This window comes from Tachypleus tridentatus, chromosome 7 (genome assembly GCF_004210375.1).
Source record: "Tachypleus tridentatus isolate NWPU-2018 chromosome 7, ASM421037v1, whole genome shotgun sequence".
Classification (NCBI taxonomy): Eukaryota; Metazoa; Arthropoda; class Merostomata; order Xiphosura; family Limulidae; genus Tachypleus; species Tachypleus tridentatus.
In genome coordinates this window covers 147,751,896-147,823,984 of record NC_134831.1, presented here as the reverse complement: position 1 = coordinate 147,823,984, position 72,089 = coordinate 147,751,896, and the positions used below count along the sequence as shown (strand labels likewise).

Genomic DNA, 72,089 nt, shown 5'->3' with positions numbered 1-72,089 from the left:
TTTGACAGTTGCAACACTCACTACCGAGTTACAAATTGCCTCTGAAAGCAACATCAGTGCAAGAACTGTTTGTCACCAAACGTAATGCCAAGCGTCAGCTGGAGTGTTGTAAAGTACACCGTCATTGAACTCTGGAACAGTGGAAACACATCCTCTGGAGCGATGAATTAGGCATCACTACCTAACAGTCTGACGGACGAATGTGGGTTCGGCGGATGCCAAGAAAGTGCTATCTGCCTGAATGCATAATGCCAACTGTAACGTTTTGTAGAGGAGGAATAATGGTCTGTGGCTGTTTTTCACGGTTTGTGCTAGGCTCTTCAGTTTCAGTGAAAGGAAATTTTAATGTTACAGCACACAATGACATTCTAGAGAGGAAGGCCTTTTTTTGTTTCAGCATGACAATGCTTCAGTGAAGAAAAGCGAGGTCCATAAAGAAATGGTTTGCCGAGGTTAGTGTGGAAAAACTTGACTGGCCTGCACAGAGCCATGTCATCAACCCTATCGCACACTTTGCGGATGAATTGAAACGCCGACTACGAGCCAGGCCTTCTCGTCCGACATCAGTGCCCGACCTCACAATGCTCTTGTGGCTGAATAGGAACAAATCCTCACAGCCATGTTCCAAAATATAGTGAAAAGTCTTCCCAGAAGAGTGGAGACTGTTATAGCAGCAAACGGGGGACCAACTCCATATAAATGTACATGGTTTTGGAATGAGATGTTCAACAAGCACATGTGGGTGTGATGGTCGGATGTCCGCATACTTTTGGCCATGTGGTGTAGCTCGCCATCAAAGGATATCTAGAGGTGTATCAACAAAGAACTGATTTGCACGTGGACCTGGATCGTTCATAAAATATTCAGTTCTAGACCAGATATAAGACTCAGTATTGTCTGTAAGTTTGTAAATCTGTTGTATGTAAATCATTATATGTAATAATTAATAATAATAACTGTCATTATGAATTGTATTGTTTTTGTTTGTATATTAAAGTATATTTGCATTAGAAAAGAAAATTGTGTGTATCAATATTGTTGGCAAATAACATAAATTTGATGCAGATTAACATGTACTTAACTTTTAAATTCAAATTCAAACTTTCTGTTAGTTGAAATAGTAACTGGTTAATATATGTAATATAATAAATCAGTGACTCGTCCGAAATAAATGATAATACGTAACAATAGAAAGGTCATTGTGTAGCTTTGTGCTTAATTCCAAACAAATAATGTCAAGTGTTTTTGAATTTTCAACTTGAATTGCACGTTATGTGTATGTAAGCTAAAAAGGCCAGATCAAAGACCTCTATTCGGCTATAAATTTAGAACTACTGTCCAGTGGAAAGGTAGTCAGACAGCAGTACCTGCCATCACAATTGCTTTATCTGATTATATTAATTGAATAACGGGGTTGATTATAACACTTATGACATCTTCAGCTTCAAGTGCTGAGCGTATCCGATTTACTCGACGCGAGCTGTTAATTTTCTGAGAAGCGAGCTACTGGGCCATGCTTGGCTTAAAATCAGGTGCTGTTACATAAGTTGTTGACATTTCTGTATAAGATTCAACACTTAAAACTTGCAACAAAAACTCGATGACAACAATGAAAATAGTTTATTTATATGACGTAGTACACCAAAGCTGTGTTCCAATTTTGTTTGTTTGTTTTTGAATAAAGGTACACGAGGGCTATCTTTGTTAGCCGTCCCTAATTTTGCAGTCTAAGACTAGAGGGAAGACAGTTAGTCATCATCACCCACCGCCAACTCTTGGGCTACTCCTTTACCAACGAATAGGGGGATTGATTGTCACATAATAACGCCTCCACGGTTTAAAGGACGAACGTGTTTGGTGCGACGAGGATTCGAACTCGCAATTCTTGGAATACGAGTCGAGTGCCTTAACCACCTAGCCATGCCAGACCGTTCTAGGTTTAACAATAAATAATAAAATCTTCTGATTTCATTATGATGGTAAGCACAAAACTGTACAATAGTTTATTTGTGCTTTACCTGCTCTGAGTATCAAGTCCCAAATTTTAGCATTATTAGCCTATGGACTAACATTTTAGATAAAAACAGAACAGGAAGAATTTCTTTTCTATCTGTGTATCTAAGAGTTGATAGAAAATGTTTGAAATGTATTTGTGTATATGTTCAGAATAATTTACATTACAAATTGTATTATAAACTTTTAAAAATACAGGATTGTTAAACTATGTTTTAGAGAAATGTACAATTTTTAGTAAAAGAAAAACTACGTCCATTTTACGTACTAATTTAACTAAATCCTTGAACCACATATTACAGAAAAATTGCTTCTGATGATCAATGCAACTTCACTGTATTTTCGTTTCTCATTCGTGATTTTTATATTAAATTGAATAATAAATCATCCAATAATTCTCTCCAATACAATAATACGGTGGACTCAGCATATAGCTCTATGTGGCTTTGTTGTAAAAAACCACACACACACATATAATAATACGTCAATATTTCAAGTTAAATTACTTTCATCAGTAAAAGTATTGCACCATATGGCAAAATAATTCATACATTTCATTATACAAATAAATACATTGTATTCAAATATGACGAAAATATATTCCGCTGTGTCATATATCACTTTCAATGGACAGATAGAAAAACATATCAAAAGACATAATACATTCCGAGAGGAGGTTAGGTACAATAATTAATACTTGATTCGTCGGTATATACTAAATTCCATATCCGCTAAATTGAGAAAAATGTAGATAATTGTACGTTTTACAAATACTTCGCTTATTACTACGAATATTGAGCTGTTAAAGTCATCGTTAGTTATATTTAAAATAGCTGTGAAATATACAACTGCCTTTGCTTTACACACTTCTATTGTTATATACATTACTAGATTGTTGGACAAAGATGTTTAACACTTATTTTGTGAATCTCGCAGCTTGGAGTATGCTGGTTACGATATTATGAATACCTATAAAGATGTCCAGTTCATCAATTGGTATGTCATTTCTAAGAGAAAAGTTTAAAATCTCAATCTGTCAATATATTGTTTAATAACTTTTCGTTTATTTTGAACTACCGCTTTCCTATAGCTTATTACATGTAGATCATAATAACATGTTAAACATCTGGAACATTGTGAGCTTGATTGCTTACATCTGATCTCATGTAGTCTTGGGCCTAAAAGTTCTACTCCACAAATACGTTTCAAACTACGATTCATCTCATGGATGTTTTACATGTGTGGATCGTATTTTTATTGTTGTTCATAACTGGTGTTTTGCATTATTCAAGTTTTGTTTTACACCAAGTGTTTGATTCGCTGATACTTAACGATCACGAAACTGAGTTTATGTTTGAATAACTAAAAAACACACGTTTACAAAAGAACAAGTTGTTAATAAAACAGAACATATGAAATAAATATCTTCCTTATTAAGTTATTTAAGAGGGGAACATAGTGTTTTAGAGGTTGTTCGTATGTAATAGTTTTGTTCTACAAAGAAGGGTTACATAGAACTAAATTAAGCTGTATCGTATAATAAACACATATAAATTGGAAAAAAGCTCTAGAAGTATAAATACTGAACATAAAAATAATAAAGTAAATGGCTCTCGATAAAAGTGGAATTTCGAATCATAAAGTCGGAGACTTCACTATATTATAGGTAGGTAAAATGCATTACTCTCGAACATACCCATAAATAAAAGAAGTTTATTTCTTTCTAAGACCTATTCAACGGAATCGAAATTAGAGTACACTGTAAAATAATTGTTTAGCAAAGTCTATACGTTTTTTTACAAAGCAACTTGGATGAAACGAGTGAACTACATTCTCAATAATATCCGGTGTTTTATTTGAAACGCTTGAACATTAAAATCAAAATAGACAATAAAGTTAATCTTACCTACTTTTATTCTCAAAACACATTGCTTATTCTTTGTTTTGAGTAATGTTGAAGGCAAGGTTTTTATTCATATGGTTACAAGCAAACAATGAATTCACCCACGTAAATATTTCTTAATTTTTATGATTTACAATAAAAAATATTGTTACAGCGAATCAGCTTATTAATAAGTTCATAGTGTAAAAATATTTTTCAAAACGTGCGTGTCATCTTTGCTTATAGAAAATTGTTGTCGAAGATTAAAAAAAGAAAAGTATAAATATATGTACAAGAGAAGATGTAGTCTTGACTAAAACGTTTCTATATATTGTAACAAATTTGTTTGTTTGTCTGAAGTTAAGCACAAAGCTACACAATGGGCTATCTGTTTCTAGTGTTGTAAGTCCTTAGACATGCCGCCTTGCCATTTGGGGTTTTAGAACAAATAAGGTCATAACTACTAAGATGGAATACTAATACATTTAAGCTGTGAAACTGAGAAATGCATGTTGTATTAATCATTTACGTATTTATGGTTCTATTAGCATCACGAGAAATGTATTAGAACAGGAAACAAGTTTGTGAGACACATATAGAAAGATGAGATGCGTAAATGATCATTTCACCTATTGCAAAAATCCTAACAAAAGATATATAATGACAAAATATAGCATCAAATTATTATAACTAGCGTCTGTATTTTGTTTGGTTATTTTGAATTTCGCGCAAAACTACTCGAGGGTTATCTGCGCTAGCCGTCCCTGATTTAGCAGTGTAAGACTAGAGGGAAGGCAGCTAGTCATCACCACCCACCGCCAACTCCTGGCTACTCTTTTACCAACGAATAGTGGGATTGACCGTCACATTACAACGCCTCCACGGCTGAAAAGGCGAGCATTTTTGGTGCGCCGGGGATGCGAACCCGCGACCCTCAGATTACGAGTCGCACGCCTTAACCCACCTGACCATGCCGGGCCCCCTATATCAGTTTATATTAAACATTCAGTTCTTGGTTAGTCACACTAGTACTCTAATAACCTCTTGCATGCTTTCGAGAAGGTTATTTGTATAATTCACGGTAATTTCATCATATCTAATCAGTAGAAGGCGCTAAAACATGGCTACAGTAGCTGTTTAGAGTAGTAGTTAGCAATTTTCTGGTTCAGCTTTAGCCGACAGTTCTCAATAGGATTACAGTTATCTAGCCACGGCAATCTTATAACGTCCTTCTGGTCGAGATAATCTGTACAATAAGGAGAATGGCATTATCATTCTGAAACACAAGTTATTACCAAACCTTGCTCTAGCATATGGTAGAAATATCGTCTTCATGTGATGTATGAAAGAGGCGCCATTGACGTTTTCCTGATGGATATGAAAAACAATTTTCCACTATGATGAATAGCTGTCCAAACATGTACTGCACCACCTCCTGCATGTTTTTTATGGTAACAGCAGTCTTCCTTTATCTATTCTCAAGGTAAACGACAAATAAAAATCCTACCATCTGCTTTAATTAGTTGGAAACAGGACTCATCTGAAAACATTACTTGTCACCAGTGTCCTAACTACAAGTTGGTATACAATCTTGCCCAAGTAATATGGTGATGGAAGTAAATTTTGGTTCATGTCGACTAGCAGATATATATCCTTACAAATATACTTTTCTGGAACAAAATTTTCTGTAGTCCAATAACGCCTCAGGATTCTGGATATGGTCAGCTGCATCCAATTGGTTGGATCTAAGCGCTTACTCTTCAATATCTCTCTTAACTCTCACCCATGATTTCAAGTAGCTGCTTATGCATATAGAGGTCATTCATAGGATCACTGCAAGGAGAGCAGTCAAAACTAGGATGAGTGTAGGTAGCCCAAGGACATATATCATGGGTGATGAATGAAGGAGAGACCCTTACCCCTTTCAGCGCACGAAAATTGCTTTGATGAAGTATAGAGAACCCAGAAGATATGTAACTAATCCAGACAGGGTGCCACTACAGCAATGTGATGTGGAAGACTTTAGTTGCCATTATGATCACAGCAAGTACTGCAGGCCATTCGATAGCAGCCAAGTTCATATATAACAGTCCTGACTTTGTCTTGTTACTAAGTAACAGATGAAAAAGAGCGAGGCTGAACTCGGTGTAAATCTTCTTCCCCATAATCAAAATTACCTTCAGGTATCATTACATTTTAAAAATTACTCTTTTAACACCATCAATAAAGATCTGTGGTGATGAACACACAGGTGGCTCAGGAATTTAGTCTTTCTTCATTGACCTATAGCAGCAATACAGTTTGGTAATACCCTGAGTAGTTGAGCAGTCTTGTTTATGAGTGTACTGTTAATGCTCATGAAATACGGAGAGGACTTACAAAAGTGTCATAAACATTGCCTGATGCACATATCACTTGATCAGCATACCATGACTGGGGGTATCTCAATAATGCAGTTGAAATAAAAAACAAAGTAATTAACATAACTTATCTTAGAAACATGGACATGAGACCTTCTTCTTTATTATGTTGCCGCTGGGATGCCTCATAACAGAATGGCTTTAACTGGTAGAGAAATAGATCGTTACAAAATTGACATAGAAGCTCTCAGTGATACACTACTAGCAGGGGAAGGTTTGGTTTTGGTATAAAGTATACCAGTTTTTTTCAAGTTTCAAAGTTCCCTAAAGGAGTTAATGATCATTTTATGACACTGCACTTTACCACTAATTTAGAGGTGGCATGCTACATAAATACTTGCATATGTGCTTACAATAACTGGCCTTGATATGTTGAAAGACAAATTCTATGAAGATATATGTTATCTCTGTCATCCATAAGATCGACATACTAATTATCCTGGGAGTTTTCATTGGTCATTCAGGTACAAGCCATCAGTCTTAGAATCTCCTCCCTCAGTGGTACAGTAGTATGTCTACGGATTTATACCACTGGAAACCGTGTTTCGATACCCAAGGTGGCCAGAACACAGATATCTTTTTGTGTAGCTTTGTGTTTAATAAGAAACAAAAACAATCTTAGAAGGGTGTTACTGGGAAATAGAACTGACTAAAGCAACAGCACTTGGTTACTACTATTGAGTTAAATGTACGAAACATCAATTCATTCTTACAAAAGGTTTATCCAGTAACATAATACGTTCCAAATCACATGAATACATCCTTCTGCATCATACATGAAATACAACTAAAATTGTAATTAATGTAATGAAAAAAGGGTAGTTACAAAATTTAATGAAAATATTGTGTATAGATTGACCAAATTAAAAAAAAAACTCTTAAAATTTATAATAAACGAACATAAGAAAAACGTTAAAATAGTAAAAGTGAAAAACTAGCTCTATCTGAACAAGCAAATTAAACCGGCCATATCATTCAATGGAAAAAGAAGTTATATTGGCTCAACCAAATGATAAGTTCCCTAGAAACATCAGCGAATCTATAAAAGATAACGAAATAAACTAAAAATAATCATCATTTCTTCCATAAGAAATGACTGGTGAGCCAAAACGTATGAAGATAGTGCAATCTGTTTTAAGTTGGGTGGTAGTATTTGGTCATGTGAGAAATTACTTTGATATATATGGTTTGTACTATTTTTTAAGTTACACTTCAGAGGGTGACGTGACTGTACGTCGACTATGTAGATTGTTTGTTTTGAGATCGCTGACGGTTTGAGAATAAAGTTTTAAATTGTGTACTTAAAAACACTGATTATTTGAGTGTTTTAATTATTTGTTTGCACAAGTAACTTGAACGTTTATCTTTAAGCCCAATCACGTTCACCTAAGTTGATATAAAAGTACTTACTATCAGGAGCTTTGTTTGTTTTTGTTTTTTAGAATTTCGCACAAAGCTACTCGAGGATTCTCTGTGCTAGCCGTCTCTAATTTAGCAGTATAAGACTAGAGGGAAGGCAGCTAGTCATCACCACCCACCGCCAACTCTTGGGCTACTCTTTTAGCAACGAATAGTGGGATTGATCGTCACATTATAACGCCCCCACGGCTGGGAGGGCGAGCATGTTTGGCGCGACTGGGATGCAAACCCGCGACCCTCAGATTACGAGTCGCACGTCTTAGCACACTTGGCCATGCCGGGCCCTATCAGGAACTAAACTCCCAAGTATGGAATCATACTACCAAAAAAAAAATCAGTTTTACTCTGAGTTAGCCTGGTCCGGCATGGCCAGGTGGTTAAGGCACTCGTTTCGTAATATAAGGGTCGCGGGTTCGAATTCCCGTCACACCAAACGTGCTCGCCCTTTCAGCTGTGGGGGCGTTATAACGTGACTGTCTATCCCACTATTTGTTGTTAAAAGAGTAGCCCAAGAGTTGGCGGTGGATAGTGATAACTAGTTGCCTTCTTTCTAGTCTTACACTGCTAAATTAGGGACGGATAGCGCAGATAGCCCTCGAGTAGCTTTGCGCGAACTTCTAAACAAACCAAACCAAACTGAGCAAGCTTAGGGAAAATGAAAAAAAAAAAAACTGAATTAAAACAAATGCCAAAATGAGGTGAAATAATTGGCAATGAAAATATTTAGCTGTCATACTCCATTATTACGATGGCATTTCTGTGTTATGGCGATGTTAGCAATTTTAATTATTAGATTTTACAATATTGCAGACACATTTGATTGATATATTTGAATTACTTCTCAGTTGCACATTAGTATATATTTGAAGGTTAAGTGTTTAAAACAATTCTCACTTATACAATGATTCATGTAGAATTAAACTCCATGTATCTTATAAACAAGTGAGTTGAATGGCTGAGTCACAAATTTTATCGGCTCAGGTATAGTCGCCACTGATTTTAAGTACTAACAAGAGGAAAGTAAACCAGCCAGTGTTAATTGCCGCCTAAAGGAATTTATAAGATTCTTTGAACATAACCAGTACAAAACATTCGCTTTTTTTCAGTGTACCAACAGTTTCTATAGTCACCCGAAGAGGAGAGGGGTCTGTACCTGAAAAAAAACAAAAACTTTAGAACACCCACTCATAGTGCCTAAGCACGTATGCCACGTTTGGTCCCACTAACATATGAATGAGGATACGAATACAGCTTCAAACATGGCGTCCTCGAGATCCATCCTGAAGTGTGGCCAATAACATAAAATCCTATGTCAAATTTAGGTTCACTGACTCTGATTACTAATTTCCAAACTTTTAGTATGGCTGGTTGAGTTTTAGCCAATTGAAATGTTTATAAAGATACCAAAAGGGGTTTATACTCAACACTAATTCTTTCGAACAGCTAACAGCGATGCTTGGGAATATGTGTCATATTTGATGTTACTAGCTTGTTACTGGCGGTATGAACACAATTTCAAAAATGGATACCCGCCCAAGATAAGAGACTGGATGTTCGTATTAATTTTTCTCAGCAGGTAGATTGATCTTGGCTTTACAGACGACAGTGTTTTCAATTGGTCGGTAATTCTTTATCATAACGATATCGGTGCATTTAGCTTAAGCTTTCTAATGATAAAGAAGCAAAACATGTCAATCTACAGAGAAGCTACTTCATTTATCCCATATGACATTTAATTTCAGTATTCTAAACATTCACAAATCTTTATTTGGGAGCAAGTTATAAAGTCTAAAATATTTGCATCATTTTATTACTTGCTTCATTGATAATAAAAACGGACTGATGTAAATTATTTTTAATGGTTTCTCAATGGCAAATTAAACTTTTAATGAGTAGCAACCATATTTCTTTAATTCTCCTTTTACTCAAGATATTAAACAAATACGTGAGCAAAATAGTTTTGCATCAATTTTTATATTAATAACTATAGAAGTGTTACAGAAAATAAGTGAAATATGATTCTTACCAGATATTGGGTAACGACACCAATAATCAACTGGGATATTTTTGCCATGAAAACAAAATTAATTGTGAATGTACAGTGTACTCATATAGGTAATTAAAGACTTGATTTACAGTTGTCTTAAAGTTTAGTTCGAAATATATATAACCAGAGCGAAGCCTAGTGGTTAGCAGGTTGGATATCTCGTGCTACCAGACACGTTTCGCACATTGAATTGTGGGCGTGTTATCACAACAACAGTCAATCTAGTTATTAGGTTGAGACCAGACGCTTCACGAGAAGGATGCTGCTGACGTTTCTCTGTCTGCGGCTTCTCTGATCTAATCTCTTAGTTCATTGTGTGTACAAGTAGAAATATGTCTCAGTTAATATTTCGTATGTTAGATTACATGATGGAAAATGTACAACTGCCTTGAGTAAAACAAACTGTAACCGGAAACGATCCCCCTCCAAAATAAAAGCTACATATCAGTTTTTAAAGTAACAAAGCAGATAATCCTTTATGATGTTATATTTTTGTGAGTTTTTTATGCATTAATTTGATGTTTATTTTTAACTGTGTTTATTATTCTAAAATGAATGGAGTTAATATCATGGTTACAAACCGCTGTTATGGGTTTATAATGACAGTTGGGTTCACCTTTTAAGAATTACTTAAAATTTATATTATTAGGATTACTTGCATTATCTTAAGATATGTTTAGGACGTCAAAAGTAAGTCTAAAAATAAAAATCAAGTATTACTCACGACATGGTATTAGGATGTATAATGTAATTTAAGATAAAAAAGTCATTCTATGAATGTTTCTAAATAACATATTTTCGTATATGTTGGAAAAATGAATTTTGTAATTAGATCATTTTACTGAATTATCAAATTTTATTTACTTGATATTCACTACGACTACGGTGGAACACTAGTATAAGCTATTCTATGTGTGTATTTATCACAGATATACTTAATATTGTACAATAAACGAACACACACTCTACGTTTGATTTGAAGTGACACTTCAAAATTCGACATTAGAAAACTAGAAAGAATAGGTGCAAAGTAAATCACGTGTTGGTTTAAATAACTTTTCAGTTTTGCTTCGAAAGATGAATAAAATGTTACTGATTAGAATTTCTTTTACGCAACTTCAGCTTTTAATGGGCTGTAAGAAGCTTATATAGAATTAGGTTTATCTGTAAGCACGAGAACACTGACAGACTAAACCTTTCACGGTGCTAGTGAATCTCCACGGTTAAATAAACAAGTTTCAATAAAACTCCATGTGGCCCTAATAATCCAAATCCTAGCCCAAGGAATATATGCTTCTTTAAGTTTTAAAACTGACAGTAAGATAAACCCATAAACCTCTTGGATATTGCAAGTCTGGACAAAATTTCCTTTACTGTTCTACAGATAATCTACAGCAATGAATGTTAACACCGAACTTGATATTCTGGATACATTTAGTTTTCAGGAATGCGTCGCCCTCATGAACTTTCAAAATAGGTGGCTACAGTTGAGCATGCAACACTTTGGGTCCATAAAGCATAAATAGTTTATATGTTAATGTAATTTTGATGAAACGATTTCATAGCATAAAGTAGTTGTTACTCTATGAAACCGTGTTATCAAAATATTATTAAAAATTACTTTAATTTTCTTGATAATATTATCTTCACATGCGCAGTAATGCTCTTGCTTATGACGTAAGCGAGACAATCATCCAAGTTCTCACCTTCAAGTTATATATAGTATATTTACTCGGAAATTACGGACGCTAAGTAAGACACTTTGATTTATATTAACAACGCTACACCAGTTTAGTATTGTCTATTTCATTTAGGCGAGATAACCATGTTTTTGTACTTGTTTTATTTCATATATACTACTTATATAATTTAGTTTCTAAAGGTAAACGATACCATGCGAATTATTAATGCTAGTAATTTATTGCTAACCGAACATTAGACATAAAGAATGTGTAAGATTAACGTAAGAAGAGATATTTGATGGACGTCAGCTAATATCCTGAACAGGGACGCCACTTTAATATACATACGTCCGTTTTTTTAACTCCATATAATGGAAAGAAATCAGAAACAACTGATGAGTTCCGCCGCTATAAAAAAGTGACGAAATATTTCTGTCAAGGAATATGTAATGGTTTACAAGAAGACTTTAAATCCATTTCCCTGAGTTAACTAATGTTGGAGAAAAACGGACCAATAATTACATTCTAACGGATTTACTATTATATATTTAATGTCTATGTTTGTTTCAGGTTAACACATATTTAGAAATGCATGTAACTTATATTGTTAAATATGTACTGCGAAGTTCTCGCTTAGTCACTAAATTTGCAAAAGATTCTCGAGCGTAAGAATCAACAACTTACGGTACGATGTATGTATGTAGCAGTATTGTTTCCATGTAAACTTTCGAGAACCTCGCTTATAGTTTATATATCGACGCGCCAAGATACAGTTTAATATTGTTGGTTTTGCTACAGTTAGCATACTATAAACCACGGAAGCTATAAGTGTGATAAATGCTTATCATAAATCGGGAAACTACATATATCTGGCCAAGAAAGGTTATAGATTTCAAACACTACAAAACCGTTTAACTTCAGTGAATAACTCTGGACGTTAGCATTGCCAGGAAGTCATTAGATATTTTCGTCGAGTAATAGTCAGCTTGTTCAAAAATGGCATGAGAGCAGCCAAGAATAGTACTAGGTAGCTGGCCATTTAGCAAAGTGTAACAACATCAACTTACAATAAATTCTTTCATCGTGAATCGTTCAATCCAATAGAGTTGAGGATTCTTTCAAAAAATCCAGGTCCTCTAGTTCAAAATCTTCATACAGCTAGGATAAAACTTCATCAAACTCATCAAGGCCTGTCTGCCATTTTTGTAAAAAAACCTCATCATGTTAAGTCTGATTGTTGGTGTTTAAAAACGAAAAAAGAAAAGTGAACTTGTGTTCACATATGGATGTGGTTTCACCAAATCACCCAATATTATTTACTTGGCCACCAATAAAAGGGTTGATGTAGTTGGGGAGAAATATAGACCTTTCGTGTCTGTTGGTTTTGTGTCTTTGACAAATAATACTTCTAATTTACACCCATACGTATTCTAGGTGATACTTGGGCAACTCATTCATTGTTGTTAGAAGATATATTGTCTTGAGGTTCGAGTTATGCTACTTGTGAGTCTATTATTACTTAGGGTATTGAGAGTGACTTTGTAAATGTTCCTCTTCATAACATATATTTAGCATCAGAACTAATTTCAAGACCAGTTATGGTCGGAGTAAAACCTACTCTGCCAAATAAGGATGTATAATAATTGTTTGGAAACGATTTGGTTGAGGAAAATTGTTGCCAAACCGAAAATAGTTAGCGACCCGATCACTGTTCATCTAAATATGATATTGTGGGCTGTGACTCGAGCTGAAACTAAAAAATTAAGCCAAAACTAATTGATTCAGAAGACGATATTATAGATTTGACTTAGATAATTTTGGATCCCATGGGGATATTATGAATAAATGTTCTCCTGACAATTCTTCAGTAAGTTATAATGACTTGATTCACCTGGTGAAGTTTCTTTACCAGAGACAAACTGATCAATAAGCAAGAAAAAATATCCATAGATCTCATCTCTATTTAAATATGTCATCCCAGAGAATGAACTGGAAAAGTTCCAAATGGTTACTTTATAATAAATGAAGTGTTCATGAAAAAATGGAGACCATTAAATGCGCTAGTTTCAGAGGACTGGGCTGTAATTTATCAAATCGTTGTTCCCATAATATATAGTTTTGAAACATTGAAAATTGCCCACGGGATTTCATATAGGTTTAACAAGACACGTGACATAATTATGAAAAATTTCATTTGACCAGAAATTATGCAAGATGCTTCTCAGTTTTGTAAAACTTGTCATACATGTCAGTCTGTTGGAGAACGTAATCAGAAAATTCATTTTGCTCCTTTAAACTTTATCCTAGCTTTCGAAGAACACTTCAGTCATGTAGTTACAGAGTATGCTACCCCAGAAAGATAACATTTGTGTTTAGGTACTTTCACGTAGTATGTAATGTTATGATCACAAGATGTACAAGTCTTTGACAACGTATTATATTTAATGTATCGTTATCAATGTATATGTATACATATCTTATTTAAATATAGTCCGAAAACGAAAGAGTAACAGATTTACTTTAATTTTAATATATATGTTTTACCAGTTTAATATATATATCTAGAAATGCATGCAACTTAAATATTGTTAAATGTATACTGCGAAATTTTCGCCTATTCACTAAATTTGAAGAAAATTCTCTAGCATAAGAATCACCAACTTACAATGTGTGTATGTAAATACCAGTATTGTTGCCAACTGAACTTTCGAGTACCTCGCGTAAAGATTATATATCAAAGCAGTTAGTATATTATAAGCCTCGGAAGCTGTAACTGTGATAAACGCTTAGCAATCGGGAAACTATTGATATTGCCCAATAACTTTTATAGATTTCGAACTTTACAATACTGTTTAACTTCAGTGAATTAACTTTGGACGTTAATGCTTCTCGGAAGACATTAGATATTTTCGTCGAATAAAAGTCACCTTGTACAAAAACGGGGTGAGGCCAGCCAAGAATAGAACTACCTATCTCACCATTAAGTGAAGTGTAACAATATCAACTCAGAATTAATTCGCTCATCGTGAACGGTCGATAAAATATCCAATTCTAGACCAGATAGAAGACTTAGGATTGTTTGTAAGTTTGTAAAAACTTTTTTATACAAATCATTATTTGTAATAACCGTTATTATAAATTGCACTGATGTTTATATGTTAAAATATACTTGTGTTAAGAAAGAAATTTGTGTGTATCAATCTTGTTGGCAAATATTATAAACTTAATACATATCGACATTTTATTAACTTATAAATTAAAATATCTAACTATTTGAAAAAGTAATAGGTAACAAAATAAATCAAAAACTAGTCTGGGGTAGATTATAATACGTAACAATACGTATTGATTAATTATTTGGTATTAAGCACAAATGTACAAAAAAGCTATCTGTGCTTTGCCCACAACGGACATCGAAAACTGGTCTTCAGCTGTGCCACTGGAAGGCCGTAATAATTCGTAACTGTGCAGTGTTGTAATAGTCATCAGTGTACGTAAATGTAAATAAACAAGAACAATGTCAAAATTCAATCTGTTGCTTTGATAGATGTCAACCTGCATTACCAGTTTTGGCTACATGACACTATATTTATTATTTGAACTGGATTAAACACTTAATTAAATTAATTAACTAATGTAACAACTCTTGATACATGCACACAACACACGTCCACTCTCAGAATGTGTACATTGTAAGAGAAGAGAATGCACACTACACACACACCATTATTTGCACATCCGTACTGATGATATATACGGGATATCAGATATTCTGTACACATAAAGCTGCTTTTACACCATTCCCATTCCTTCTTTAGTATCTTATTCGTGTATCCACTCCCACACTTTTGATTTTTTTTAAAACTATTTTTCCACTTGTAATGAACTAAAAACTTGTAATTTAACGTGGAGTTTCTTAAGCATAATTTTACAGTTTAAGATATTCTTGATTGCATTTTTTGTCTTCTTTACTGTGTAACGTCAGTGAGGAAAGAAAATATTCCACGAATTAATTTGAAACCTAAACTGATAAGATACCATGAATCTAGTATCAATATAATGCTATTAACAATAATTCTTATTAACAAACTTAAACTAAAGACCGTTTCACTCAAGTTACAGCAGTTGTATGATTAAAGAGAGTTCAAATTATATCCTTCTAGTAATTAAAGTAACAAAATTAACAACACTGCACAAAATAGAGGATTTTATATATATATACTTAAACTAACATATATTTAAGATAATTGTTATTGTTACGAATAAACGTTTATTTTGGAATATGGCAAGTAAACTACTGTGTTTATGAAGTATATATATATATATATATATATATATATATAACATATTTTAATTACGTGTCAAACCAGGATATTTTATTTGTGGTATGTTGAAATAAATAGAAAAGTGATTTTCCATAATGACTCTCTTTGTACTCGTTTTTAGTACTGTCATAGTTATTCCATTCCACCACTGGTCATTTAAAATTGGACCAGATAACAGAAGTAAATCAAAGTAAAAGTGTTAATGATGTTTGAGCTATTAAAGGAATTAAATGAATTACATTGGAAAACGGTGAGAGAAACACCTATCAACAGAGTTTATATGATAGTGCAATGAACAAAGATAATGATGACGTGGTTCAGATGTTGGTTTTTAATATATACTTTTCACCCTGTTGTAGAAAAATAAAATATCATATGTCACATGAATTACATATGTGTTTTTACATTTTAATTTAAAAAAGCACGTGAACATTAGAGCAATTTAACAGTGGTTACAGTTTCCAGTAGTTTAAAGTCGATAATTGAAGATTTTGTCTTTGATGTACAAGGTCCTTAGTGCTCTTAGCTACAGTGCTCTAATTACGTAGCACACGACTTGGTGTATCGACTCACAATCTGAGGTTCACTGTTTCGAATCGCTCGTACAGCGAGGGCCTTATAATGTAACAGCCACACCCATTATCCATTGATGGGAAGAGTAGTCTAAAAATTAGCTGTGGCTGGTATTCACTAGCTTTCTTCCTCTAGTCAATCACTGAAAAATTAGGGATAGCTAGCGCAGATTGCTCTCATGAGGTTCAAACCAAACTAAACACGTGACACACAACAGTCACGCTACAAGATGATCAAAAGTACATAAATCTATCTTCTCCATATATATATATTTTATATTCCCTAAATTAATTTGAGTTAAGAAAATAGTTGTTCAGCCAGATTTGTACTCTAGATCACAAAAGTTCAAAGAGGAAGTGATGCATTTTACACGAATCATTGTCTTAAGCTTATTGTGAGCTTTGGTCAACTGTCAAAGCTACGCAAGGGTTATCTGCGCTAGCCGTCCTTAATTTAGCAGTGTAAGACTAGAGAGAAGGCAACTAGTCATCACCACCTACCGCCAACTCTTGGGCTACTCTTTTACCAACGAATAGTGGGATTGACCGTTATAACGCTTCCATGACTGAAAGGACGATCACAACCACATTGACTGCTTGTAACATGTGAAGGAGATGAGTCGAAAAAGATATTCCAAGATTATAGAGAGACGTTATTAGGCTGGACATGTTGAAAGTGTGAGAAAACTGGTAAACATTATTTGATATAACTAGCAGTGTCGTATTCGAATAGCAAATTATTTCAACTACCCTTGCATATGTTTAACAATGTGGTCATGATATATTAAAAAGTGTCATTGTTCACACCAAACAATGCTTTTCACACAAAAGTTTTTAATCAATAATATTCATTTATGCTATCTCTAACATGTTTAGAGGTATTGGCAAGGTAAATTTACCGACCTGGTTCTCATGATCCTAACACATTAAAGGCTAGACTAAAAAATCGTTATAATGTACATTAAACTCTGTGAGTGTGCTAGGGTTTAAATACTGGTGTGATTTTTTTAATATAAAAACCGATTTCCTGAGAAGTTTCAGACAAAAATTCTGTCTTAAGAGCAGAATCCGAACGATCAGAATTCATTACAAAACTTCCTGTGTGAAAATGAGTAGGTTGGACAAACTTTTGATAAATCATTATTATACGTCAGCATCAGATGTTCATCTTTCACGCCCTCATCTTCATGTGTAGGATTTATCCAATCCCTTTAGCGGCTGTAAGACTTTTCACGCAGAGTTGCCTGTTTTATGTCTCTTTCTTGCCAACCATTGATAGTCTCCCTATATCAGCACACGTAGATCGTTTACTACCACTCCCTTCCGTCAGATCATCCTATTCTGTGTCATCACACTTATTTTTTCTATCAATAAGGTTTATATGAGTCGCCAATCGCTGGTTATTAAGCTGCTTTATTCACGACCTTGAGTTTCTCACTCGACCTTTCTCCACCTCTGACTGAACTCAGCAAAACTTTCACAGTTACTCGTCCTCCTCGCCAGGTTCCTCTTCTGCATTGGAATCATGCAAATTCTTACTAGCTCTTGATCCAGCATGGCCAGGAGTTAGGGCGTTCCACTCACAACTAGCGGGTCGGAAGTTCGAATCCCTGTCTCATCAAACATGTTCTTTTTTTCAGCCATGTGGGTGTTATAATTATACGATCAATCTCACTATTCGTTGATAAAAGTGCAGGCCAAGAACTGGCGGTGGGTGGTGATAACTAGTTGCCATCACTCTACTCTTTTGCTGCTAGATTAGGGATGGTTATCGCATATAGCCCTTCTATATTTTTGCGCGAAATTCAAAACAGTTCCCTTTTGGTCAGTATCTCAAAATTAGAGAAGGCTATGTCTGAACCTTCTGGGTCTGTGACGTATTCATTTAGATTATTCGTTGAGTAAAGTCACTTTTCTCTCACTATACATGTGGGTGTATAAGGCTAGGTGGAGTCATGAAAACAAGGTTGAAAAGTGATTAAGCAATTTATTTCATTTGTAAATTTCTTCAATATAATCCTTAATAGCAAGCCTACATTTGAGAACACGTGAAACTAGAAACTTAAAAGTTTCAAATTTGATATTAAAAAATTAATCTACTTTTCTTCAAAACATAGTTTGGTATTAGGTTAGATACCTTTGGTAATATACAACTGCTGAAGAAAACAGTATGTAAACAACACTGTAGTGATAAACATTTATGCTAATATTTGGACATTTTTATAAACTTATAATACACATTTGATGAAGTAAGGTACTCAACAAAAATTGTTTTCAACCGCTTAGATACAATCATGGTGTTTTGAATATGAGACCGTTACAGTTGGTGACTACAACAACGTAAAGCAACTCATGGTTGGTTGTCTTATTAACTCTTTATATATATATATATATATATATCGGGGCTGCAGCTTCGAATTGTATAGCAGGAAGAATCTGATGTTTTCAGTAATGTGAGTATATATATTATATACTTTAAACAAGTGTTCAAAGCTTGTTTAAAGTAAAGCTTTTTATCATTATGAAAAGCTTCGATTATATGTTAATTCGTAAATAAAGAAAGCATATTTTATAAGCTTATGTTTAAGTGTGTATGAATGTGAACAAATTTATGTGATGTATTCATAGAATATAAATATATTTGTGTGTTTAGCTGATATATAAAGCTAAGTTTTTGTCTGTTTGTTCGGACTTTTCAGCCATCTGTTCTTTACACTTTCCGCAGTTCTTGATTAATCAACGCTAAACTTGACACAGTGATATAGGACGACATGAGGAAAGTCAATGGAGGTTAACCCCCAGTTTGTATATAAATAAACGTCAATACACGTGTGTGTTTGTTCCTTATAAGTTTATACATTTCTTGGTCAATCAGCACCTAACACAGTGATGTAAGGTGACATGTAGAAGGGCTTGAGGGGTAATTGAACACCCCATTTAATTTCGTAGGAAAAAACTACCAATTCAGCACAACATGACACAGTGATGTGATACAGGGTAACAATGAGAAAATTCATGAGAGGGGGCTGAACCTCCATACCATTTCGTATATATAAGAAGAAGCAAATACCTTGTGTTTGGGCTTGTGTTATTTATATTTGTTATTATTGTTGTTCCTTATTAAATGTACAGAATCGGAAAGCAATTTTGGTTTTTAATTTGGCACACTGCAAACAACTATTACATTACCTGCACTGGATGAAGTACGTTTGAATAGTTTAACTTTCGTCATTTGCAGTTTGGAAAAAGGAACAATTCGCATAAACATGTTTTTTCTTTCAAATTTATTTTGATTTTTTTCAGTTAAAACCTAATCAGATTTACAATAGAAAAGCTAATGCTTACGTAGTTAATACACTAGTACTTAATGCACGTTCTGATTTTACCAAAAATTAAAAAGTAAATAATTAACTATTGATACACCAAACTTAAGTAGCAGTGTTCCACAAGGCTGTAAAGGCTGACCCCTATAAAACTGTTTGCAAAATGAGTTATAATAACATGCAAAATGAGTTATAATAACATGCTGTACATTTCTCTATAAGAAAAAACGTAACAATCGATAAATTTCATTTTGTGACAGTTCAACACAGGTTACTCACATACAAGTTGACAGTGCTTGTAACCATAAAATACAAAATACAATCTGTCAGATAAACGTTGTAAAAGCGTTTTGAACACTGTCACGTTATTAAAGGCATAATGATCAATACACTTCTTTTTATGGCAATTTATTACAAATTAAAATATAACCCGACAGTGCTTGTAACCATAAAATAAAGAATACAATTTGTCAGATCTACGTTGTAAAAGCGTTTTGAACACTGTCACGCTATTTAAAGAAAGTGTAGAATGGACTTACGTTTCATTCATGGTGGAAAATACACGTTTTTTTAAAAAATATATCTAGTCAGGAAAAAAAATATTAAGAGTTCATAATTTCCTTCGTTTCAATTAGACGCTATATTATAAGTTTGTGTAATAAAAATTACGTGTAATTTACAAATATGACAGAATTATTAGAATTTACATACTGAAAAATAAACTTGTTTTATGCTGCGAATGAATATTACATTTATTTTGCATAATAATCACATTTAGTAAAATATTTTCGTACTTATTTCTAGCTTTCTTTTTATTTGAAAATATATCATTTAGATATTGTAAACCCACCTAGTAAGATCTACAGGTATATATGCATAAACAAAAGTTTTATTTATTTTTTAACAAACATTATTTAATTATTAAAAGTAGCAAAGCAAACAATGAGTTTCATACCCAAAGCCACATGATAGCAATCTTTTATCGTTACAGTACATTTAGGAGATTCGGTCATTGTGATGAACACAATATTCAAAACCGTTATATAATGCTATGTTGCCTTCAATTTACTGTATGTTGCACTGCAAGAAAAGATAAACTTGTCTAATACCTCAATAAGTCTGCGATAATGTTATGTACTTATAACGATAAAATCCGTAGTTCGATTATCCACGTTGAACAGAGCGCAGATAACTAGTTATGTAGTTTTGGGTTAAAGCAACAAGAGCAGTGTTTATGTAGCCCAAGAGCTGGCGGTGGATGGTGATTACAAGCTGCCTTCCCTCTAGTTTTGCATTGCTAAATTAGGGACGGCTAGCGTAGATAGCCCTTGAGTAGCTTTGCGCGAAATTAAAATAAAAACCAAAACAAAACAGTAAACTATCCCCATCATATATACTTTGCTTTGCGCGAAATTCAAAAAACAAAGTTGAAGTGAGAGGAAAAGTATACACTCACACGTGTTTTTTTTAGTTTTATATAACTGATGCCTTAAACAACATAATTTATAATGAATTAGAGACAAAAAATGCTGATTAATTTATCATGATTTCAGTATTGGATAAAAATGCGCCAGAAATTTGCTTCAACCTAAATGTCTAAAGCAAATTACTGTTATAAAAGACATCAAGTCTCTCGGGTGTCGTCCTCAGTTTTGAAGAAATAATTTAAAAGCAAAACGATCAGTAATAAACTCTGTAATTTTATATTTGAGATTTTAAGTCCAAAGTCTGGAATTTGTAATTTCAAGACTGTTGCTAGATGAATGGAGCGACAGTAATAAAGTCCTTTTACCAGAGTAATTTTTAATTTATTAGCCCTTCAGTGGCATAACGGGTTTCGTTACCCGTGATGGACAAAGGGCAAATAGCTCCTCGTGTAACTTTGTGCTTAATTTCAAACAAACAAGCTCAATTTATATATCAGCTAAATAAATAACACTATTTATTATTAATGTATAAGACATTTTTCTTAAACCAGAACATACGAGCATGAAAAATAAACCTAGCTCTGAAATCTGAATGCTGTTTTGATGGAACGTAACACAAAAATATTGTCTGTTGTTTTGTATCAGTATCATTTTAAAATTGTATATTTCTTTAAAATATAATTGTTTTAATACGTTTTTCCCATATTGTTATTATCTATGCTATATTATTTCGAAACTTGTGACGGACTAATTATGTCTACTTTGGTCAAAAATATCAACTGCAGAAACAAACATAAAAAGTGTAAAAAAACACTGTTACCGGGTATTAAATCTAGATGTTTATAGTTAATACACGAGATAAGTTTTATATGGACGGTTCAAAGGGAAATTATTATGCGATTTATATGAAAATTTAATGAAAATGTTTTGTACGAGTTTTATATAAAACATCTGGTTATTTGGAAAAATCAATTATCAACCATGTACGATATGGTTGAAATAGTTGTAGATATGCTATTATTTGAGTATTTGGATTTATTTAGTGACATTTTCACAATTGTGTGTACAGAGTACATTTAGAAATGAATAAAAAGGAAGAAACGAAAGACTGTTCAAAAATACATCTCTAATATCAGGCCCGGCATAGCCACGTGGTTAAGGTACTTGACTCGTAATCCAAGGGTTGCTGGTTCGAATCCTCGTCACACCACACATGCTCACTCGTGGGGGCGTTATAATGTGATGGTAAATCCCACTATTTGTTTGTAAAAGAGTAGCACAGGAGGTGGCAGTAGGTGGTCTTCACACTAGCCTTGCACTCCTAAATTAGGGACGGCTCTAGTGCAGATTGTCCTCGTGTAGCTTTGCACGAAATAAAAAAAACTAATATCACTAACTTATGTCACTAAGAGTCACCTATATAATTCCATTTTCATTCTATTTCGCTGGAAAATATCATTTAAATCTTCAGTGAAGCCAGATTCTAGTAAAAAATTCAATCAGCATTAACTATGACAAACCCTCATTGTATTTTCATTATACATATTCATTAACTAAACTGTTTATACTGTTTATTTCGGTAGATATATATTAAAAACTTTACAATGTGAGTACATTGTAACAAAGCAATCCTGAATATTCAAATTAGAAAGCCACACGGCAATCACATAAACTCGCAGTGTAAAAGCATGTATTAGAGATGTGTATCTTAGAACGGCTGGTATGAGTATTAACACTTTTATTAATGAAGCAGAGAACAACGTATCGACCTTCCAAAGTCATCTTCAGGTCAACAAAGAGAGAGTTGACCGGTTGAAACGTTGTTCCCTGCTTTAGCAGTAAAAGTGTTAATACCCATAACAGCCGTTGTGAGATACATTTCCACTTCAAATGGGTTTCTCTTTATCAAGTATTAGAGCTACGTTTGGTGTTTTGTATGTAGGGCAATGCTAACAAAAACTAATCGCTTCTGGAAAAAGAAGGTCACACTTCATTAAGATATGTTCATATCAGAGATTTAGAATTTCTGAGGTGGAAATATCACTTGTGCGGTATTGGAATATGGATGAAATTTGTGATGAATTTACTATCATATATCTATTTTAATATCGATTTTTGTTTAAGTTAAATTCATATTTCTAAATGTTCATAACTTATAGTATTAAATTTGTATTGCGAAATTCCCATCTATTCTTTAAAGTTGTAGAGGATTCTGTAGTGTTAGAATCAACAATGTATGTTTGTATGTAAACACTAGTGTATCTTTTTTTTTTGAATTTCGAGCAAAACTACACGAGGGCTATCTGCGCTAACCGTCCCTAATTTAGCAGTGTAAGATTAGAGGGAAGGCAGCTGGTCATCACCACCCAACCCCAACTCTTGGGCTACTCTTTTACCAACGAATAGTGGAATTGATCTTTACATTATAACGCCCCCACGGCTGAAAGGGCGAGCAAGTTTAGTGTGACGGAGATTCGAACCCGCGACCCTCAGATGGCGAGTCAAACACTTTATTTAACCCACATGGCCATGCCGGACCTTCACTAGTGTATCGTCAGTATTGTTGTACAAGCTGAAATTTCTAGAAACTGTCTTCACGCCTATAGATGTAACAACTACGACGCGCCTAGACAGTATATTTCTGGTTTGCTATAGTCGGTACACTATAAGCCTCGGAAACTATAACTGTGATTAACACTTATTAATCGAGCGCTCCAGATATTTGACCAGGAACGTTTAGAAGTTTCGAACTTTAAAAAAAACATTTAACTTCAGCAGGTACAGATAGGACATCAATATTTTTATGAAAACATTACATAACTTCATCAGTGGAGAAACTGTGACAGTGAGAAACGAATAATATAGAGGTAACTATCTTCCCTTTAATGAACTGTATCTAAATTAACTCGAAAATAATTCGCTCATCGTGAACCCTCGATAAGATATCAAGGAAGTTCCGGATCAAATAGAAAACTCAATATTATTTATACGTTTGTAAATCTTTTGTAAATAGATCATAACTTGTAATAACCGTTATTGTAAATTGTGTTATTGCTTGAAAATAAAAAAAAAAGTTGTATTAAAAATCAAAGAAACTGTGTGTATCAATCTTGTAGGCAAGCATAATACATTGGATAAATATCGACATTTATTTAATTTATAAGACTAAATTACAATTTAACTCAGTTTTAAGCTATTTGAAATTGTAATAAGTAACGACTTGAAATTGTAGGACCTATCCGAAAGATTACTGCAACAAGTCGTACCCCACACGTGGTAGGCAAAATACAGCATCTGGTAACAGATAAGAATATGCAAACACAAAGGTTACCATCAGAAAGATTACTGCAACAAGTCGTACCCCACACGTGGTAGGCAAAATACAGCATCTGATAACAGATAAGAATATGCAAACACAAAGGTTACCATCAAAGTCCCTATGCGTGCTTATATAATTTATATGAAAATTACATTAAATAAACAAGAAGGATCTTCTTCTGGAAACAAGGCGAAAAGGATATCTGTCATATCTCCCGTTCTCATGCCATGTAGCTCAGTAGACTAAGAATGAATCTTATAATAATGCTATTCATTATAAAAATATCCCAATCAAATTTCTAGACATAGCGTCTACGGCTCTCCGTGTGATTGGCCTATTGATACGTACGCTAGCAAACTGTCATTCTGGTGCAGGAGGGAGTGATGTGCTATAAACATAACAACATTTGAACAGAGCCATTTGCAATAGATATTACGCAACTGAGCTATTGCATGGTCGTCACCTAGAGCATACCATGTATTATAACGACCTGGCGAGGCACCAAAAATCGTTTTAATACAACGTACAACTCTGTACTATCTTAAGCAGCACTATTTTATGTTAAATTAATGCAAAGTATATAACGCTTTACGCTGACAAAATGTAATCGACTAATTGTTAATAAGTGCTCTATTATAGCACAATAAAAGCGTAATAAGTTTTGACAAATCTTTCTTTACTGGCCTGTAGCCAGTAGCTATATTACTATATTATATTTTCATGTTTTCTTTCTGAAGAATCTATAATACGGTGCAGAGAGATTTATAACAAAAATAACAAAAAGGGAATCCTCAATAGCCATAGCTGTAATTAGATCCTAAATCAGTCAAGAGATAGGTAAAAGATTATACTTAAAAACAAACAAATTCAGAGTTATTCTATGAATCTCTATGCTACGACTAACAGGTATTATTTGTTTTATTCTTAGGTAACGTCATACTAACTACTCATTTAAGTTTCTTAAAGGTTAGATTTATTGTTATATATTTAAATAAAACTTCATAGTAAAAAAATCTGAATTATAGAAATGCTAACCGTAAGACATCAACTTGTACTTGGCAAACTTTCCGAAAGATGCAGTCATGTTTTAATATTAACAAGTATCAAACATTTTTGTATAATTACCATTGACAGAGACGAAATATTTGTCTTCTGAATAACACATAGATTTGTTACGGGCTGTATTTATCGATAATCAAAAGTTTTATCGACATTTGGGCGTCGATGCTGAAAGAACACGTCAAATTTCTGTAGAGATAAAGGCCTAGAAAGCTGAACGCCAGTAAAAGTTAGACTGATATTTTTCGCAAAGATTTCATAAGAGCAAAGTAAAACTTAGTTACTTTTACATTTACAAGATTGAACTGACATTTTAGTTTTATTCTAGTTGTAATCTCAACAGAATTCAAGCAAAAACTAATTTGGTCGACAGTATTTCTAACGTATCAATAATAACATAGATTTTTCTCTCCACGTTTTGGTTTCCTTCATTTCTCAACAAGAAAAATTAAACTTCTTTAGATAGTATCATTACAAGATGTAATAAAATATTTGTCATTTGATACGTTTCAAATGTAAAATTGTTGTGAATCTCACAAAAGCAAGAAACTGACTCTGGTTTTTTAAAAAACATTCCCGTTAAGTTGTTTTGACGTTTTTGTACAAACACCATTTTAATACCATTTATTCTTTGACAGTAATGCTGTCACTCCTTTAAGTGCCACTTAATTTTAGTTTTAAAGTGACTTTTAAATTTTCAAAAATGTCTTATCTTAGAAGTGCATTTTGTCAGAAGTGAATTCTAAAAGCCATCGTGCACTGGAATAATTTTGTAATTATTTTAGTTAACACACACACCTTTCATCTTGTCTGTTAGTAATACAAGAAAACATTCAATTTATAAATAAATGTGTTCACGGAACTCTTTTTTTTTTTAAGTGCAGCGTTTTTCAAATGTCAAATGTTAGATTACAGCACAATTCTAATTATCCGCAATACCATATTTATCTGTGACGGCTTAAATGAAGACAAGCTTGAACCCGAAACGCAAATATCAAACCTATTGCTGCCCAATAACGTTATGTTAGGAACCACAACACTGAAAGTTATCGTTGAAAACTGCTTTATTACAAAATACAATTACGCATAATCAGCTACCGTTATAAAGTTTTACATAAATATTTATCGGGCTTTATCTGGGAGTTTTAAATTTTATTTGTTAATCATATTGATATTCAAACTTTTGCAGATTTCGAACTTAGCTATACTGGTATTTGCAATGGACCCCAGCATAGTCTATAATTATCATATATGTAGTGATTACGACAGCTTTAAGTTATATTACGTTTCAAAGATCCATTCGACTGATTGAGTTATAATTAAACAGCTTTTATTGATCCTATGTAAATTATTTTCAGCTCAGTTATACGCACTCTGATTTGCTCCAAGGTTAAGAGACCCCCAATTTATTTATATAACACAATATAATTGCTTATGCAAAGAAGTTTGAAAACGGAGTAGTTCAGGTGATGAGTTAAGCCTTGTAATTATACTGTGGCTAGTCTGTAAAGCATTGAATACGTATGAAAGACTTTCTGACTATTAAATAGAAATAGTAAATGATGTAAGTACGGTAGAAGCAACGTCAGCAGAGTCTATAGAGAGATTTTGTTTAAACTTTAACGACAAAGCCCTAGCAATTTATGGGATGATTTAACATTCTTATAAATAGCCACAAATGTTAAACTGTGTCATAATTGTCAGCTTTATCAAAAATGACCAGAATTTAATTATCTACACGCATTTTATGGAAGAACAACGGCAAAAACTGCATCTAAATACCCAGATGAATGGAAGCAGTTGATATGTAACGAGTTGGGTTTCATCCTTTTGTGTACTAAGGGTTGAGAAAATTGTCAAAAACAATGTTAAGCAGTTGACACTATTTGCGCAGCTGTGATATTGTAAGCTCTAACAGCAGTGTAATAACATAGGGAATGTTCTCGTAGCAAGGGTTTAGTTCATTTCTTACCTTTAGAAGGGGAAGCGAAATCCATTTTGTTAACAGTCATGTGCACCTTATGTCGTATATTCGCTTTGACGGACAAACAATTTTTCAACACGATAATGCACCAAGGTTTTATTGTTCGTTTGCATAACCGTTTATTATTTTGTACTTAAAGATTAAAAAGGTGACAGCTGGTCAACAGTACCCACCGCTAACTCTTTGGGCTGTTATCTGAAATGTGATATTTCACTGTCACTCTTATATCGCATCCACGGCTCTAAACTGTGAAACTCGTTATTTTAACAGCAAAAACAATGAACGCTATAATTCACAAACTCAGTTCACATTAAAAGAATCACCAAAGAGCTGTGATTTACATGTTAATTTCTAAAACGCTCCAGAGACTCAGCTATATGTTTGTGGCATTAGATCTCTAGGAACCGGGTTTTGATACTTGTGGCTGGTACAGAACAGACAGTCCATTGTGTAGCTTTATGTTTAGCTAAAAACAAACATTACTTTTTAAATACTTTTAGTACGGATGTATATAATTAACATATTTTTTACCAATGTCATGCGTAATCTATAGTTACCGTGCCTCAATTATGAATTTTAGGGTTCACGATTTTCACCCCGTTGCTGGAAAAGCACGCTGCATACTTTGGAGTAGTGACTGCGTTATAAAAGTGACGGTCAAATTTTTACCATTCGGTTATACAAAAGGTTTCTAAAGTTCGTGCAAAAACTATACAAAGGCTATCTCTGCTAGTCTTTTCTGATCTAGCAGTGAAAGACTAAAGGGAAGGCAGCTAGTCACCACCACTTATCGCCAGCTTTTGGGTTACTACATTAGCAACAAATTTTGAGGTTGACCGTCACATAATAACGCTCCACGACCAAATGGGCGTGCATGTATGGTGTCGAATATTTGGATTTCGCAACACGAATATTGCTAGTCGAGCGTTCTAACCACCAGGCCATGCCAGGTCCCTAGATGACAAGTAGCTCAAGCGCTGACGATGAGTGTTGTTGAATAAGTGATTTTTCTCTAGTGTATCAGTTCAGTATTAGAAGCTAATACACTGCAGAGTTAACCATTGAGCAACTTTGTATGATAATTCTCAAATAAATGAACAAATATATGATCAGATGCCCTTTATAATGAACATTTTTCGGTTTAATTAAGCTAAGCCTTCTAATTGGCTTTGAAAGAAATTTAGAATTCAGAGTCTTATTAAAGTTATATGTCACTAATAATGACAGAAATATACTTAAATTAGCTACTTTAATTAACCTGGGAAATAACATTTATTGAAAGATACACGATCGATTTAATTGTCCATGACTAAAAAAATGAGATAGTCTCACTGTAATTCATTAATATGTTTAATATATAAGCTTCAAGTTTTAGGATCTTCCAAAGATAAGGACACAAGCACTTTCCGGTAATGGAGTGAGATTAACATGGTGGTTTATGTAAATAAAGTTTGAAACTGATAAGAATAATTTCATACAAACCATAAGGTGGCGAAGAAAATTCAATAGCAACTAACTTGGTCTGTAGAGCTTTCAGAAATCTATGTAAACTTCACTCACTAATCAGTATAGACCTGAAGGGGAAGACGTTTACAACAACCTAGGGCACAACTAGATTTATTCATTTAGAATAATTGTACTTGAGTTAAATTGTGTGAGTAATCTCAAATTATACTGCGTTTGTAAATTATTAATTACAGGTTATTATTCTATGATTTAGAGGTTTTAATCCCCAACACAACTGTATAGCAATTGTTCCTGTTATCAAAATAATCTTTTGTTTTTTTCCTTTAACAGATTATAATATTTTTGAAGTTGTAAAAGTTCGCACCTTTTGTTTACATAAAGTTTTTCTTTTTTTTATAAATCCTATTTCAAGAAGAAAAAGGTATAATTGGCTTTAAATATCTTTGTTTAATAACATTGAAATTCAATACTATCTTAACAAACAGTGTGATGACGCTTTTGCTTTATTTATTTTAATAACTTTCGAGACTAAACAATATAAGGACGAGTTTGTCTAACCGTCCCTGAGTTTCAAGTTACAAAGCAGAGTTAAGGCAGATGGTAAAAATATACTCACTCTAGCTCTGCGGCTATTCTTCTGATATCAAATAGTGAGATTCTGCCGTCATTCTTATAATGTGCTCACAGCATCAAAGCGCATAACACGATTTTGTTGATTTTTTTTTTTCGACAAGGGAACAAAGCCGCGGAAGCTTTGATTCCCAGTTGGTGACGTCAGCTACTGAGCCGAACTTGGCTATTGTTGTGATGGATGAGCTTTATTTATCTTTAGGATTGATTTTCTTAAGCACAAGTCTACTCAAATGGTAATCCGTGCTTTGTTCATTACGGGTATCGAAATTCGGTTTCTAGCGTTGTTAGTCCGAAGACACCTAAAGAGAAAATTGTATGTTTTATTTTCTAAGGTTTAATCAAAGTTACTGTGACTTCATGTGACAAGTAAAACCCTTACTACTATTTTCCACAATATATTTAAGAAGAAAATTCATTTATGTATTTCTTTGTTTGTTTATTCAAACAACACCTAATGCTCCAAATCGGCTAAACGGCTAAGTCAAAAACTACCACAGTTCAGGTATAGCCGTTCCTAATCCTAAATGCGAAATAGATAGGAAACACGCAGGCAGCAGCGCTCCCATCTTAAGCGACTATTTTTAGCCTCACAGCGGGATTGACTGTTATCCTTACAACGTACCTAGAGCTCCACATTCCTTTTTCATCCTATATAAAAAGTTTTACTGTGAGAGAAAAAAATACTCTAATGAGAAAATACTTCTGTACGTTACCTCAGTAAATTGCTTATTATATGAAATACGATTATAATTTACACTAGACATTTTCTAAACACAAAAAGTATCTTTTAACTAAAAGTCATTGATAATATCTTTCACAACGCTCCCAAAATAACTTACTTTTACGAAAACATGTTCAAAGTTATCGTTCAAGACCAAGTCTAAAAACATGAAAAGCAAACATCGTCCTGATAAAGACGCAAACCTGGTTGCTTTACCGCCTGGTAGATATGAGAGCAGTTTTTCATTTTTTATTGTATAACGTTATCGTCATGCAAAACAGCATGTGTAGAGTGCAGTTTCAGAGTAAAAGTATATATATATAACTGTGAGCAGAGTCACATGTAGCAACAGTAAAGCTCAAACAAGTTCGTCATAGTTGTGTCAGAATTAAACTAATTAGCCTAACAAACAAGCACGTGCAAACTTCCATTAAAGGAAATTTCAGACTTTTAAACGAAAATACCGAGGCTCATTAACAATACAATGTGTTTAAATAGCAAAACAATAAATTAACTATACGATAAAATAAAGTTGACTGCATGATAAAACGTATGGATTAATATGATAGAAAACAGCTTACCTCCTCTAACGTATTAGATTTGACTGAGAAATAATTAGTTTTACTTGATAGCCTACGCCAAAGGTGCATGCTACTTGGACTTGGAAATTAGCAGTTTATTCTGTAATTTTATTTTACTGTAGTTATATTTTATCATATGTAAAGTATACTCATAAGTAAAGCTTGCAACTTTCAAAGCAAAAACATGTATAAAATGCAAATGAAGTACTCAGTTAACTGTAATGGAATTTGAATAAAAGAAATACATGTATAAGAACATGGAAATGGTGTCAAACTTTTTCTGAATTCATGTGTGAACTAAGGACATACACATATTAATATTGTAGGTAACTTTGTGTGCTGTTTTGATGTACTTTTTATGTTGGTTTATTTTCTATAAATACAAGTATCTATACATGATTGTCGTAACCTTAACACAGCTTGCTTACGACAACAATTGGTAAAGTAATTGTATTTACTATATAATCAATGATTTCTTTTAAAAAGATTACAACAGAGAAAAGAAAAGAAATTCAACAAATTCACTTTTGAAGCAAATGTAAATAAGTCCTACTGAAGTGAAACCTTAAATTAATTAGCATGTTCTGTTTAAAAACCATTTCTATAAGTATGAAAGGCGCTAAAAAGGACTATGTTTAGTAACATTTACTTAAAAAAAAGTTACTACCACTCGTTATTTCTGGCCTCTACTGGGCATAACAGAAATTTCCAATCGAAAATGTTGTACAAAATAAATGAAGAATTTTCAATAATATTAGAGTCGGTTTCCTTATAACAAAGCCACATCAAGCTGTCTGCTGTGTCCACCGGGGAAAATCGAACTCCTTATTTTAGCATTGTAAATCCGTAGACTTACCGCTGTACCAGTGGGGGACAACAATATAATATTCTGAATCAGTATTGTTTTATTATTATATTTACTCAATATAAGATTCTGAAGCAATATTTACCGGTGATCGTATTTGCTCACGTAAATTGTAATCATATGATACGCCTTATTTAAACTGTTGTGTAAGACTTATTCTTTGAAATGAGATATTCCTTTGCGTTATACCATACTTGTTTGTTTGTTTGTTTTGGAATTTCGCACAAAGTTACTCGAGGGCTATCTGTGCTAGCCGTCCATAATTTAGCAGTGTAAAACTAGAGGGAAGGCAGATAGTCATCACCACCCACCGCCAATTCTTGGGCTACTCTTTTACCAACGAATAGTGGGATTGACCGTCACATTATAACGCCCCCATGGCTGGGAGGGCGAGCATGTTTGGCACGACTCGGGCGCGAACCCGCGACCCTCAGATTACGAGTCGCACGCCTTACGCGCTAGGCCATGCCGGGCCATTATACCATACCAAGTTATATTTTCAGCAACTGCTAAGATAGTTTATTTGTCAAACAAACAAGTCGTAACTGATGATAAATAGAATCTCTAACAACAAGAAAACCATGATTTACGAGAGCAAAATGGCGTTTGAGTTTTCTGTAGTTAGAATATTGTACAAAATCTTATAGACGTATAAAAAGTCTTAAGCCATCTTTATTCTTATGAAAGTTTTAAAGTTAATTGTATCTTATAAGAACAATGTTTCAGGTTTCTTGCTGCCTTTTAGTTTATACCTTCATCATCTCTAACGCTCAGTCTGACGGTCATAATAACGCATTACTACTTGACAATATTTTCTATTGTAACAAATTTCTGCGAAGAATGGAAAAACTAACGTTGGACGACACGTCTTGAAAACCTTCCATGATTCACAATAAATAAATTTTGGTTTAAAGCTTCACACTTAATAAAGCAAAGACAGACAAATCCATTGTTGTTGAACTGTATTGGTAGGCATGTAACTGTCGAATATGATTGCTGTGAGTTAGTTTCTTCAGTGCTTTTTTTGTTTTGTGAAAACAGTGTTAATTTCGAGGTATAGTTCGGAGCTTTGGAGTGTGAACTTATAAGCTTTCGTAAAACTTCAAATTTTTGTTTATAAGCTTTTTAACAGTAATAGGAAACGTGTCTACTTGCTGTTTCATGACATTTTGGATCAGAAGGTTCTCTTTCTGTTTTATGGTCTTCATTTTATGGAGAAGCGTGTTACTTTGGATTGGAATAGGGAGCGATTTCGAAATATGTTTCTATCGTACATATTCGTTTGAGATAATTATTTTACTTTCAGTGGATGACATTGAAGTCTTCCTTTTCTTAAAATACTGTGTATTTTAATCTGAATTGTTTAAAAGTCTCGCTATACGGATACCAAATTCGATAAGTACTGTAACATATTCCTTCACGCTTCAGCCAACCATACGTCTATTAGAGCACTATCAGATTAAGAAATTCGTTGTGCACTGAGTGTATGGTTGCTTTAAAAATATCAAGTATGTGTTATGGCTTGTGTCTAGGGAGAAACATTATTGCATTAATCATTATTTCCTAGCTAATACGTCTGCAGCTTTAACATATTATTACAAGCTAGCATTCATGCGATAATAAGAAAAGATCTAAATATAGTTATTAATTCGAGTACTTAATTCTAATGAGAATGAATGATATTAAGTGCCAATGTGTTAAAACATTTTTTGTAATAATGTTAATTAATCCAGTTATATTAAAGAGTAACTTTGATCAAGTGCTTCAAAATGAAATAATACTCATTAAAAGTTGACAAAGGATAAGTAACTTTTTATAGCTGAAGACATTTTACGAAATGTAAAATATTAACTAAAACTAAACTAGTATAAACTATTCAGATGAAAGTGACATTTTCAATAGCGTCTCACTATGATGATATCTGCACAGTCTGTTTAACTAGCTTGGATTAACTTTATTAAGTTTTAAGTCTCATATCAGTGGTGTTGACATTGATATAGAAATAATCATTTTCGTCTTTCTTGTGTGGGCGATTAAATTTTTGAACTTAAAATCATGGTATAGAAATAGAAATCATTTACAAAGCTCATATTTTACGCAATTTTTTATCGATCTAGCGATAGTTGTGGTATTACCTGTTTCTTGTAAATGTATCTGCTTAAAAACCAATGTATTTATTTAGTCTTCCGCTGGGACAACCATAAATTTACAAAATTACAACACCAAACTTCAGCGTCCGATTTCCGGCGGTGGACATAATAGATAGCTCAACGTGGTTTTGCTGTAAAACAAATAAACAAAACTAAATACAAGTTTTTCTGTTGTTTGATATTTAAAATAAACGGTTAACAAAGTATTATGAGAAAATGTTACTTACTAGACCAACATCATACGTTGTTACCATGACAGGGAACTATATGACGCGCAATAAGTTCTAGCTAAGAAACTGTAACTATTTAATATCAATTTTATTATCGTATATGACACTGCAAGGGTTGTAATCAGAGCTGGTGTTTATGACTGAGTCTACGTGTTGTCGTCCCCAACTTCGAACTAGAAATCAGAGGGAAGGGAAACTAGCAGGTCAGTAGCACCCTACTATCCATACGCTAAGGGATAAAATGCCACTTTTATAACGCACCTACCATGTAAAGTGTGTGTAATATTTTGTAGTATCGTACGGATTCGAACCCTCCTAGCCAGCTTCGAAATCCAAAGCTTTATACTACGTTGTCAGTTTGTGATCCGACTGTTGTTATGAGCAATGAATAAGACAAGAACTGCTATAGTTTAATTCTCAGTAATAGTGACCTGAAACTAGAACAGTTTAATAAGGCATCACAAATAAATATAGAATGAAATATTATGTCTGATCGTTACCTTAAAATATTGGACGTCATACACCTTAATTGGATTTATCTAAAAATAATCAATTGCAATGGATAATCTCGTAAAAGCTCTCATGCAATTTTAACGAATTACAGAGAGAAATAATAAGTATTTAGAAAGCTAAAAGATGCAGTCAGATGTAAAATATCATCTACAAGATAAACAAAAACGTTTTAAAATGATATACTCCAGCAAAATCTGTAATTAATGAGATACTCGGTACTATCAAATAAATTAGCTAATTTGCAAATGGTATAACTGACTTAAATAATATCTTAAAAGAGCAATGATTGTTTATTTTTGAATTTCGCATAAACCGACACGTGGACTATTTGCTCTATTCGTCCCTAATTTAGCGGTCTAAGACTAGAGGGAAGGTAGCTAGTCGACACCACTCACCGTCAACTCTTAGGCTACTCTTTTACCACTGAATTCGCGAACCTTAAATTAGGAGGTGAACGCCTTAACTGCCTGGCCATATCGGGCCAAAGAATAATGAAGTTTATAATACTTGTCACAGTGAAACCAGTCATAACGTTATCAAAACTGAAACAAACCAGCAAAATTATCTACGAGAACAAACTCAGGAGTTCCTGTTTCTGAACAGTGCCACAATATTAAGACTGAAAACTGGGATTAAAGGATCAATAACAATTAAACCCAAATGTATAATAACTGATAGTGAGCAACAAGAATAGTGAAATAATAAGATATTATTGTTTAGAATATTAGTTGGTTTGGTTGTGTTTAGATACAAAGCTACAAAATGAATTATCTGTGCTCTACCCATAACGAGTATTAAAACCTAATTTTTAGTGTTGTGCGTTCTTCTTTTGTTTTAAAAGCGTGTGTGTGTGTTTTCTTACAGCAAAATCACATCAGGCTATCTGCTGAGTCCACCGAGGGGAATCGAAATTTTAAAAGCAATGTCACGTTTCGTTATCTACTGTGTCCACCGCGAGGAATCTATCCCGAGTTATATCGTTATAAGTTTCTAAATTTACCGCTGTTCCATCAGCAGACAGTGTAGTAAGCTCAGAGATTTACCGCTATCTATCTATCTATAGGTGTTTGGGTATGTATATTTGTATATCCAGGAGGGTCAGGTACACTAGACCTCTTCCTCCTTCCATTACTTTGTTCTAATGGACTGATTAATACTGAAGTAATAACGATTTACCGCCGAGTCTGTTTTTGTTTTGTTTTTGAATTTCGCGCAAAGCTACTCGAGGGCTATATGCGTTAGCCGTCCTTAATTTTACAGTGTAACACTAGAGGAAAGGCAGCTAGTCATCACCACCCACCGCCAATTCTTGGGGTACTCTTTTACCAACAAATAGTGGGCTTGATCGTAAAATTATAACACCCCCACGGCTGAAAAGGCGAGCATGTTTGGTGCGACGAGGATTCGTACCAGCGACCTTGGTGATGTTCCGAATTATCTGTGGTCTGCCTTTGAACTCGAAACAAAGTGGATGGAAAACTATACAAATGAATCCTTTTGCACACTTGGACAACGAAGCATGTACCAGCCGATCCATAAATCCAAAGACATTTTTCTGAACTGCTAAAAGGAAAAAAAAATCTGTCTAAATTATAGGGCAAGAAACATTGGGCAAAATCAATCCAGGGATAGTTTTTTATCGTTGATCGATTTTTATACAATTCTATGTTAATATGAATATCAAGCATGTGTTGAGTTATCCCATCACATGTCTACCAGTAGCTCTATTTCATGAAGAATGAGCATTACTAAAAAACAACAAAAACAAACCAGACATGACACATATACTCGAGATTTAGCAGAACGAAATAATGGTAACACTGTCCAAAATAACGCATATTGCTGTGTCTGTGTCAGATATGCCATAGCTTAGCTGCATGTTATTGGTGAAAATGGTGGCACGTTTGACAACTTTGTACAATTACTTTATCGTTTCTGTGTAAACAAAACTGTCATTGATGTCTTTGATCAGTATATAATGATATAAAATACGTGAAGACAGAGGAAAGAACAGGATGTGTTGCAACTGCTGATGGGGCCCAAAAACTACAAGTAATTGCTGGACGTCCAGTTCATCAGTGCTTGAAATTCACTCTATCATCAAATAAAACATGTTTCACAGATCTCATCTGCAATCAAGTCATGCAAAGTGCACCACGAACTCAGAAGCTATAAAAAAATCCAGAAAAATGACTCTATTTGGCTGAGGACTTCTCAGATAGTAAGCTCGCTGCCTGAATTTCGTCTCCAGATATGGAATATATGACAGTCAGCTGTCATGAACACAGGAGGAGGTTGATACTAGGATAATTTTGCGTGTGAAGCAAGCTGATAAGAAATTCAGAAGAAAACTTACGCATGACTTCATTACAATCAAAGCAGCAGACACTGATGTGCTTATCTTAGCTATTCATTACCTTTCAAAACTCCAGAATACTGAACACTATGGGCATGCATCAACTGAATGTAAAGTTATTCCAGTGCATAGTGTATGCCAAAACCTACTGTGCACAAGTCTTTTATCATTTCATGCACTGAATGGCTGTGACTGTGTATCAGGTTTCTATGGCTATGGAAAAAAGGAAGCTTTAAAAGGTCTAAAATCTCTGCAAGTTAACAACAATCCTTGGATCTATGAGTGATGGCATCCAGACTAGCTACTGATGACATCCATACCGTTTATATAGTTTCAAGACAGTTAGTCAGCGCCATATATGATCCTCAAAGGAGCTAAGATGTACATCAAATTGAACGATCCACGAGAGAAACTCCCAGCAAATAATGTTCCAGTGCATAAGCTGCCACAATCAGAACGACCTATATTGGAGCACGTATAAAGATCTATTCTTCAGTGTCAACTTTGGATGACTGCCCATCTAGGAAACTCAGATATATAGATAATACATACACGAAGGGGTGCGTCACTTAAAATTCTTTGAGTATTCAAAAGCAGCTGAGGTGTTAGATGATCTTGTATGCTCATGACATGGTGGTGAGCTATGCGTTAATAACTGTAGCTGCTATTAGCACGAAGTGTTCTGTACTAACAAGCAAGATGATTACAATGATAGCAACAATGATGGTGAACATCGAACAGCAAATTAAGTTACTAATTGTAGAATGCATGTTCATCGAGTGCCAGTTAAGGCAAACTTGCATAAGTAATTATTCATCCATATACTTTCCTAGTTTTTATTTTCATGTAAATGGTGTAAGAGATTTTATGACGAACATTTGTTATTTATATTGCAAGTATATCGATTCAAACTGTCAAGTGATAAAGGCATATTTCTGAAAAATAAATTAGTACAAGGTTATGTCAGGTTTAGTGTATTTTATGGGTAGGGAGTGATAAGAAATGAACATGCTATTGCGATATTGTTAATATATGTGACGTATCAATTCTAGAGTTGAGGAAACTTTAGCAATTGCTAGTATATTATAGTCTATGGCAGCCTTGAAAATGTGTAAGCGTCAAACAAATTCTGGTTTATTCTTATTAACCTCCCTATGCTGTACATTTTGGTATTAATCATGCATAGCTAACACTATTATTGAGATAGCTAGTTTATGTCATGCGATTTTCCAAAATGGTCGCAATTTGTTTGTTTGTTTTAAATTTCGCGCAAAGCTACACGATGGCTATCTGCGCTAGCCGTCCCTAATTTAGCAGTGTAAGACTAATGGGAAGACAGATAGTCATTCCCACCCACCGCCAACTCTTGGGCTACTCTTTTACCAACAAATAGTGGGATTGACCGTCACATAATAGCATCCCCACGGCTGAAAGGGCGAGCATGTTTGGTGCTACCGGCATTCGAACCCGCGACCCTCAGAGTACTAGTCGAACGCCTTAACCCACCTGGCCAATTTCTTTTTTAACAGAGTATCACTCAAACCGATTGCACAAAAAGGGCTAAATATACCCCAGGATATACCTTAGGAATGTTAGTATTTCACTTAAGACACCTTTTTGCTTTGTATAAGCTGGATGATTAAGTCTGAAATGTTTCATCCTATGCAGCTCGCCTACAAGCTTTTCGTAGCTGCTTTGAAGAGGTATTCAGAGAAGGTTTACTCACTATGTTCCTACGCAAGTGGCTTCATAAGACAAACAGAAATGTTATTAAGAATACATATACTACGACACTAAACGGCTAAAATGCAAGGGGCTCTGCTGTGAAGTAATGCTGAAAAAAATGATAGAAAGTTTTCTGAACTGTGCAATATGAAACTTTAGACTCTGGTTTTGGTATTTTAAGATAAGTTTAATTTTTTTCTTCCTTTTATCTACTTGTTGAAGAGTGTCTATGATATTTGATATTGTTTTGACTGGCAGTGCTGTTTTCATGAATTATTTTCTCAAATAAATATGGGTAATTACGGACATATTGGATTCAGTTATCTCTTCAATGTGTTGTCTTCCACAATCAAGTTGTTTTTAGTACTCATTCATTGTTTGCAATTTTATAATCTCGTGTTTCATAGAATCATACAGTAGGCTATGAAAACAGCCACACATAAACACGAAGGTTATTTTGGTAAAAATATTCATAAATTGAATAAGAGAACTCAATGGGTGCTAAACATGTGATGCATAGTGAATAGCTTAAAACAATAGAAATATTCGTCTGTCTTTTCAAGTTCTAACAGCCAAACCCAAAAATATTGATTTTTGATATTTTTCCTTAGTGCCTGAGGATGTGCCTTTTCCAGGTTTTTGGCGTGTGTGCTCAAACACTTTTGCCGGCTTGATTGATTTGCTATTTAGTTTTAAATCACCAGGTGTATCTCTCCTGTCTGTATATTCAAATGGAACTAATCACCTACACTTCTCACAAGAAAGATAAGGGTAAGGTACTATTTTTTCTACACATAGTTATAAGAATCTTGCAATTAATTCTATGGAGAAACTCGTCATTCTGTTATAATTATGTTTGTTTAAATTTTTGCAAAGCTACTTGAAGGCATTTTACACCAGCCTTCCCTAATTCTGAAGTGCAAACCCAAAAGGAAAAAAAAAGCTAGACAACACCACCCACTCCCAAGTCTTGAACTTCTATTTACCAACAAATATTGAGATTTACCTTTACATTATAAGGCCAACGTAGATGAAAATGTGAGTACGTTCGGTGATGGTATTCAATTTCGTGACCAGCAGATTGCTATTTGAGTGCCTTAAACCAGATGGTGCCAGGCTATCTGTTATAATAAGACATCGGAAGAGTTTAAATTTACTTTTTGAATATCTGATATGTTCCCGTTTTTATATGGGAAATTATAGCATTCGAATTCCACAAAATAAAACATTTTTTCGACTCTTTGAAAACGAATCTCGCTTCGCTTCTTCTTTAAGAGTATTTGGGTATGTTGAAAATTATATGTCCAGAAAGGTCAGGTGCAAAAGGACCTCTTCCTCCATCTCGAACTTCAATTCTCAGTTGCTACTATGATGAAGTTGTAGTGCTTGAGAGCCAGAGTAACCCACACTTACTCCGGCCCTTTTTAGGGCACTGTCCATATATTGTCTACAATCCTTTTTTTTTTCAATCTAATTATGTGAAAATATTTATAAACTACGTATGCAATTCTAACTCTAACAGTCCAGTGCTTGTTTGCTAGCTTGATTTCTATTTCTTAAATATATTCATAGGAGAGAGGTACTTAGGACTATGTTCATCATGTATGTGGTATCTATCGAGGTTACACAATAAATGTGCTCCCCGCTAGTGCAGCGGTAAGTCTACAGATTTACACAACTAAAATCAGGGGTTCGATTCCCTCGGTGGGATCAGCAGATAGCTCGAAAACACACATACAATAAATGTCAATTTTTAGTAAAATAATTTAGTGCATTATGCAAGAGTCTATCGAAAACTGTTTCTAAGTTTGCATACTTATGTATGAATGTAAATGAAGTACTGCGCGGTACTTTATACGATGTGGTGATGATTAAATTTTGTATTTTCTGCAGTTTGTGTTATTGTTTTTGTGTTATGATTGATCAGGCTGGACATGCGTATTCTATAATGGGTCTAATGTATGTTTTGTATATTTTTATTATATTACCAGGAGAAGTGCCTTGATTTTTACCCGATAAGCTTCTTGCATAATTTGCTCTTTTCAGATTCTAGTCAGTATATTGTTAGTATGCTGTATCCACGTTAACTTGGTATCATAGGTTAATCCTAAAAAATTTGCCGTTGTAGCAGTCTGTAAAAGTGATCCGTTCATATATAACTTCAATGGATCTTGTTTTTTAGTTTACTTAATCTGGTGAATAGTTTTACTTGGATTTTTGGTATGTTTATTTTCATTCTATATTTCCGACAGTATTATTCTAAGTTGTTCAGAACTGGTTGGAGGTTTGTTGCTGCTATTGAAGGTGTGGGGGCACTTTTCCAGACCGCTACATCGTCAGCAAATTGTGACGCAAAACTTAAGTTTAGGTTCGATAGCGGCATATTACACACATACATGATAAATTAGATAGAGCTAACTACCCCTCCTTGTGGAACACCTGCCTCGGGTGAAAAAGATTCTGAGTAGGCCCCATTAACATCAACTTTACATGTTCCATTGTCCATGTATCTCAGAATGGCCGATATGGGTATTAACACTTTTATTGATAAGGATGGATAGAGCGACGATTTGACCTTCCTAGGTCAACTTCAGGTTAAGAAAGAGAGAGTTTGAATGTGACCTTTGCCGGACACATGTCTTAGGAAAGATAATATAAATGGGTACGGGATTGTAGGTGGCGTTGCAGGAGGATGCTAGGTTATTAATTAGTACTGGTATAAAAGTGTTCCTTTATATTGATTTAATTTTGGTTTTAGTTGCTGTATATTAGGGCTTCTTTGATTTTGCGTTTCTTTATATTTGTTTCCCTACATAACATCTCGGTATTTTCTATGGTCATGCTGTGTTTATTTGATTTGCAGTGTTCAAAAACGTGTGAAGGTGTTTTCTTGTGTTTTTTGACTCCAGCTTCCAGTTTGCTGCTTGTTTCTCCAATATAGAAGTCGTGGCAGTAAACACCAAATTTATTCAAAAACCAGGTACAAAACTAAAGTCCATATTATGTAAAAAAACTACACTGACAAAAACAACACCAACATAATTTATAAAATACAATGCAACAATTGCCAAGACTTCTATTTTGGAGAAACAAGAAGAAAAATGGAAACTAGATTCAAAGAACACAAAAAAACAATTTCAAATGTTTTTGAACACTGCAAATCAAATAAACACAAAATGACCATAGAAAACACTCAGACACAAAGTAGGGAAGCAAACATAAACAAATGTAAAATCAAAGAAGCCCTACTTATACAACAACTAAAACCAAAATTAAACCGATATAAAGGAACACCTTTATATCTATGCTAATTAATAACCTAACATCCAACTGCATCGCTCCCTACATCCCATACCCTTTTATACTCTCGTCTCTAAGACATGTGTCATGCAACGGTCAGTTGCAAATTTTCTCTTTGTTAACCTAAAAATGACCTAGAAATTTCGAAACGTTGTTTTCTCCTTATCAATAAAAGTGTTAATACCCATACCAGCCGTTTTGAGATACATTTTTATATTTCAAGTGGGTTTCTCGTCATTAAGAAAGTTAGATACCCAGCGAATAGTTTTTTGGACATATCCATTTTCGTTAAGCGGTATCGTAATCCGTGGTGCCAGACAGTGTCGAATGCTTCCTCAATGTCGAGAAAGCAAGCGACAGTGCATTCATTTTCGTTAAAACTATTGGTAATTGCTTCCGTTAATCTGATTAGATGGTCTGTAATTTGTCTAAATTTCCTAAAGCCGTTTTGAATTTCGGATAATTTTGAGTTTGCTTCTAAATAAGTTGTTAGTCGGTTACTAATTATTCTTTCTAATATTTTTCATATGCAGCTGGTTAGACTAACCGGGCGGTAGTTGTTTGGTTTATTTGCTAGCTTTCCTTTTTTCTGGAACATTATAATTACAGCTTTAAGAAACAGGAATATATCCAGCTGTGAATGATAAGTTAAATAAAGCTGTTAGGTGTTCATATGATTTCTGAGCACAATTTTTTAGAAGGATGGCTTGTATTGCATCTTCTCCAAGTGCTTTGTTTTTGTGTTTTTGATGGTTATTAATTATTCTACTGTCATTTCTTTTATCAGTTGACAAGTGCTTCAGTCTATTGTTTTACATGTTTTTATTAATGTGTTTACTGTGTTTGCTGGGAATTTTGGTATGTACATGGTTTTGTTCTGTTCAATGACGTTATTGACTTTATTATAGTGATATATGTTCATGTGGGGTTCATGGTGTGTTTTGAACGTGTTTTCCGGGTGCTTTTTAAATACCTGTACTTTTTCTAGGTTAGTGTAAGCTTTTTGCCATGTAATTCTAGAGGTTGGTACTCTTTGTTTGTTTTTCCTGTGTTAGTATATTTTTTTCAAGTGAGTCTAGAATTGTTTTGGATCCGTTTTATGATTTAATAGTGAGCAGAAGACGTCCCAACTGTCTTGTTTTTGTTGTCGGATTTTATTTCTTATTTTATTTCTTATAGTGTTTATTTGTATTTTTAGTGTCTGATTTCGATTTAGTAAGTACTGTCTGCGTAGTCTTCTTCTTTCTTTTATTAGGTGAATTATTTCCTGATATGGTTGCCATATGAGTGTTGATGTGAAGTGTTTTCGGTATTGTACTGTAAGCTGCATGTAGTAGGCACTCAAAGAGTATATGCATCTATATCTGATGCATCTGCAGTATATTTAAGTATTTCCGTTGGTAAAATTTGGTCACTGATTAATTTAAATTCTAGGCGACTCTTTTTACCAACGAAAAGTGGGACTGATTAAAACATTATAACTCCTCCACAGATAAAAGGGCAAGCATCTTTGGTGTGACGGGTTTCGAACCCGCGACCGTCAGATTAGAGTCAAGCTACCTAACTACCTGGTTATGGCGGGCCGGCGGGTTGTTACGTCTTAATTAATTGTGTAATCTTTATTGATATGTTTATGGTTACAAGATACGGATGGGATATAAACTATTTTAATACAGTAATTCGTAGAATAAAGCTGTATCAATAAGGTGGATGACATTGAGACGTCCAGAAAACATTCGTTAATGATCTAAAATTGTTAACAAAAAAAGAAATAGAATATACAAGAACGAAGCACCTCCAAACACTTTAAGTGAAAAAAAGAATATAGTATAACGTCTATTAAATTTAATAATAAATTAGAAAACTACGAATAAATGGAGTAGATATATGTATATGTAAATATGTATATGTATATATGTACCTTTGAAATTTAAAATGAGCCACAACTGTTAAATCTTCAATATGAGATGAGACTATTTAGCAGAAATGTAACTTACGTGAGACTGTTGATATTATGCGATCCTAAGAACTGGGTTTGAATTATACAACTTGAAGGTGAAGTTGTATGGAAACAGGTGCAGGAGTTAATTAGAATACTTGGAAAGCATAAGAAAAGCTGATGATAAGTAAAATCTTTAGGGACACGAAAAACCATTATTTAACCAGAGCAAAAGGATGTTTGAGTTTTCAGTAGTTAGAATGTTATACAAAATCATACAAGGGTATGAAAAAGGCCTTCTTATGCCATATGCTATCTTTATGAGTGTTTTACCAATTTTTTCATTTGACTCATATGACGTTTAACATTGAAGTATGTGGGAATAAAGAACATAATGGTTACAATTTTTTTTTATATTAGGCAGTATATTGTAATATGAAAAATTCTGATAAATGATATTTTAGTTTATTTTGTTTTATTTATAATTGTATAATTCTGATATATTCATTTTCATCAAGTTGTGTTTCACACATTCGAGTTTCTGTGTTAGATTTCATTCTGGGTTAGTTTTGATGAAACGACATGGTTCTATGTAGAAACAGGTTCATTGTTAATTGTAGCCAGTGTTTGGGTTCAGCTGTGGTACTTTTAAGATAGTTTACAATATTTTGTTATTCTACTGTTTTTAACCGATGAAACGATGAGGTTTTTGTATAGAAATAGCTCAGTAGTTTACTGTAAACTCTGTGTTCTGGGCTCAGCTCAGGTTGTGATAAGAATTTTTTTGTTATTGTACTATTTTTAACTTGAATGCTTCAACATTTTCTCTTATTTCTGATATATTCCAATTTATCTTTTCTTTAACTATTTTTTAAATTTATACAATAATATATTTTTTCACGAATGCAGTTCACGCTATTCTAAATGTGTCTGACATTGATATTTACTGTTCCTGAACACCTAAATGTGTTGTGTTATTTATTCCTGAACAGAGTTGATAGATTACTCTAATAAATGTGAACGTCATATACGATTGCGTAAAACCAACGTTCGTTTTCCTTATACAAGGTGTATGAATGATGTAGAGTTTAATTTTATCGCAGTGACTACAAATATATTTTAAAATAAGTGTAGTAGAATTAAATGTGTTAATAAAACAAAACGACCTCTTAAAGCCTCTAGTTAATAATATTACTTTACCAGAGCTAAAATTATTTTTAATAGATTTTTTAAGATTGGAAAACTCATTTTACTGACAGTGAATGATTGGAATTTTTAACCTATTAACGTCTTTTAATTCCTTTAATAGTGTATTTCAGTATATGAAACTTGAAAAAAAAAAGACAAAACATGGTGTATAGAGATAAAATAGGTAAGTGCACTTAATAGCACGTTTCTTATTTGTTTAGCATAGTGAAACGTGTAGATTCAAGATTATCAGATATAATGCCGAATACAAAGAGGCACAATATAAATATAGTTTGACTAACTGCAATGTCTCTGGCATGTTGAATATGAATATAAATGCCTCTAGTCATTTCTCACGTTCAACCTTTTTTCAACTAGGTACTATGACAGAAAATTACTATAAGTCTTTATTTTAATGAAACCTATAACATTAATGGCAAACTTTTATTTATGGATTAGTGATTCTATCTTTAAAATCTCTCTCAAGTTTCGATGCATGTGGTGGGAAGTCTTTTGTGTAGCTTTGAGCTTAATAACAAATAACAACAATCTATTTTAAAAAATATTTTTTCAAACTTTGTCCCGTCTCGTATTCATTTTTAAATAAGATAAACTTTTCTTCGAACCCTTCAATTTCGTTTCTTATATTTTTTTATTAGAAACGATCTGAAAATTACTTATGTTGGTAATTTACTTTCTGTATTGTCAAAATGTACGTTAACGTGATTTGCATGTTTGATATTATATATGTATATTTAAATATATATTTGATTTATCAAAATAATCGTTTTTCTTGAGGATTATTCAAACATCAAATCTATCCTTAAAATTAAATTGCATTTTCTTGTTAGTAACGGTTTTAAATTCAGACATTCGTGACTTTCCGTTATTTGAAATCTGTCAGTCTTGGTTATTATGAGCATAAATGAACACATTTTGAATCAATACCCGCTAATGCTATATTAGTGAAAGATACAGTTATAGAGTATAACAAAAAATTCCAATTAGAAATTGCTTTAATCGAATATATCAATTAACAATATTTGAAGAAAGAGAAAATGAAACCACAAAATTTATTTCATCAACTACGAATTTCGGCCTCTAAGTATCTACGTTTTTTCACACATGTGAATACTTATGTATGAAAGGGTAATAGATAGCATTTTACAGTTGAGAATCGCGAACAGCTAAACAGTCATCACGTAAAATAAATAAAATTAGTACACTACGAAGTCCAATATTTACAAACGAATGTAATCTGTCTCTTGAAATTCGATAAGACTTTCAGACTGTAGCATATTGAAAGAGATAGTGATATTCAAAGTAGGATAATTGAGAACAAACTATGACATACTGTAGAGGGATAGGCACGTAACATAAACTTGACTTTGGAGTTTTTTATAAAACAAATGTTTGAAATATGTTAAACCATCACTTTACAAAACGTAGTCACAGTAACAAAATCTTTACACTTCAGTTTAAGGCAAATAAGACTAATTATTCGATTCAGTACATGGCATTTTATGCACTGTGTGAATTAAAACTATAACAACATTTTTTTAACGTTTACTCACCGAACTCTTGTTTTAACTTTTATTCCGTTAGAACAAAAACAAAGTAACAAACATGTTTGCGAAATATTTCGATTTTTGACTATGTATAATTGCAAGAAAGAAACAAATTCAAATTCTGCCTTTTACAGTCAGTGAAGTGTTGTTGTTAGGTGTCATTGCTCAAAATTGTATCTAGATTAGTAACAATATAGAAGAATGCGCACGAAAAGACTTAATTCTGTGAAAATGTTTTAATCTTTGACTCCTGTAAATCTGCTGAAAGGGCACAATTCTCAAATCTTCCTGATTCAGTCTGTGAATATCTTCGTAAGGATCTCTGTGCAAATGTTTACCTTGACTGATTGAAACGTAAGAAAGTAACAGCCCAAAACCATAATTTTATATTTTTGTACTTTGTTTACCTTGACTGGTTGAAACGTAAGGAAGTAACAGATCAAAAACCATAATTTTATATTTTTGTACTTTGTCCCTCACATCATCAAAGAAAAATCTGTCTTTTTCGTACCATTGAGGATGATATAAGGTATTTTTATGTAAAATCTAATTTTAATTAGAGAGACTATTTGAAAATTACAGTTTAAAGTACGTTTCTGTAATGATTAACCATTCACCTTCTAAAAATGGAATAAGGCTTAAGTAAAAGAAAGAAAAGAAAACGTAATGTAAACCTATTTCATGTGAATTTTATGACGATCGACACAAAAATAAAGGAATGGTACATAATTGTAAGTCTAAAAGAAACAACAACAAACAACAACAATATAGAGAATACAATGTCTTCCTTCATACAGGGGAGATAAGGTAACGTAATTCTGATTGTAATTAAGAACAGACCAATTATCACAGTTTATAACTGATCGTCATATAAAATACATTTACATATTTGCTCAGAATTAAAACATTGTTAGTTATCAGTCTTAGTCGTAGGTTAACGGATTTTAGTTTTATGTATATCTGAATAAACTGTTTTTTCATGACCATTCAAGTCATGCACATGCACAATAAATAAAGTACATTCTGTTTAAAACCCTATTTCCTTTCTAAAATTACAAAACAATTGAAATAACTATATGACATTTTCTGCTTATTTCTGCCTATGTGGCATATAGCTCTTGAAGCGGTCTTGTGATATTGTATTAAAGACGAGTATATATATGAATACGTTGTCCAAGCTGAACTTCAACGGGTTCCAGACAGTAGGATTAAACCATTATGAACATTGCTTTACAAAACAACGTAACGTACGTTCTGAATCAATAATGGTTTTCTTGTATTTATTTTTTGCAAAACTGACAGAAAATGTTACTAAATTCGTGATGAATATGTGAGGGATTATCTCGTTCGTACACGAATAATAAAAAATTAATTTTTAATAATACAAATAAGTTATTCAGTGATGTCGAGAGAACCCACTTGTAGAGAAATGTATATGCAAAAATGGCTCGTTTGGGTTGAGAAAATATGTGAAATGTGTAAAATATTTTCTCAACCCAAACGAGCCGTTTTTGCATATACACAAATAAGTTAGTATTTGTAACACAGTAAAAAATACACAAAAGAGTATTCGCAGCCTATGATAATTACAGAATGATAAGTCCTAAGCATTACAGTAGAGTATTCAGTCTCTGGTAATTACAGAAGGATAAGTCATAGGCGTTACAGTTTTTTTCTTTCACCAATATATGACCCTTTATTAAACTATAGGTGGTGTAGCACAATTTATTACACAGAAAACTTTTGTGCAATGCACTAAGGCCATTGTTTTGTCACTCGTAATTCATATTTTGCAAAGTCTATCAGTTGTAAGTGGAACAATTACCGAGAGGCCCGTTCGACCAATCCGAAAGCACAAAAGCTTATGAAGGATGTTTCTCAATGGGCTTGTCCAGCGCGTCCATATGGTTAAGGTACTCGACTCGTAATCCCCGTCACACCAAACATGTTCGCTCTTTCAGTCGTGGGGGCATTATAATGTTACTATCAATCTCACTATTTGTTGGTAAAAGAATAACCGAAAAGTTGGCGTTAGGTGGTGATGACCAGCTATCTTCCCTCCAGTCTTACACTGTTAAATTAAGGACGGTTAGTGCAGTTAGTCCTCGTGTAGCTTTGCGCGAAATTCAAACAAACAAACAAACATTTTTTCAATCGTATAGTATGAATTCTCACACGTACTTACATACTGTGGAGAAACTAAAATGTTGACTTGAACACGTCAGTGGATGTTTTGACTTGATAGAGACATACTGTATTGGTATCCATTACACTTCAAACACGATAACATTTTCTAATGGTGTAGTGTTGTCAGCTCATTAGCCTACTGTCTGCAATGTTTGACTTGATAGAGACATACTGTTTTGGTATCCATAACATTTAATTATACAAATACTTCGTCCAATTTTTTTTTTTTTAATTTCGCGCAAAGCTATTCGAGGACTATCTGCGTTAGCCGTTCAACGAATTGATCGTCACATTATAACGCCCCACGGCTGAAAAAGCGAGCATGTTTGGTGCGACCGGGATTCGAACGCCTTAACACATTTGGCCATGCCGGGCCTCGTCCAATGTGACGATATATTTTTAATTGTCATAGAAAGAATATTTATTGCTCATACATATTTCGAGATTTAAGGTTTTCACAATCTGCTTTGGAAGTAACTTGTGGACATGATTCTTCACTTGGTTTTATAGATTAAATCTATGTGAATTATATTGCTGACAGTTACAAGGGAAGTTCCTATTTTGGATGTAATGGGCTAATCTGATTGTGGGTTGCTCTTAGCCATTAAAGCTGTTTATTTTTTTTCACTACCTCCGATGTGTAATGATAGCCTCTTGTGGAGCAGCTAGTTTATTTCATTTCTGAAGTCACATTTTCTCTTGCTATATCAGCATAGCTTAACGTCATAAATATCCGTCTTTTCGTATGTACCTTCATGATTTTATAATAACAGAATAGAAACACTTAGATGTAAGACAAATGTTTTATAGTGTGATACTCCCAGAATGAATGAATTTTAAGTATCATCTGTAGTTACAAATCTTTGCACGTTAACCGAATAAAAGCAAGAGAAACAGGAGTTTTAACCTTTGCAATTGTAGGTTATGAAAATGACCAGAAGAAGGATTACTGGATATATTAACTGTTATAAAATTTGTTGCAGTTAATTTACAAACTAATAAGAACAACAACAAAAATCAAGGCTTGTAACGTACAGTAAATTCTGGTAACAAAAGTTCAGGTTATTAAATCGTATAGTACCATGTGTATATAGATACGAGGTCGAGACATGAAACTGATTTAATCTGAGATATTTATTGAACATGACGTTTATATGTTTTTATTTATCACGGTAAAACTATAAGTTCTAGTGAGTGCAAATGACAAAAATTACAATCGATAAAAGCTTAACCGTTGAACAAAACAATACCTCAAAACACAGTAATGTTGCTAGTATTATATTGTGTTCGTTGATTTATGATTATTGTTTACGGTTTATTTTCATTTTGATGAAGGAAAATATTTATAAGTATAGTTTGTGTCATTTGCTTAACTGCATATATTGCGAAATACATGAAATATACGATTCAGAACCTTAGCGAAAAATCATGACTTATTTAATGAGTTAATTTAAGGCGTTGGGAAAATTTTAAATGTATAACTTTTTCCTAAAGTTTTTTCTTTTCATAAATCTTCAGAATATTGATGAATGTTAATTTTATTCTGTTAGGACAACACGTTGGCGTCAAACCCTTGTGACAAAATCTTACCCATGGTGAATTAACCACACACACGTTACTTCACGTCAGAGAGCTTTTATCCAATCAAAGTATGATGGGAATGCGTTACCATGGCAACAGTTACGTTCTCACAAATCATAGACTGATAACGAACAGGCTGTTTATATCACAGTTCAGTGTTGTACTTAGAGGAGAATAAACTACATACTAGAAGTACATTCTGTGAAACGTCAGCCCACATTACAAGGGTTTCGCATGATACTTGTATCATTTTGAATAATAACATATTAATTATTTAAATTTTTATCAAAGATTTCTTTAAAAATTCAACACCATTTTAAGTAACAGTGTTTTGTATTGCTTTGATACGTCTTTCAAAACATCTTTTCTGCTATTTTCTAACTAAAATATTGTTTTCGTTTAAATGCTTTAACTTTTATCATTAATGCTTTGGTAAAAATTAAGAACAATCAATGATGTCTTCAACAATTTCATCGACAGCTTTTGAAATTTCTGCTTGCAATACAAGTAATACCGCTATCTCTGGTAGTGATTCTTCAACTTGTAACTTAACATCAAACACGTGGAATACTACGATGTTACCAGAACCTTCCTACTATCCAACTTACTACCGAGTAATTGGAACAACATTTCAAGGTTTAATCTTCCTGATTGGTGTGCTTGGTAATATTATGGTTGTAATAGTTGTAACCAAAAACCGTAGTATGCTCACCCCTACTAACTGTTATCTTGTCAGTTTGTCCATAGCTGACCTAATGGTTCTAATAGCTTCAGTACCCAACGAGGTCTTGTCTTACTTTCTTCTAGGAGATGAGTGGATCTGGGGTCGAGCTGGATGTATTATCTTCATCTTTCTTCAGTATTTAGGGATCAATGCTTCATCCCTGTCAATCACAGCTTTCACAATAGAACGGTACATCGCTATCTGCCATCCCATGAAGGCCCAGATGGTTTGCACAGTCAACAGAGCCAAGAAGATTATAATAGGTGTTTGGGTGTTTGCTTGTCTCTACTGTTCCCCTTGGCTGTTTCTAACAAAAACAGTTCCCATTTACTACAGAGGCCACGAAGACGTGGAAACCTGCACCTTTGCTCTTTCCAGAGAACATTATCTTGGCTATTTCTTTGCGGATCTAGTGCTCTTCTATATGTTCCCGTTGCTTCTATCTTGTATGCTATATGGACTAATAGCAAGGATCCTCTTCACCAGTGAGATTCCCAGAAACTTGGTTAAAGGAGGAAATCCTCCGGAAGATTCCTTAAAAAGCACCAATTCAAGCACCAGAGTGCAGGTACAGTTGGCAGTTTTTATTCATCCTTGTAATTGTATCATTTATTTTTAGAAGTCTTATGTTATCAACTCCTTTGTCTTTTTGACGTAGAAATAACATTAAAATGTTCCCATAGCACTGAAAACTAGTGACAAATTAACTTGTGACTTTTAGAAGGAAGATTAAACGTCAATATAATTTTTGTTGAAGAAAATCAAGTGTAAGATGTAACCAAAGATCGTATTGGTGAAATTAGAATCTGGCAAATTAACTCTTTAATTTGCCTAAATTTTGTTGATTTCTTGATACAAAACTTATAAAATTTACACGTTTTAATGCATGTAAGAAATACTTGAATATACATTTATTTATTGTATTATAGTCTATTAATTCAAAGAGAGTAGCTTGTGATGTCAGAAGTCTATCAGGTTTATAAATTATAATGTATTTTAGTTCAGCAATATTAGAAACCAGAAAAAGTACCTACAATATTGTTTTACTGTTGTTATTCTTTCTAACATTATTATTATTTTTGTAGAAAATAAAACAAATTTTAAACATGTTTGTTTATCTAGCCTGCTGGCCATATAGTAATAAATGTATATAACATTCGTATGATTTTTTTTTCATATTCATATCATCATATTAAATCATTCGCTTTGACACTTTTCTTTATTACTGTATAGTTATGGTGTTGCCGGTAGTTCAGCAGTAAGTTGACGGACTTACAACATTTTAATACAAGATTCGATTTTCTGTGATAGTCAGAGCGCATAGAATCCATTGCTTAGCTTTGCATTAAAATAAACAATCAAACAAAAGTATATGTAAGAATCTGTTGTAAAAACTAAATATGGAAAGTACATGCTTTACGTTAACAATATAAAATTGTAACATCTTGTTTGAAAAAAGCTTAGCGTAAAATTCTAGTTCCGTACATATCTTCTAATCTTTGTCTAATAAAAGTAAGAAATAATACCTGGTAAGTAAAACCTACACTTTAAATATTTGAAAACAACATAAAAGATATAAGAAAAGATTAATGTTGATTTGTTGAAATTACAACCGTTTATATTTTGAATTCTCTTTTAAAATACAGTATGTATGCAGATGAAATACGACATAATCTAAGCTATCTCTAATCATCTGCAGTCGGATATAATGCCTTGACTTATATTAATTTGCGTCATTATAAAGTGTTATTTAATTCTATCGCTTCTAAGTTATGGATGGCTTGTGCGGATAGCCATGTATTAGCTTTGCGCGAAGTTAAACCAACGAACAAATTCTGTTTCTAGAATAACCGAGACACAATTAACTGATACTTTAGCTACAGAAAACATAGTGCTTGAGCTAAGATTATTTAATGACTTACTAACGTTTACGTCAAATTAGAGTAAACATATACATACGAATAGTTTTGAAACAATGAAATATATTTTTAAAAGGAACGAAAATTAAAACAAAATATTTGTTCTATTATTATAATATAAGCTAGTAAAAAGAGAAGTCAGTTAGTTAAATAATTATGAATATAAATATTCAATCTGTGCATAATATGCTATGATTTCTATCAGATTAGATATCAAAATAAATTATATGATGCAAGAATGGTTTTCGAAATACCAAAACGTTTCTGTTACGAACAAGCCGAGTGTGGTTCAGTGGTGAATGGGTCTGAATTTATATATGAGATTCAGAGCTTAGTGTTACATTATCAGCAAAACAAAAATTATGCTTCTGAATCTGAGGTTGTGAGTGCGTTATAAGAGTTACAGGTAAATACCACTATTCAAGAGTTGGCTTAGGGAGATGTTGATAACGGGAGGTGGTGCCATCTACCGTTATGAGCCTGACAGTAAAGACACAGACTTTTTTGCTTTATGTCCAATTTAGTAAAATTACCAATAAGTTTTGTTTGTAATTAAGCACAAAGCTGCACAATGAGCTATCTGTGCTCTGCCCACCAAGGGTATCGAAACCCAGTTTTCAGCGGTGTGAGTCCGTAGACATACCGCTGAACCACTGGGGGTTTACCAATAAGTAAACTATTTTCTATAGGCGACAACGTCATCTGTATAGAAATCGTTTTACGTTTAATAACCCAAAACATTAGAGTACTTAGTGATTTTGAATCCCATTGTATTGAGTTATGTTATCAGCATAAGGAAACATACGCAAGAGAATACAATATTAACACCGTAAAGAGATAAAAGGTGTTATCCTTTTATAAGATATCAATCTTAGGATAACGTTATTTATTTTTAAGCTGATATATGCAAGTGAGATACATATATATATATACATATCATTTATTTTAATATATTCAGGGTAATGTTGTAACCATTGCATACCGCTATCTCTTGAGCTATTCTTTAGTAAGGGAATATGCGATTGGCCAGTCGCATTATAATGCTCCTCAACAAAAAAGGGTTGGCTTATTCGATAACGGGATTCAAACCCGCCATCCATAGGTTGTGAATTAAGCGACGTGACCACTAGGCCATGTTGGTATTGGCTCAGGTTTCTCTTGTATGAGTATGTGGCAAGTTTTATCGCCTCGCCCAGGTTTGCGTTTTGTTGCATGCGCTATTAAAAAACAGGACCATGCGAAAGAATATAAATTTGATAGCTACTGGAGGTAACATTAAACATACATATGTCATTACTTGCACATAGGTCATACGCATAGACATAAAGAGCGTTATATTTAGCAGTATAAACAAGTCCATATGCATAGTTATTTGCCCGGCTTCTCTCCCTTGTGCACACTACTGTTAAAGAGCTGAACAAAAGTACACAATTTATGACATATTTGATTTTTTTAAAGGTTACTAACAGCTTAATTCAAAAGTTGGAAGTTTATCCTATTCATTAAAAAGCAGGAAAAGTGTCAGTTTAATCAAAATTCATACAGATTGTTTGTTTTTGAATTTCGCGCAAAGCTACGCAAGGGTTATCTACGATAGCCGTTCCTAATTTAATAGGGTAAGACTAGAAGGAAGGCAGCTAGACATCAATACCCATCGCTAATCCTTGATCTATTCTTTTAGCAACGAATAGTAGGATTGATCGTCACTTATAATGACCTTTCAAATTGCGAGTCGAGCACCCTAACCATCTGGCCATGCCAGGCCCTTAAAACTTCACCACTTTTCGATAAAATATATTGAAGCAATTAAAAAAAAAGAAAAATCAGAACATAGATAAAAACGTTTGTTTTATCAATAATCTAATATAGTGAACCAAATAATTTATTAATAACTGCACCAACACCATTAGATGGGGCTTTTATTATGAGTGCACCTGTACTTTTTTCTGTCTTTTGGGTAAGACTGAACAACACTCTGAAATCTGCAACACATTTGCTTTGAGCTAACAGGAGTTCGTTATTAATTAAGGTGTTTTGATTTTTACTTCAGTCATGAAAAGATTATTAGGCACTTGTAGCAGATTGATATAAATAATATATGTATTTGATATAAAGTAGTTAGGTTATTACTTCATAAGTATTGTATATTAATAAACAATTAGGTATAATAGTAAGTCTGCTCGAACTAACCCATAAGTGATCTAAGCTTTTGGGATGAATTATGAAATAAAAAGATAATGATGAAAATTAGAAAATTGTTTAATTTCTTAAGTGAGTTAAATAAATCCTTAATCGAGCCATAATTAAGATTGCCATCAGCAATGAAAATAATTATTTTGATTTAATATTTCATTTAATTTGAATATAGAATTAAATAATTTTTCAATGTGAATTTTTTCTCATATTTTCTACCTTTGTGGAGGAGGTTTAGTAATACCAGAAGATTTTGGTACTTTTGTTATTTGAAGTGATGCTTCCTTGAGAACCAAGGGAAGCATTATTTCTTTATCAAAACAACCGCTAAGAAGAATATCTGACGTCATATGAATCTCTTATGGACTCCAACACCATCCTACTGTGTGTGTGTTGTGTGCTTTCTTATAGCAAAGCCACCTCGGACTATCTGCTAAGCCCACCGAGGGGAATCAAACCCCTAATTTTAGCGTTGTAAGTACGTAGACTTACCGCTGTACTAGCGGGTGGCACTATCCTGCTGTCGTTGTCATCTTATCTCTCTGCTTTTGTTTTATGTTTTAATTCTCGCTGTAAATGTAACTAATATTAAAATCACTTATAGAAACTCGGAATACAGTACTATACGCTATTGTTTTGTCTATAAAATTTGGATACATTATGAAGAAAATGCCCTTAGAAATGAATAAATAAATATGTAAATATACGCCTTAGGATACAGTTTGATAGATGATTGTAGTGTCACTGGTGAGTGTGTTTGTAAAGTTTAAAATGTCACAGTACATTAATTTTGTAGGCTTACGCAACAATAACAAATTTGATGTCATACATCCTTAAAATTACAATTAAAATGATTTAAGTAGTAAAAACGAAAAGAACTGAAAATAGTTTTTTACCAACTCATTTATGGCACGAGTAATTATCTGTCTAGTTACATCTTCCTGTTGGTGAAATATGCGATTAACTTGAAAAAATACATTTAAGTATCAATAAGCCAATATACAGGTGTACTTTCAATATGAATAAAAACTTATCCTTTCATACTTATAGCTCAAGTGAAACTTTGTTTTTTAACCCACAATTCAAATCTGACTATACAAATAAGAACACACACTAAAAATATTACTAATATGACCTTTATGATGGTGGGTTATGTTAACATTAATACATTCATCCAATATCATATAATTATTTATATCATTATGTATTACTAAATCTATATAGATAATATGCTTTAGTTTATATTTTCGGAATTTTTCTCGCAAATGTCTCGATGAAATCCTAAAAAAAAAATATTGTGTGGTTATAAAGTTCTTTGTCTGAAGAATTAGGATTGCTTATTGGTTGTTGTTGTTTTTTTCCATTCAGAACCACCTCACCAGTGTTTAAGTCAAACTGTTTATTGCAGCGAATGTGGTACACGTTGACACAACGTTGTTGTCATCACGTGAAGACTGACTTTGACTGGCTTCGATTTCAATTTTTGTTATTTTATTCGCAAAATATTTCACACAGACACCACTTGACTCGCGTGTAACTTCCTAAATAAAATGAATATTACACAAAATATAATTTATTTGGGCTTTCTCGACTTCTTTTGGTCTAAAATACTTTGTGAACACGCATTCAGACATTTTGGTAAATTCAGCCATTTATTTTACTTCTCAGTAATTTACCTTATTTTACAATAATTATCCTTTAGTTACCTTTGTCTTTACTACGGGTTTTGTTCTTCGTTTTTCTTACTTTTTTATTTCAACTCGTAGAATCTTGTCAAACACTGAACACTCATAAATGTTTCATACAATATACACAATTATGAATACCGACTTTGTTGATTACTTCATTGTAATTTTATTAAATATAGTTACGTTTGCGTGAATTTGTTTGTCTGATCGTATAGTTTAAAAAAATAGACCAGGATTTATTGGTGTAACACATAATATCTGCAAGAAAGTGTAACTTAAACATCGTGCGTGAAAATGATAGAATAAGGAAAATTCAACCAAAGGGCATGAAAACTACCGCATATGTTTTACAGGTCATGGTTTGTAATAAAATATTTTCTATACTACTGTTTCATTTTAAATTTTTTCACTACATTTATAGTATTTTCCTCTAATACAATTAACTGTACATTTGTTTTTCTATTAATAGAAACGTCTAATGAGGGATACGCAAACTCACACAAACTAACGTGGCAGGGGTTTAGTTTAGAGAATTCTTACAATTTCTCTCTCCAACTGGGGTGTTTAGAAACGTTGTGGTTCCTCTTCGTCCCCTTTCATGAAAGGTTATTAGGTTTAGTTTTTTTTATTACTTATTTATTAAATAATTTTTTACTCTTTTTTTGGGTGAAGGAGGTCACTCTTAATGTTATCCAAGACCGAGGCAAAGGCAGCACCGGAGAGAACGGCCAGGTCCCGTCCCGAAAGGCAGAAGTCATAGTAAATATGAACACGAATTCAAACGACCCGAATCAGAGTCTGGCAATAAAATTGCCTGGGTTGGGATTTAAAAATCCAATGCCTAATTTTTGCTGTGAGGGGAAACGGGAGTGCCCTGAGAAAACCTACTTTCACAGGACAGGCGCCGAAAGTTTTGCCTGTCCTGTGCCCGATATCTGAAAAAGAGAATACATATTATTAACATGAGCTTAGTTTTTTAGATACTTTGTTGTGTAATTTGTGGTTCTTGAAATATGTTGTAAGGTGAAATGTATTTTGTTGGTGCACTAGTTAATTTGTATAGTGATGCCGTTAGTTTGTTTCTGTTTTCTGCTTTTAGATAATATTTGTGTGATATTTCCATTAGTCTATTTCTTAGTGTTTGTAAGTTGCTGATTTGATGTATATAATTTACTGGCGTGAATGACGGTAGACTGAATGCAGATCTTAGTATTCTGTTCTGTTGAACTTGGATTTTCTGGAGTGTGTTATTTGACATATTGTATGTTACTTGACATCCATACTTTATTAGTGGACGGATGTAAGCCTTGTATATTTGGATAATGGTGTTTGGTGAGCATTTCGATTGTCTACTGGCTAGAGTCATTAGGTGTGAAATCTGTTTTCTAATTGATGAGTGTATATTGTTAACATGTTTTTTCCATGTTAGTTTTCTGTCGAAAGTAATGCCAAGGAATATGATGTTTTTGCTCATGTTAATGGTCGTATTTCCGAGTGATAATTTTATTTTTTCTAGATTTTTTCTTTGTTTTTTTTAATTTCCTGTAGAAGGTGATTGCTTGTGTTTTGGTTGGATTTAAATCTACTCTCTACTTGTTACTCCATGTTAAGATGTTGTTCAGTGATTCTTGTACGCGAGACATGGCCATCACTGGGTTTTTGGAGGTGCTCCAGATAGCGATGTTGTCTGCGTATTGTGAATTATGCGTGTATGTTAGATTTGGGAAAGGTATGTCACTGACGAAAATAATATATAGAAGTGGAGAGAGGACTGATCCTTGGGGCACTCCTGCGGTTATATTAAATGATTTAGATATACTTTTATTGACTTTTACTTGTGCTGTTCTATCTGTTAAGAAATTTGATATCCATTTAACTATAGTGGGATTTATTTTCAGGTGATTTAGTTTGTATTTGATGGCATTGTGCCATACGCTGTCGAATGCTTTTTTGACATCTAGAAATACCCCAATGGTTACTTGGTTGTTGTTAAAAGCTTTATAGACTGATTCGGTGAGTCGTGTGAGGTGATCTGTTGTTTGCCTGTTTTTCCTGGAGGCATTTTGGGATTCTGGAAGGATGTTATTTGATTCACAAAAATGGAGAAGACGGTTGGAGATAACTCTCTCCATCAGTTTGCCAAGGCAGCTTAACAGACTGATGGGACGAAAAGTATCTGGATTGGTCCTGTTGGTTTGTTTCTTTGGGATCGTGGTTATGATGGCTTTTTTCCAAGTGTCAGGGTAATATCCAGTTGTTAGTGAAATGTTCATGATGTTTGTGAGGTGTTGTAATAGGAGAGTAGAGCTTTTTTTCAGAATAATGTTTGGAATTTGGTCATGTCCGGGGGAAGTATTTTTCAAGTTTTTGATATTAATTTTTAGTTCAGTTATGGTTATTTTTCTATTAATTGAACTTGAGTATGCTTCTAGTGTCTCGCCAGGGAACCGTGGTGAGAATGAAGCTTTGTTTGTATTTATGAAGTTGTTGACATGATGTTGGTGTTGTGTGTCAAAGTCGACTGAATTTAGGTCGCTAAAGGAGGATTCGTAGTAGTCAGCGAATAGGTCAGCTTTCTCTACGTCCGTCCTTGCGATTTTTTTGTTGTGTGTGATATGTTGTTGCATGTGATTTGTGTTTTTGTCTGAAGAAATACTCATGAATTTTTTCCAAAATTCTTTTGGATTGTTCTTGATTTTTTCTAAGTTTTTTACAGAAGTTTTGCCAATTAGTTTCTTTTGCTGTTTTAATTTCTTGTTTAATTTTTGCATTTGTTCTATTGATTTGTGTTTTGATAGATGGATCACGTGTAATATAGTGTGTTCGTCTTAATTGTCTGCGTTTGATTATTAGTGCGTGAATTTCTGGTGTTAGAGTCCATTGATTATGTGATTGCTTTCTTCTTGTTTTAGGGATTGTGTTTTTTATGGCTTTCTGTATGGCTTCTGTAACTTGATTTACATAATTGTCTAGTTCTGTTTTGTTGTTAGCATGTTCAATTGGGTGGGGTAATGAGGGATAATTCACAGTTGCTATTAATATAAACATTTAATTTAGGGTAATGTACAGCACTTATGAAGTTGTAAAAATTAACTAATACTGTATGGTGAATTTTGTTAAAATTGTCCCGTGCATAAAAATTATTACAGATTAGCCCAGCATGACCAGATAACCATCTGGCATTCGACTTGTAATCCGAGGATTTCGAGTTCGAATCCCCATCACACCAAACATGCTCGCTCTTTCAGCCGTGGGAATGTTATAATGTTATGATCAATCCCACTATTCGTTGGTAAAAGAGTAGCCCAAGAGTTGGCGGTGAGTGGTGATGACTAGCTGCCTTCCCTCTAGTCTTACACTGCTAAATTATGGATGGCTAGCGCAGATAGCTCTCGTGTAGCTTTGCGCAAAATTCGAAAAAAAACAAACACACAGGCTATCATAAAATAAGAAATATTACATATCTTTTTTATTCTGATAAGAAAAATATATTTAAAATTATGAACCTTTACAAATGAGTTGAAAATCAAAATGTTTAATGCAGACAGCTTTTTGCATAGCTTTATATCAAAATTCTAAAACGAACTCAAAAAGTGCTGTAAGATTTATTCATTTGCATAAATGAAAGTTTAACAAGTTTGGAATTCTGATACCTGCTCCAAAACAGCTTAGCATTCTATATTTTTCATGTAAGTATTATAGAATGAACCTCTTTACGATAAAGTATGTGTATTTTACTTCTTACGTCATATATATGACATCTTATTTTACAAGCATAGTGTAAAATGTAGCTAAGATACGTTGAAATGCTGCGCATTCCAATGAGTTTTACACAAACTATATTTATTATCAATCAATGAAATGACGTTAAAATACTATTTCCTGAACTATGCTCAAAGATTAAAAACTAGAGTTGATAAATATCAAAGTTTTAACTTTGTAAACTTAGATCCTATAACCTTCTGCACGTGAAATTGGGAGCATGAATTAAGTTTTTGTCGCATTATAATGACTCCAACAATAACGATTAAAAGACTGGCAAGTTTTTTTATTCCATTTTTGAGTTTTCTTAGTTTCATGTTTTAAAATCGGCGGTATATCTAAGATTCAATGTTTACGTTATTCATTATATCCTAAAGAATACTGAAACTGTCAGAAAGCATTAGGAAAAGACAAGTAATACGATATTGATTATCGATATCAAGATTGCATTGACGGATCGATATATCATAAGGTTGCAAATCAGATGCAACACATTCAAACCATATGCTAATAGGCTTAAGTCTAGGTTCTAAGTAGTAATGGATATTTTCATAAACAATTTCCATATTTGAAAGAAGACATAGATTTGTATTGGAGACAATACTGTAAGCAATGAAAACATTAATCAGCTGAAAGTTCCACTAAAAATGTCTTACGATTTTAACGCTATTGCATTAGTATTAGAAAACGGTTGCTATTCTAGTTCAATAGAATAGCTTCATATAGGTATGATAGGGCGTATTGTTACGTAGTTGAATTCTCTTTATGTAGGCAGCTTTGCAATATAATATATTTTGTACAATAAATCTAACTCTCAATTTGTAATTAATCGTTTTAAGGAACGTTATTGTAGCTTTTTCTTAGTTATGTCTTCGCAGAGAGACAGCTTTTTTTTTCTTCTTTTTTCAAACACTTTTCAATCGACAGCATTTCTCGATGGATTGTTTGTTTCGTTTTTTTTTTTTTTAATTTCGTACAAAGCTACTCAACGGCAATCTGCGCTAGCCGTCTCTAATTTAGCAATGTAAGACCAGAGGGAAAGCAGCTAGTCATCACCACCCACCATCAACTCTTGTGCTACTCATTTACCAACGGCTGAAAGGGCAAGCATGTTTGGTGCAACGGTGGATTGACTTGAAACTTTGTGCGGTTATATTCTCGTTTCATACGCCCAGAATCTTTTGTTTTCATGTTTTTATTTAGGCGTTTAAAAAAAATAAACCCAAAAGTATATATTTTGTGTTCTTTTGCAGCCATATTTACAGCAATCATGACGAAATTTGGCACAAGTGTAAATTTTCGTGCGTCCTACAAATTATAATAGAAAACTTTGTATTTCCTTATTTTGAGACTTTTAGGGGATGCAAACTAATAAGATGCATAACTTTGGGGGGTTTGGTCAGTTATTCAGCCAATTTAAATGGGATTTAGTATAAAGATACTTTTCTACAGATAACACGCATTGACAATATTGGATACTAGATTTGCCCATTTTTGTAAATACAAGGGTTCAAAGTGTCACAAAAACTAAATTTTGAGATTTTGTATTGACAATGGCTTGGCTGTATCTCGGCCAATTTATATGGAATTTGGTACAAAGACACTTTTCTTACGGCCCCCAAACAAGCATATAGAAATTATGAAATTTCTGTATTTTGTTTAATTTCTCAACAATGAGAGCAAAATTTGTTGGACTTTTCTTGAGCTATTCATGTGTATATCAACCAACTTACATGGCATTTGGTACAAAGATACATCACGGCATACCCGATGCTGTGATATAGACAGTGTTCGATTTGTTAGTACGAAATATCTCATGCTGGGATTGCTTGGTGGACACATGTTGCATTCACTAACAAATGCTGGTCTCTTTAAGTTTTATTAAAATCTCTTTTATCATGACATTTTCTTTAAAATCCTAACATCTTTGAGCTAAATGATATATATTCAGACAGTGCCGTGCGCCAAATAAACACAATTATCGTGCTTTTGCATCTTGAGGCTTCAGTAGTAGGGATTTTCAACTAGAACGAGATATTATGTCAATAATTCAGGAAAAGCCGTTCCTAATACTGAAGTACTAACCAAAAGGAGAATAAACAACATACAACGATTTCTGCTATAAGAGCTTTGTTACGCACTTTGAACTGAATGTCTGTCACTTTTATAACATCACCATGAAGCATGTCAAACAGCACCATGTCATATGCTTTGGACCCTTCAATCCACAGTCCTATAAGCTAATTACTAAGCTATGTCCAATTTCTCATGATTTAGGAGTGCTGTATCCACACATAATTCGACAAATATATGCTTCCTAACTGTTTTTAATTACTACTACTACTATTTTGTATTATACTTTTTCCCGAACATGTCTCCAATTTACTGTCATTACGTGCATTGCGTATTAAGATTGCACATAGCCGGAAATTTGAATTTGAATTTATAAGTTAACCAAAATGTATGAAATTTATGATATTTGCCAACAAGATTGATACACACAATTTTTTTTTTAACATAAATATATTTCAACACACACACAAAACAATACAACTTATAATAACGGGTATTACAAATAATTGTTTATACACAACAGTTTTACAAACATACAAACAACACTGAGTTTTTTGTCTGATCTGGAACTAAATCTTTTATCGAGGTTTACGAAAAGTGAATTAATTTTATTTTGATACACAGGTACACTTATCTTGCTAGCTTGAATTACGCGTAAGTTAAATTTTTCACCGACGATAATATCTAAGGTATTCGTAAAAATACTAATGTCCGAAGCTAATTCACGAAAGTTAAACAGTTTATATATGTAAAAACGGCTCGTTTTGGTTGAGAAAATATTTACGTAGAGGAGCGAACAACGTTTCGACCTTCTTCGGTCATCGTCAGGTTAAACGGTTTATAATGTTCGAAATCTGTAAACGTTCCTGGTCAGATATCTGTAGTTTTCTCATTTGTAAGAGCTTATCACTATTGTAGCCTCTGAGGTTTGTAGTATACTGACTGTGGCAAACTGTCTCCCTGCGTATTGTGATGGTTTCCTCTTATACTCATTGGGTGAGATTCTCGAAAATTCAACTAGCTGTAATACTGGGAATCACCAGTATATCACATGCGTTTCAAATTATATATTAAACTGAAACAACCATAGATAATAAAATAAATATGTGATATTAAATCTGTTACGTTACTAACTTTACAGAAGGTAGTTATTACTCTACAGTACTGTATTTAATGGTAAAACTGGCTTTCTTTAATGGGTTTCATTTCAAAATTACGAATTGTATGTTTAAATATTTTTCCCTATCTTTTTTTCAACCAAAAATAATATTTAATAATACAAAAAGTTGCCGCAACATAAATATAATACACTTACTTTAGTAAAATGCTTGATATTATACAAAATAATGTAGATAAAAATAATTTCTAAATCCATAGTGTTTATACAGAAGTACAGGTTAAAATATAAAATGTTATTACTAAATAAAAATTCAGATTTTTTAAGGAAAGTTTCTTTTTCTAAATCCAGGTGGTGAAAATGCTTGCTGTTGTAGTGGCTCTCTTTGCAACACTTTGGTTACCCTATCGAGCTCTAGTGGTGTACAATTCCTTCGCTGTCAACCGCTACATGGAGCCCTGGTTCCTGATGTTCTGTAAGACCATGATCTTCATTAACAGTGCTATTAACCCGATTCTGTACAATGCCATGTCTGTCAAGTTTCGACGCGCCTTCAAGAGGACCTTATCTTGTTGTCAGAGGCAGCAATGTCGTCGTGGGCCATACTTTAGTGATGTAGTGTCTACCCGATTTCTTCCAAGTACCTTAAACATGGCCACAGCGTCTTGCAGAATGGAAAAGCAACAGCAAGTTTAATCCAGCATGTAATAGTATATCTATCGTTCCTTGTAACAATATGCTCTAACTTAGGCAAGAACAAAAGCGGTATCTTGAAGGATTGAAAGTTTTAAAGTTACACTATCTAAATCTATAAAATTATTCATAGAGAAGTCAACGTAGAACATTTTGTGTATCGCAGCTCGACAAAGAAAGCCAGTTATACTAAAAAATAATTATTCCTTGTACAGACATCACTACTTATCATATATACTGTAACTATGGCAACAGTAAAGACGTAACTTTATGACATTGAAAATCTAAAGCAAGTGCAAACTAACGTTAATTTTACCGAATCAGATTTTTAACACAGTCAGCAATATACATTAGAAGTATCATACTTTTAGAAAAAATAAGAATAATACCTTAAGGAATAGAAATGGTTCAAAACAACATAAAAATACGTTTTTTCTAGTACACAACTACCCACCTCATATCGTAACCGGAAATACATCCTGCGTAATATCTTTCTGTTATCATAAAGCTAAGAAATGGTTCATTTGCATTCTTACGTCGCGGATATTCGAACTTTATTTTAGTGTTATAACTCCTGAGAACATGCAGAATCAAATAAGTGTAACCGATCTGAAAGAGCTTTGGTTTTTCAACAAAATCATCTGGTGTTAGGGAAATATCATAATCAGTAAAGCAATCATCCTGTGAAAAATCAGTAACAATAATATTATAACTACAGAAACCTATTGCGTAAAAGAACAATGGCATATATTGGCAGTGGCAATAACATCCACGACGGAATAGTTATTGTTTAATTCTTATAAGGACAAAGTTACATAGCAAGTTTTCATACTGTGATCACTGTGAGTATATTAGTTCTATAAGCCCTCAAACTTACCGCTGAGCTACGTGGGGTGTGGAGATGGTAGAACATAAAACTTGTATTTTAGCTCAAAGCTACAGAATGAGCTATCTGCGCTGTGTCCACCTGAAATTGTGAAAGCAAGGACTTACCTCTGATCTACCATGGAACACGTAAAAGGGCACTGATCATGGCTTACTAGTTATTTAATAAAATATAAATAAATATTTACTGCTCTCTTAAGGATCATAAAGAAAAACTCCATAAACTATTGTTATTGTTAACCACATAATACAGAACAGCATGCCTCAGTTAATCAAAGCTTTATTCAAGCATCACGGTAAGTAGTACAAAGTTTTCATTGCTTAGAGGCACTGCTTCAATGCCTTTCACGTTGAAGAATATTTCACACTAGGTCTCATTGTCTTTAATGTCACGTATTATAATTTATTTTGGAGGAGTATCCTATTTATTATGTTATGTACGTATTACTATTTCAATTAACTGGAAATATGAATTTGAACTTAGAAGTTAATTAACTGTTAATATGTATCAATTTTATGTTTTTTGCTAACAAGATTCTCATACACAAATATATTTTATTATACAAACAAATAAAAAATACAGTTTATATAACAGTTATTATCAATAGTTATTATAAATAATGATTCATATACAACAATTTTACAAGCTTACAGACAATACTGAGTCTTATATCTGGTATAGAACTGAATATTAATCGACGATCCACATCTACGACGAGCAAATTAATTCAGGGTTGATATTGTCATACCTCGCTTTAACTAGCTAGCTTGACTGGTCTCACAACGCTGACTTTTACCGATGATGATATTTAATGTCCTCGTGGAAATTCTAACGTTGAACGGCTTGTAGTTTTCCGAATAATATGCGTTAATCACAATTATAGTTTTTCTTGACCTACAGAAACTGACCATAGCTGACTAATAATATTTTTCTTCTGTCTCTTGCTAGCTGCTTTTTATATGAATTACACAATACTCCAGAAAATTCAGTAAATTTCTCTTGGTAACAATACTGTGAGTTATTAATATTGCATACACACCTAGTACATTGTTGATTCTTCCACTCGAGAATTGTCTACAAATTTCGAGAACAGGAGGAACTTGCGCAATGCACAATAAAAAATGTACGTCATATAAAAAAGAAAACTGTATAGAAATAAGCATAGTCATTAAAATAAATGTACAATAGTAAATTTGTTACCCTAAATACAGAGTAAAGCTGCGTAAACAGAAAACCAAGCAATTTTTGTGTTACTTAAAATAACATAATTTAGTTATAACATTTGAACAATAATAATTATAACGTTATAGAAAAAATATAAACTAAAATAATTTATTTGATGCGAAGTTTACTATTGTTTCTTATCAGTAAAGATGAATTTTGTAGTAATGTACACTATAACAATATTAAAATCACATTACACTTAAATATCATTGGCATCAAACTTGTAATTAGTGTTTTTTCTCCACTATTCAAAGTTCGTTTCACATAGCTATCATCAATTCTTTTTGGTCTCAGTTTTTATTGTACTAAAAATATAAAACAATTAAGTTCTTTGGCAGGGTAATCTTAAATACCAACAACATATACTTGTCAATTATTTCATGTCAAAGGCAAACAGAATACATTCATCATTATGACTAAATAAATATATTTTAGAAGTTTGTGTGGAAAATGGAAAGCCTCACTTCACATTAGAATAATTTTCATCACACAAATGCTTCAGTGGTTTATAATTTATGTATTTTTAGATTAAGCTAATCATTTGTGCTGACAATGACATAGACTTATTTGGATATATAATATTGTTTCTTTAGGTTGTTTGTTTATAAGGAATTTGGAATTTCGCACAAAGCTACTCAAGGGCTATCTGTGCTAGCCGTCCCTAATTTAGCAGTGTAAGACTAGAGGGGGCTACTTGGGCTACTCTTTTACCAACGAAAAGTGGGATTGACCGTAAATTATAACGCCCCCACGGCTGGGAGGGCGAGCATGTTTGGCGCGACTCGGGCGCGAACCCGCGACCCTCAGCTTACGAAGCGCACGCCTTAACGCGCTAGGCCATGCCAGGTCCCTTGTTATTAAGATGCTAACAAAAGTTTGTGGGACCAACATAGACAGATTTGTGGTTCAATTAAATTTGTTTTGAAAAACGTTAACTTTTTAAACCAGTAATAACATGATGATATAAATAAAGGTATTTATTAACGTAATGAAGACGGATTACGGGACTACTGATTACCATGTAAGATATTTCTACTCCGAACTAAAGCTGCATTATTTGTAAAATACAACATGTATTAGTACATTGAAACGGATTAGTGATGCTATTCTGTTAATTATTAATAATTCGAACTAAATTGGTATTACAAAATATTAGTTATATAAGAGTTTATATAATATTCTGGCAGTTATCGGCAAAGAAGAACACAAAGTTAACATTCAAAAGACTTTTCGTTTAATATGGGTAAGATATAAAAACAATGACATTGAAGATACGCCTTGAATAATAAATCAGTAAGGCTGCTGAATTATGTTATTTTTATTTAATATAATTATATTTTTCAATACGTTATGAGAAAATGTTTTAATGAAAGAGAAAAGATAACACGAAATATTATCCTCAAAACCTTTGCTGTACGCCGATGTTCATATTATTTACTTTGCTGATCGAGTTTTTGTATTTTAACAAGTGACGTTTAATTATAATAATATAAAGAACTTGTCTATTAGGTTATTATCGTTTGCTATGTCATATCTTTTAGTCAACATAAAACAAAAAAATAAGTCTCTCACCAAATAAGTTTCAAAAGTCTGTAATGCACGCTTGTAAGTCATGTATTAATTTTGTAAAAACACGATAATGTTTAACCTTAGACACCATCTAAGATAGTAAGAAAGAGAAGGTTGTTAGTTCTAGAGGCAGTGATACTTTTATTGTTGGTAAATGTGTTTCATTACCAACACACATAAACGAGCTTACAATCGCTTACTATAGTGGGGCACCTAAACATTTCCCGCATTTTGGGAACCAAACATCAACAATTTACCGCACTACATGGGTAAGAGTTATAGGACGAGCGACTTTTGAGTTTTCTTATTTGGAGATTATATTATTCTTGCCGATTAAAATTATTGAAGAAAAGAAGAAAGTCGGGAGAAGTCGTGAAGATATTACGGAAGGTCAGGAGAGAAGCCAAGAGAAAGCGTTAAAGATTAACTTGGATGGATTGTTTATGAGAAAGATGTACTGTTGTAGAGAGGAGAGTAGGGAGATGTTGACTGTGTATATCCGTTCTTGTTTAACGAAAAAACTATATTATTCTGGTTGGGAAAGGGGCTTAGAGATAATTAACTTTAACGATTAATGTTTTAAGCTTATACTAACTAGGAACGGTCCTTTTCAGGACTGGGATCTGTGGATCTTAAGTTTGTTGGAAATTTTGCTGTGGAGGGAAACGGGTGAACCCTGGGAAAACCCGCTTTCACGGCCAGAGCGCCGAATAAAATTACCTTGACCGTGCCCGGAAGATGCTGTGGAAGAAAAGACAAGTATTATTATGCGTGAACATAATAGGAGAAACTTGTCGAAAGTAGAGTTGCTGTGTAGCTAGTGGATCGGGGTCAGTGACGAACTCAGCTGCTGGAAATCTCGGGTTGATCAGGCCCGAAAATGGCTTATTTTGAAAGGTTATATCTTGCGTGAATTTGTGGAGATTTCTGTCTCGGACAGTTGGGTTTCGGGTGACTGCGGTTCCGTGAAGGATTGGATCAGTTTTCTGAAGTCGTTATTAATCTGAATCAGCTGGTCATTCTTGGCGATTCGTATTTGTGTTTCCTGGCATACTTGGTGAAGTCTGTCCATGGAAATAAAGTCGTTGCAATTTGTGATTTGGAGATTTGAAGTGTTGGCCTCATGTAAAGTGTTCGTTATTACTGTTCTCTGTGTGTTTTTGTCGTTTGTGTTGAAAGTGACAGTGACTTGGAGGTTAGTAAATTGTTTGAAGACAATTGTTGGCGATTCATTGGTTTGGAAAGGACGGAGAGAGCTCTTACTTGGTAGTGGAGTAGAATTATTGATTGGACAACGGTATGGGCGTTCAACTCTGAAATGGAAGAGATGAAAAGAACAACCATTAGAGAGGATGTAGTTTGCAATGGTTTTAGAAGTAGTTACCACTTCGATGAAATAGGTAATTTGGACTGGATTCTGTGAACAACGTGTTGTGTGGTTTGTCGAATTTCCTCTGGCTTAATGGAAGTGAATTTTCTAAACGTATTTATTTATCTATGTTTTGTATTTTTTGTTATTAAAATCACATTTTGTCTTTAATGCATTTATTTATAATTAAGGTTGTTCAGGTCGGTAGGGAGATGTGAACTTGATGTAGTATGAAAAACAATTACTGCAAAAAATATCTATTAATTTAAAATCCCTTTATTAAAAATCTTCTGTTAATGTTTATCGACTTTCACTCAAAAGATTCTGTTAGGCGTTTTGTGCAGTTTTTAAATGTGAATATCGAAATATGGAATTCACAGATGAACACGAAAAATATTGGTACTATCTTCTTTTGACACCGTATAACACAACCAACCTTGTAGTTTTGAAACCGTATAACACAACCAACCTCGTAATTTTCAAGAGGATGTGTCACTTTTAAGTTATATACTCGCTTTACTACCATAGCTGGTAGTTCAGTGGTAAGATCAAAGATTGTTCACCGACATTTGTGGTTCGATCCCTGTAGTGGACACAGCCCAGGTAGTTCATAGTCTATATGTGGTTTCTTAAATAAAAACAAACAAATTAACAGAATTCAATTTAATTTGCGAAAGGCTAATATATCGTATTTGAAGATTTGTACTTTACTACATTAATAAAACTAAGAATGCTTTAAGCCTTGATGAACTTACCAAATATTAAACTGAAAATATTATTTAAGGTTTGCTGAGCCTAGTAGCCAACCATAAAACTGTACAGTGTGGCTATTTCCAAGAGACTTATCGTAATAGTTTTATCTTGCACATTGCAGCACTCTAAATACGTCAAGAAATTAGTTTTCTCACGCATCGTTTATGCATAGACACAAATTTGACATGTATTAAGATATGTTCAACGCCTTTGTTGCGCGAATAAATATGTAGAATCCATCATTTAAGTGTCCTTTTGTATTAAATTCAGCCTATGAATGCATCTAGTACTGTATACCATACGACAGAAGGTCATGCCACAATTAAAATTGATAATTTCAATACTGTTAATATATCTCACAGTCGCCACATAGTCAGTCAGGCTTACAATACATGAGAAAGTAGAAGTTGCTTAGCTTAATAAGCAATATTTTAAATGTGAAATATATCAGGTCCTGAAAGTCATAAATGCTTCACGTGATGCCCTTTAAACATTAGGTCTTTGAAAGTCTTAGCACGCATTGCAAAAAGCAGACTTTTTGTCTTTTCCACTTAAAACAGACAACAAGCAGGACGCTATACATTGGAACTTTCTTTTTCTAGGTAAAGTAGTCTATTATAATGAAATAAATAATCAAATCATCTTAAAATTTTTATTTTTGAATAAAAATCTCCTTCCATATTAATTTGATACCCAATAAACTGATGACTAAGGGAGTAAAAACACTTCTAAATTGGACTGAGGTTCTGCAAACGAGATGGCTTAAAACGCTAATGTTCTGGGTTCGATCCTTGCAACGAACGGAACTCAAACAACCCCTCGTTATGCTTTACGTTTCAATAAAATAATTTTGTATCGAGATGATAGAAAACAAAAAAACGCCTTTCATTTCTCTGTTCGACTGCTTACGTGACTTTGAAAAAACAGACTCTGAAGGCAGTTTTCGTGTTTTCTCCAGCATAAAACAAAAATATAAAATATTTTAGGTACAAAATCTAAGTTCTAATTTCAGGTCACCGTTAATCAGATGGCATCTATCACGTTAATCTCGTCCAACAGCTGTGAAAATATGGAAGGCAATGCTTTTATTCTTGTTCACTTTTGTGTAATAAAATGTAAAATGCCATGTGAAAACACTGCTTATGCTGATACGTAAGAAAAAAATATTGTATAATATAAAACCGTTGGAGTTTCCGATTTAATTTTCCTGTGACACAACGTTCCCGGCATGTATAAAACGTATTATAGATCAATAGTGTATAAGGAAGGACCATTGAGACAAATCGATATTACTTATCAAGGTAAAATCTATCAAAACTTTGAGAAGCTAGAAAGTTGTTTATTTAAAGAAAGTATTCACTAAACATGAACTTCATCATTAAAAAATCCATAAAATGGTTGGTGTGAAATAAATCTTTTGCCTCAATTAAAAAATATAAAATATGCGAGTTTGCTATAATTCTGTGAAATTTCTTATTGGTGAAATATGTTATTGTAATGTATTGTCTATGTGTAACAATATTACAATGCTAACGCTAATAAAATATGCATGTGAAAGTTATCATGTAAGACCTTTGGTGACAGAAATGTTATGATACTGAAGGGATGCACCTTGATAAGTTGCGTTTATTTTGTAGAGCTCA

General features: G+C 33.4%; 1 protein-coding gene across 1 annotated transcript; it reads left to right on the top strand.

Annotated features, from left to right (window-relative positions):
* The first annotated feature begins 50,922 nt into the window (after positions 1-50,922).
* Positions 50,923-64,673, top strand: LOC143257833 (thyrotropin-releasing hormone receptor-like). Its single transcript, XM_076516864.1, has 2 exons — positions 50,923-51,768; positions 64,304-64,673. The coding sequence occupies exons 1-2, from the start codon at positions 50,929-50,931 to the stop codon at positions 64,646-64,648; spliced, it is 1,185 nt and encodes a 394-aa protein (XP_076372979.1). The 5' UTR covers positions 50,923-50,928; the 3' UTR covers positions 64,649-64,673.
* The last annotated feature ends 7,416 nt before the right edge of the window (positions 64,674-72,089 follow it).

Bases quoted from the DNA above. Each gene is read 5' to 3' on its own strand.
- LOC143257833 (XM_076516864.1), top strand. From the start codon at position 50,929: ATGATGTCTTCAACAATTTCATCGACAGCTTTTGAAATTTCTGCTTGC. The intron at 51,769-64,303 runs GTACAGTTGGCA...TTCTAAATCCAG, and splicing joins ATTCAAGCACCAGAGTGCAG to GTGGTGAAAATGCTTGCTGT.